The sequence below is a fragment of the Liolophura sinensis genome, chromosome 4 (assembly GCF_032854445.1).
Source record: "Liolophura sinensis isolate JHLJ2023 chromosome 4, CUHK_Ljap_v2, whole genome shotgun sequence".
Classification (NCBI taxonomy): Eukaryota; Metazoa; Mollusca; class Polyplacophora; order Chitonida; family Chitonidae; genus Liolophura; species Liolophura sinensis.
In genome coordinates this window covers 17,687,130-17,759,218 of record NC_088298.1, presented here as the reverse complement: position 1 = coordinate 17,759,218, position 72,089 = coordinate 17,687,130, and the positions used below count along the sequence as shown (strand labels likewise).

At 38.8% G+C, this 72,089-nt stretch overlaps 5 protein-coding genes across 5 annotated transcripts; 4 read left to right on the top strand and 1 right to left on the bottom strand.

Moving 5' to 3' along the window:
• Positions 1-12,093: 12,093 nt before the first annotated feature.
• LOC135464467 (uncharacterized) lies at positions 12,094-21,257 on the bottom strand. The gene is made up of 5 exons (XM_064741892.1): positions 21,050-21,257; positions 20,272-20,350; positions 13,655-14,570; positions 13,507-13,620; positions 12,094-12,111 (listed from the first exon to the last, which is right to left on the bottom strand). Exons 1-5 carry the CDS (start codon positions 21,255-21,257, stop codon positions 12,094-12,096), a joined length of 1,335 nt encoding a protein of 444 aa, XP_064597962.1.
• Positions 21,258-28,319: 7,062 nt separating this feature from the next.
• Positions 28,320-28,895, top strand: LOC135464466 (luciferin-binding protein-like). The gene has a single exon (XM_064741891.1). The coding sequence runs from the start codon at positions 28,320-28,322 to the stop codon at positions 28,893-28,895; it is 576 nt and encodes a 191-aa protein (XP_064597961.1).
• Positions 28,896-35,359: 6,464 nt separating this feature from the next.
• On the top strand, positions 35,360-35,935 carry LOC135464465 (sarcoplasmic calcium-binding protein-like). The gene has a single exon (XM_064741890.1). The coding sequence runs from the start codon at positions 35,360-35,362 to the stop codon at positions 35,933-35,935; it is 576 nt and encodes a 191-aa protein (XP_064597960.1).
• A 9,384-nt stretch (positions 35,936-45,319) lies between these two features.
• Positions 45,320-45,856, top strand: LOC135464464 (luciferin-binding protein-like). The gene has a single exon (XM_064741888.1). It carries the CDS (start codon positions 45,320-45,322, stop codon positions 45,854-45,856), a length of 537 nt encoding a protein of 178 aa, XP_064597958.1.
• Positions 45,857-67,282: 21,426 nt separating this feature from the next.
• LOC135464463 (uncharacterized calcium-binding protein B0563.7-like) lies at positions 67,283-68,396 on the top strand. The gene is made up of 2 exons (XM_064741887.1): positions 67,283-67,309; positions 67,809-68,396. Exons 1-2 carry the CDS (start codon positions 67,283-67,285, stop codon positions 68,394-68,396), a joined length of 615 nt encoding a protein of 204 aa, XP_064597957.1.
• The last annotated feature ends 3,693 nt before the right edge of the window (positions 68,397-72,089 follow it).

Sequence of the window (72,089 nt, the reverse complement as noted above, 5' to 3'; positions counted from 1 at the left end):
GAGGAGGTGGGGTTGGAGAGCTACATTGTAAGCTTGCCACAGCAAGGCTGTTAGCGCCGTCTCAAGCTCTGGGTTTAACGGCTCCGCCTTTTCCACCTTTTCCACCTTTTCACTGGGACGTCACAGCAGCGGTCAAAGCAGCACTCATAGCAGCATTCACCTCTCCAGTCTCTCCATTCTGCCTCTCCTCCTCCTCCGTCTCCATCTCCATCCCCGGCTCTTGGATGTCGTCGTTATCGCCATCGTAGAATCGTTCATCGTCTGCGTAAATCTGATTTGCTCTTGTGGTACACAGCGTAAGTATACTTTGCACTGGTTGCAAGTAGTGTATTATGCACTTTTGTACTTAGAATCACGATGTAATCATACATGGCGACGCTAATATCGTTTTCGTAAATGTAATAAATGAGAACCAATATTCGGCTATCGTACCAGACGGCACGACTAAATTAAATATCAAATATAGGATCTGTAGCAAAAACGAAAATCGGGGACCGCCGTCATTGATGATTGGAACATCAGGGCTTCCGTTTGCACTCGCCATTGTCGCAAATTTAGAACAATTTTTTGAAAAGGCGAAAAAATTTGAAAAAATGCGAATGTTTTTGGCGACTAATTTATTTACTTAAGAAAAAATTCAAACGTTATACAAAATCTACCATGAGAGTTTTCTGGGGTTTTTAGCATATTTTCGAAATGTTTCTAATAAAAATAATCCACTTTCTTTCATTTTAACGGCCCCATCTCGGCGTAAGAACAACAACACAGTTGTATGGTGAATACTTGACAGAAATCTACAAGGGAGGTTCGGCATTGTAGCAAGTTGACTTACATTAAATAACGCTTGAAATCATTTTTGTTAAATAACGAATGAGACTCATGGCATTTTGGGGGATGCCTTTCATCGCCAGTTGTAAAAAAAGGAAGGAAATAAATCAAGGTAGAGTTACACCTGTAAATGAAGTTACCTCCAATGAAAAATTAAAAATTTTCCACCTAATAAACTATTTTTTGGGGATCCGAAGTAAATAAAATGTTTCAGAATATGTGCCGTTACTTAAATGTGTACGACGTCTGTTTTCTCCTGTCAGTCTGTGTTACTTCAAAGTACTGATCATAATGCTGAACTTAAATAAACTGAATTTTAAAATTTATTTCGTAACAAATTTTTCTGATAGAGGAAATTACATTTTACTAGGATCCTTCAGATAGGTTGAAAAAGAATTGATTTTTAAAAAAAACATGTTGCCATCATTGCTCCATTATTTTGAGGGCAATTGTTCTAAACGTAACGTTTGATAAACTCCAGATATAGCTGGAAGAGCCCAAACTGATTCTAGCAGCTACACCAAGGCAGACAAAAACAAAATTGCAGATGGAGACATGGATACTGCTTCCATTCAATCAGATGATGATTACAAGAGATTAAGTCAAGGACGTTAAGAAAGTATGGCTAAAGAAAAATAGCATTTGCTACAAAATCTGATGAGTGGCTAAAGTGACTGGCTAAAAAAGTACTGACCCAGAGGAACCCCTGGAACATAAACTACCGGGCAAAAGAAACGTATAACCTTGTTCAGCACCACAAGAAAGAGAAAGAAAGACAGACAGTATCAACATGATAAGCATTATATTGCAATAAACCATTTTTCAAGTTCTGTTCAAAAATGCAAAGCCATATGGATATTACACTTGCTGTCAGGCCGAGTAAAGAAGTCATGGGGTAAATCTGAAAAATTACACAAATGCAAGTAAAGGGACTCCCTTAAAAAGGTGTACCTAATGTCCTATCATGTCATAAGACAGATCGTTAGTAGCGTGTGTGAGCACCCATTGCATCAATTAAAGCCAAAATACGTCTCCTCATGGAAGTCGTCAACCGCCGGATGACGTCATCAGGAATTCTGTCCCACTCCTCAAATAAAGCCTGTTCGAGCTGTTGCCTGTTTTGTGGGGGAGGGACGCGTTGTCTCAGACGTCGATCAAGATGATCCCACAGATGCTATAAAGGATTCATGTCTGGCGATCGTGCTGGCCAAGGCAGTACGTTGACATCAACGTGTCCAGATAATTTAGTACAACTCTGGCGGTATGAGGTCGTGCATTGTCCTGCTGCAAAAGGATACCCCTTTGCTGTTGATGCACGAATGGCACCACAACAGGTTCCAATATCTCATCTCGGTATCTTTGGCCAGTCAGATTTCCCTGGATGATGACCAATCTCGTTCTCACCTGTCCACAAATTCCGCCCTATACAAGCACCCTAAAGGGTGGACATTCTGAATGCAGTTTTGTGCCAATCGCTCATCCCTGCGTCGATACACACGAATTCGACCATCATTTCTGAAAAGGTTATATCGGCTTTCATCAGTGAACAGCACCCTTTCCCATTCTCGTCGCTGCCATCGACGTACAACTCTTGCCCAACGCAGCCTGTTTTGACGGTGTAGAGGAGTCAATGCCATTCCACGGAAGGGGCTTATTTTACCTGCACCCTGAAGAGTGCTGTGTGTATACTATGAACTCACGTGGTATCGCTTTTCAACTGGGCTAAACATGGTGTGATAAAAGATGCCTTTTGGCAATAGAATTTTAGTCGCACTGAAAGTGCGAGGTTGCATCTCCAACCAAGACCCAGGGCCCGTATTCATAAAGATTCTTAAGCATTTCATAACGCTAAAAAATTCTTAAACCCCCTAAAAAATTCTTAAATAGCTAAAAAATACTTAAGTGCCATTCATAAAAAACTTAACTGTTAAGAAATTCTTAAATTCTAAGTATGCTCATGACCACTTTAATCTTTTTCTTGAATTCTTAAGTATTTCTTAAACAACAACTTGGCGGCCGCTCAACCAAATCGACGCCACTTTAAGGAAAGAAGAGATTGTTTGAACGAATATAATGATAGGGAGCTCTTAGAAAGGTTTTTTCTGGGTGCTGCAGGAATTAGGTATATCGAATCAGTAGTTAGGGATGACGTTGTAAGTGGATCGAATAGAAACTGTGCACTTACTTCAATGCAGAAAGTGTTGATTACTCTTCGTTTGTTTTGGCAACTGGGAAAATGCAGCTATGCAATGGTGATGACATTGGAGTCTCACAGCCGACTGTATCTAGGGCTATCACAGCTACTGTAAGGAGTTTATCTTCAAACCGGCTAATTGCTCAGTTCATTCGTTTTCCACTGACAGCTCGCGAAATCCGTGAAAAACAGGAAGGGTTCTACGCTGCTGCCCAGTTTCCACGAACATTGAGTTGTTTCCCTTGATATTCATTAGCGGTGCATACTTTTCTGTAATTGGTGGGAATTGTTTGTTTTTCTTGTTTTTTTTAAATATATCATCATTTCAAACTCATGTAAGTGCTCTGTCTTTTTTTTCTGCGGATAAATAAACACAATAGTTGATACTTTACTGAAACAAAAAAAAAACTTACGTTTACTAAATATGAGCAATGGAATATGCTTGAGTTTGATTCCACTGTTTGCCTTGCGCACTGCTTCACGATATCCCAGCCACATAATGGCAGCCAGTTTATATCCAGGGCAAGCAACACTGGACCACATCACTTGTTCAGTTAATGTTAATTGCCAGAGCTTGGTCAATACTAGATGGCTATACTGACGGTTCCACAGTCAGTACATCAGTTATCTGAAACTGTATTGCATATCACCATTTCTTCCTTAGTCATTTTAATACCAGGTCTAAATTGTACTGTCCTTATGTTAAGATTGCAAGTGTCAAGATTGCAAGTGTTGTAATCCAAGGACACCAAAGCTAAGTGACAAGTTACAGACTGACTTTTGTCAGACATTATCTGCAAGAAAATGGCAGAATCCAGGCTTACACTCATATCCTCACAGCTGAAGCACTATGATCTTGACAAGAGAGCTTAAGGCTAAGACTCAGCTAATTTTCCCCTGCGGTATTTTAGCTGTACATTTATACTTCAAAAATGCTAATAATATCTGTTGTTACAATTATTCAAATACATATTTGTTTACATATAGACGGCCAATATTTCAGGAGCTGTGTTGCTTCCTATCGGCATTCATTAGTACCTGTCAGGAAAAATAAATTTATTCCATAAGCCCATGGTAAATTAATACATCCTTTATTGCACTTTAAATTAATATAATACAGAAGAGAAAGCCAAACTAAACAAACTTGAAGTGAAAGAGACTCACCAGACATACATGGCGGAATACAAGGACATTTTGATGGGCAAGTTAGAAAAGAAAAATATTACATGGAAGAAGTGACAGACATGCTAAATGCCTTTATCACAAACATCAAAGATCTGTGGAAGAAATACAGTAAAAGTTGCACAATATTTTCATTCAATTTATTCTTCTTGATTTCTTTTTTTGCAATTTCATTTCATAATACTGAATATGAAGATTGAGTTTTTTGATCTTAAGGTCCTGAATAATCTCGGCCTTGCTTGGGTTTGGAAGTGCTTCATGCTGAACCACTGGTGCGACAGGCGAAAGTACCTCCACTAGAGCCTGTAGGTGGGTGACTGGCACTAGGGCGAGCATCCAAATATGTGATGGGCAAAGGTGCTGGTGGAAAGTATGACATGTCAGCTGTGCTGAAATGTAGACATATACATTTATACAACTATACAAAACATACATACTATATCAAGAATACAGTTATACAACTATAACTGACCCTTTAAAGAAACTTAAGTTGGTGGGACTTTTAAACAACAGATACAACTCAAGTTGAATAAAACGTAGTAATTGTTTTGAGAAAACCAAAATTGGATTTAGTAACTTTTTAAACTTGCTTAACACAACATATATCTAAAGCACTGTGATAAATACTAAATTTACTCATTCATTTTAATTTATCATTGCACATTGCATTTTGAGAAAAATTACTTACTGAGATTCATTAAGCTGAATTAAGGTGGAATCTGTGCCATCACCAACTCCACCAAGACAAACATTGTTCTCCCCTAGAATGGACATTACCACCTCAACTATAGCACCTATTGGTTTTATGAGTCTTTGTAGCAGTGCTCAGTACAAAACTGCTACCTGGCTTATTGATAATTTTACATCTAGTCTCCACAGTTTGGAAGTCTACATATATTAGAGAAGTACCTACATTTGCATTTTAAATTAAATAAATCAGTTTCCCTCGTACATAATCATTCTTAAGCTTAATAAATGAACCGCTTTTACTCACCTTACAAAAATCTAGTCAATAAAGGCCAAATTTATCCTAATTTCATGTGTCGTTCACTTTGATCATTTGCAATATTATTTTTTCCAGTGCACTACACTCCATACACCCTTAGCTTCAAGTAAGAACTATGGTTTTAATTATACTCTGCCATTTTTGTTTTAGTACAATGTTTAAATCCTAGTCAATGTTTAGCTGCTTTTATGAGACATAATCGAGCCAACAGCTCTCGAATTCCGGGTACAAACAGTTGAATTGGATTAGTTTTCAAAGGCAGTTTCGACGGTTGATTATTTCCAAAATAACTACGGAAACTAAAGTTTAGCGAGACTTGATTTAATATTATAAATATTAAATACCGTTATGATATTCCAATTAAATATTTTACATAAAATAATTTAAGTTTACATACCCGTCGCACACTGCGCTTTCTTGTAGGCCGAGATTTCAGATTTGGTTTGGGAGAAAATATTGTGCCACTTTTTCTCCACTTCTTCCTTTGACCGCTTGACGGCTGTGAACGAAGCCTTCAACCTGCCCGTCACCTACTTCCATGTATTTTTTTTCTATTCTGAGGTCAATCCTGGACCCAGCTTGCCCTCAGTATGTCCTTGTATTGTGCCATGTAATTGGCGAGGCTCAAACACTGGTCGTTTGACCACTTCGGCTTTCTTTTCCTTTTTTCCTCCATGTCAGATTGTGTTTACATCGAAATGTCGTCTGCTGCTCACGTGACATTATGACGTACCAAAATTATCTTTATTATTAGAGACCTCTCTCGTTGCTACGGGACACGCGTTTGAGAAAAACTTATCTTTTAAGTATTTTCTTCGCTAAGAATCGTGTTAAGAAATTTTATGAATGCATTCTTAAATATTTTCTTAGCTAAGAGTAACTTCCATACTTAAGTATAAATTCTTAGCTGAATCTTAAGAATCTTTATGAATACGGGCCCAGGAGCTTACGGGGTCTGGGCGGCCCCCTGACCCTCACATAGTTTGGCTGTGATAGTCAATCCGCCATTAGCCGCCCCCCCCCCCCCCCCCCCATCCCACCTCCTAAACATGAAAACTTGTCTACGCCCTTGTGATGACATATTCTACAATCATTCACTACTTTCAAAAATTGACCTGTTTTACACCAAACATATCTGTACAGTAAACTCATGACTTTCAATTGAATGGTGTTTATTTGATTGGTGTTACCTGTTACCTGGGTATTGCTGATGTAATGTTTATTTTACCTTCACCTCTAGTCCTACTGACTAGAAAAAATATGTGCAGTTCTAATACATGGCTTACTAATAACTCGCAAAATGTGATGAGAATTAAAAACAACTTTTTGGGTGCATATTTATTTCCTTGTTATGCTATTATATACTTATACACCATGAGATTTATTGATTTTAAAATTGGTGTTCACAATTACAAAATTTACCAGTTTTCAACACACTGCTCTTGTCAGAATCAAGAACAATATTATGCCTGGTTTTACAGGATTATAAAAGAATATTTCACTTAGTAAGGGTACTGGGTCTCAATAGGGCGACAAATAGCAGCAATGCCTGGGAAGAAAAAGGGAAATAAACAACAAAGCAACAGGAAAAGTGGGAAAAAGATATACAAATACATCGTATAGTAGCCATTATGGTTGTACGGTACTTTTTTTTTGCTTTCATACTTGTTTATTGCCCGGTGCAACACAACTGTGTTTTTGTACTTCTGAACACAACAACCACAGAAAGAAAAAACACAGCCATATCCTAGCCCAGCATATTACAGCCACAGACTTATAATCACAAAATTCGTCGCCGAAGAAATTCTGCAAGTCCGCTATATTTTGGTTTTTGGTAGAACATCAGCAACAAGTCTTAACGGAAATATTTCACAAAGAATTCCTCATGGTTACCAACCTAACACTGTGTCTGTGTTCTCATCGGGCTTAAAGTGCACTTTGCACATCACGTCATTCACTCCTGGGATCCAAAGATTTATCGTCTTGGGATTTATCCTCCTCACAGCAACTCTCCATTTCAGACGAAGGTTGTAATCAAGTGGAGTCTTATGTCCACCAGAATTTCTACAACCTTGTGCCGAACAGTATTGAGGCATGCTTAAACAATGTTGGCTGTGGCTTTCACGTCCATTGAATTTCGCGCACATCTGGCAACGCAACCAAGCGCGAACCACTGGAATGACACACACACAGCGAGCAGTTTCCCCAACTTTGCCACAACTCACACACACTGGCAAAGACTCCATAACAAAAGTCCTGGATTGTGGTGTACAAATTGACAACATAGATGGCGCTGTTGTTACCTATTTACATTTTTGGATTCTTGGTAGGGTTCTTTTGCAACTTGGAGGCTTTACATGGCAAACTTCACGTCGGATGAAACTTACACATTAAAGATCACTATTTGTTTGGCGAAACGAAATGGCAATCCTGCTCAAACCACGAAAAGAGCGTTATTTTTTCCATTTTACCTAGGTATTATGCAATGCACGGTTTGTTTGACTAAACACAAAACAAGTTGAAATCAGGTCAGGTTACTATGACGTTTTTAAAATCGACATCATAGATGGCGCTGTTGTTACCTACATACACTTTGGATGCCACAAGTAGGGTATACATATGAAGAAGTGTTCTGCATACGTAAGGTGTTATTTAAGGAGAATTCCAGACACATAGATTGAACAGCAAAATAGACGAATTATCACAGATTCGATCTAAATTACTGAGTGGCCGACAACTCAGTAATATCGTACCCTCACTGCGTCACATAGGCTGTTTGGTCGAACAATATTTACTAAGACAACGGGGATGTGACAAGTTTTACGGGCGCGCAAGATGGCTACCTCTTCGGGAGGTGCTGCCAACATTTCCAACATCTGCCGTTCTTGCTGCGCTAATTTCGGAAAACAGGGCCAGTCGTTCTGGGGACGTCTTTGTTTCAACACAAGTGACACCCTACATGAAGTAATGCGAATAACGGACACAGAATTCTATGACGAAGTACTGACTCTGTCGCATGTTCGAACTTTGTTTGTTTGCACTCCGTGTACAAATAAAGTATCCAACTAATACAACTGGAAATATGAAAAGCCCAGTTAGAGGTGAAAAAGGTAAAGGTACAAGACTCATTGAGCTACTTCGAAAGGAACTATTTATCCGCTAGTCCTCGATCCTGGGTCTCATTCACTGACGCTGGTACAAATAGGCCTAGTTCACACAGCTTGACGGCACCATGTAGGCCCACGTCAACAATCTCCACAACACAACATACCCAGATCCTCCGCACCCCAAGACACTCCTCAAAAATTCCTCGTTCGGTTGGCTTCAGCCCTTTCACTAGGGGCAGCGAGCTATCCCCAATCCATCATGTCCATAGCCGCCATGGTCCAGGGCTGGACGTGTCACTTTCACAGATTCTAGTGAGAAGAAAGATTCCAAAGCGTTCACAAGTTGTCAAGGTAACACCATGTATGAATAATAGATATGCTTTGTTTTCCATTGACCTCAAAAACCCTAGTAACAATAATGGGAGACAAAGTCATCTCCAAAATACATTTACAATCAGACACAATGGGCCACTGGAAACTGCCTTTGGTTTGAAACTAATGAGAATCAGCTCAAATAAGGGGAGTTAAGAAAATTGAAAGTGATTGAAACTTGAACTGAAATACTCTGAAATTTACCATGTTTTATTAATTTATTTATTTGATTGGTGTTTTAGAATATTTAGTCAAGAATATTTCACTTAAACGACGGCGGCCAGCATTATCGTGGGAGGAAACCAGGCAGAGCCCGGGGAAATCTCATGACCATCCGCAGTTTGCTGAGAGATCTTCCCAGTTATTTACCATATTGTAAACCCTGCTTAATCACTTCACATATTTTTCCAGCAGTCCCGAAATGTTGATGAATAGAAATTCTCTGTTGATATCAGTATATGTGTTTTTCTATATATTTTGTTTCTTCACTCCATTACATGTGGATTAAGTGGCTTAATTAAAATCTATGCACTTACCAAACTAAAATCTAATATGATTTATCAATATTGCTATTGCTGTAGTAACTGTCATAACTTGATATGCCAATTTATCAAATGTTTATATCATCTAGCACTTTGCTTGATGTGCTTTTGAAGTAATTGCCCAGTATTCAAACTGATCAGTATAGTGACTATAGCTGTATTATTTCTTTATATGCCAGCCATCGCTTGATAAAGAGAACCTTGCTGTCCATAAACAACCAGCCCATACCTCTGCAAAGCAGTTATTTGAAGAAGTCTTATTGTCAGCTGATGTTGGCTGGAATTGGACCTCTGGTATACCTTTCAATAATTATTAATGTAATCTCGTATTTGATTTGTGTAAAATGTATTGAGCATGATGGTTAAGGTGTCGCCATAATCATTTTAAAGTCCCTTTGAACAGTCTAATAATTACAGTTTTTGCATGTTCTATAATGGATTGTAAGGAGAGACAGTATGTCAAAGTTATTACTGGCATATTTCCTTATTGGTTATAGTTCTAATTTACATAATTTTCCACAGTCGAAATAGTTATGTGTCATTAAAATTTTAAAGTTCATATTTGTTGTAAGGTACATGTATTAACTTAATGCGCATGTTGTTGAGCTGCATGCATATACTAATTTGTGCATGATTTAAGTAATGCTTTATCGTTAAATATTTGTGAAATGGGACTTTCATGTAAAATGTGCTGCATAACATGTCAAGAAATACCGAATAAACAATGAAGCGGCTGTTAATAAAGCACGTCACTTAATTAGAGAGTCTACATTTACATCTCTGAAGTTTTCTAAAGTGAAGGACATGGCATATCTTTCCAGTTTTCGTGATCATTTGAATAGGAAAATCGCCTCTTCCAGTTTCAGTAACATTAGTTCAGGTGTAATATTTAATAAATATTGAACAACTTATATTAAATCTTTACTATCTGTACTTGTAGGGAATTACTAGAAGAGAAGATACTACGGGAACTGGACAGCCAGCGTGCATATCTCTGCTCAGCTCTTAGACATTCTGTTTTAAGAGACACCTCACCCCGCACCTCAACAAATTTGAACTTCTGAAAATTCTGGGGGAATGGCGTCACTGTGGCAGTCTGTTGTACATCTTTCTCATCAGAATTCAGACTAGATAACATATGAAAGGGCTTATTCTGCGCAACTGAATATGGCAAATGGGATCAACTCTTCATCAAGGCTAATGGGAATCTTGCACAGAACTGAAGGGTTACATTTGTGCATGAATCCATGCCTCTACATTCTGGAGACCTTCTACAGTTCCACACGTGTCATAGGAACATTATATCATTTGAAAACACTGGTGGACAGGAGAAATATCACACTGGACATGACAAATGGCTATAATCAGGCCAAGAACCTTATTGATGATGTGTTGGACTCGCATATAGTTGCTTGCTGCTTGGACTAACTCGGAATGAATCATCTTAACGAGAAACCCAGAAAAAAACTTTCTACTGGGAATTGACGAGACAGATAGAGATATAGCATTTTCATCTTTAACGAAGATGGCCACAGACACTGCAGACATGTATGTCCTCCATGGACAACCACTAAAACCCAGCGAAAATCTTCAGAACATAGATTAAGATGGAGAGAAACAGCAGAAAGAAACAGGAAAATGCTACTGTAATGTAACTAACTGTGGGAAAACTTACAGTGCTTCGGGATGGTTGAAGCGCCACATGAAGAAGAAACATGGCGTTGTAGTAGAGGGCGTGACAGTTGCTGTAAGGATGGAGTCAAATGAACACTATGATGGTGTGAACAATTACCCAGTATCTTTCATGAAAGTTGCCCTTTTGCTTCATGACATCAGGGATGCCTATAAGATGGGTGATGGAAACAGGTTGTTCAGAAATTTCAAATTCCTGCTGTTGTACTTCGACCAAAGCGTACTCTTCAAATATCGATTGTGGGTGTGGCGTATGTTGGCGTATGACCTTGATATTCTTTCAGAAGATGAGAGGTATGCCTATCGTTAGAACATGTCTGTGAATGTTGTTGGCGGTATTCGTAGTTGTATTGCGAATGACAATTTGGTGGAGATCCATGTGCATAAAATTAAAGAGATGATGCGAGCCCAAGGCGCCAATGTGTCCTATGAAGCTGTTCGTCGGGCATGCAAGTGTTTGGGCACGGTTCAGTCCCTTCTGGTTGAGATGGGTTCTTTTGTCAGTGGCAGACATGCAGACTACACACGACATAAAATTGAAGACGTGACCGAGATGTCTTCTGCCCTGCTTAACATGGGGAATATTCACCACCAAGCAACACGTGAGCATGCCAACTTCCCAAACTTTCCAAATGACTTAGCTAAGCTCAGTGAACTTGGTGAAATTCAACGATTGGCTGCGTAACCAAAAAAACAAGGGATAAATGCAGTTTTAATGTGATAAGACAGTGGACATCAAGCCAGTGAAATTATGATTAGGTGTCACATGTCCTCTGCACATTGTTGACATGTTGGCCACATATGTTCCAACTTGTCATTAACCTCTCGTGTCAGATTGTCATCTAATGGTGTGTTCAAGTTTCTTATACTTCACCTGGGTTGGCCGTATATCATATGTTTCACATTAGTGAAATGATGTTTAAGTCACTTTATTTTCATGGGGTTTTTTTGGCCAAAGAAAGGAAAAGCACAACATGGAAAGTATAACATGATATTTGTAATACTGTCGAAGGTCCCAATGTGTTTCTTGAAATAGTTTGTGGGTTGCAAGAATTGATTGTTTTCCCACGTTACAAGCTCTTAAGTGTGGCACATATTTTGTGCAGAGGACACAAGGTGTATCTTTATAAATGAAGAATTTTTTAAAATATTTTTATTAAACATATGATCCTATGCTATGTCATCATTCTGCAACATACCACAGATGTTACATTGTGTCTGCTTTGACTTACTATTGCATGTACATTGCTATGAGGAGACAAAGGATTGTATTCACTACTAATGGTATCCTACACGATTGAATTCATACCTGCTTTTTGATCTGTTGATGTCTTTAACTTGTGCAGGGTGTATAACTCATGCAACCTCATAACATCTGGCATTATTGAGATGATAACTTCAGTGATGAATGACTTAAATGTCAGCTTTTTTTCTCCCACATCATAGGAAGTAGAATATCGTTTTTATTATGTTCAATGATAATGTCGGTCTCAATGTGTGACTTCAGTGTGTGTAGGCTAACAATCTTGTTATCCCAAACTGTTAAAGTGTGATATAAGAAGAAATTTGGTCATATTTTTATTAAACATATGATGTTATGCAATGTGCTCATTGTTCTGCATGACGTACTAATTTTTATCTTTTGTGACATACAAATTACATGTACATCGCCATGTGTTGATCGTTTTGAAGTCATACAAGTTGCAATTTGTTGTGTTAATGTTGAACTCTTTCAGTTTGAAGCACATCTTATCACCAATAACTAAAATCATGATACATTTATTTCGAAAGAACATAGCATACAGTTAATAGTTAGTTTTTATTAAAGAAATATTTAAAGGATATGTAACTAGCAGTATGAAGTGAAACAAATATGGTCTAATGAGTGGATACAAATGAAAAAAATAGATTTTTTTTGCTATGATTTTGTTCATCCATAAAGGAATACCCAAGATCATGGGATCACATTTTAGGACTTCCAGTATCCGTTTGCAATAATTCTACACCATAACACATGTGCTTTTGACCCATGCTTCCAGGTATGCTAGTACCATTTCCTTTAGTAGTATATTGAAAAAATAAACAGTTTGTTTGGAACTAAAAACATTGGTTTTAGATTTATTATCTGATATTCACAAACTCACAGTGAGCTAGAGCTTTAACCACCTGTACATATTACACGTAACACGTTAACTGTAACAGCTGTTATATATCACAGGTAGGTAGAATGTACATGAACATATTGGAAACCTGTCCTAGTAAAACAATCAGTGTGGGAGTGGGATGTGAAAAAAGTTCCGCGTTAACATCATGTAACAAGCAAATCAGCAAGACCTTTTATCCGCGCTTAAAAGCTGACAAGTATGAACATCATGGACTGTTCAATGAAATGTAACGAATGAAGAAACAGGACCTATTCCATTGTATTTTTGCATAACTTTACTGTCAGAAGGAAACAGAAATGCTTAGCACACTAATTTTTGAACTCAAAATCAACATCCATATTACTAAATACTGTTGCCAAAGCTTCCACAACGTGGCAAGCTGTACTATATAAAGGAATTGTACAAAATTTATAATTACATCATCATCTACACTGCAAATTTCAGCTGCCTTCTCTAAGAACTCCTCAATGACACTGTTGTCCAGTCCATGCAACAGGGAAGGTGCAGCGTGGAGTGGATGTTCTGAACTGGTCTGCATGTCCAAGTCGGTCTTGTAGAAATTCCACGAGTAGCCGATGTTCCCGGCCCTCTAACAATTGCCTGTACTCCTCCTCCTCGTCACCACTGTCTGCCTCCTCTTGTTCTTCATGCTCCCGTACAAAACATTCATACATGCTCTCGTACACACTGCACTGCGCGCAATTGCACTTTGAGGCACAAATATTGCGGCACAAATGTTTGTCATTTATGGGTTGTGTTTCACCGGGGAAACCTTCCAGTAGAATCTCTCTGATGCAATTGTCCAAATTCCTAACAACACACCTCAGCGCACCATCAAGGTTCCGCAAGTGTTTGCCATGAAACAACAGAACAGCATGAGCCTGTTGCCCATCTCTACCAGCTCGTCCAATCTGCTGCAAATAGTCATCAACGGTTCCTGGAGGACCATCATGCACTACCTGGGAACGTCTAATATCGATTCCCATCCAAAGAATCTTGGTAGCAAAGACAACAACTAGTAGTGCGGTGCTGCGCATAAACCGATCAACAATACTAGTATTGACATCTGGCATTGTTATGGAATGTACCATGTCAAACTGTCGTATGTCCATGTCCACAGGGTTTTTACCAAGATGTTCCTCACAGGGTGCATATAACTCAGAGCATTTTCGAATACTCCTGCAATAAATTATGGTCTTCGGATATGTATTTCCATACCTGCGAATTCCTTCGACAAGCCATTGTACTGCTTCATGACCTGTCTTAATTTTTTTCACACACAGCCTTATGTTTGGGCGTTCTGGGGATTCAAGATATTCAAATGGCTTTATCAGAGCTAAAAGTTGTCTCACAGTTAACAGTGTTGCTTTGCTGGATGTCGCAGTAAGGCACATGACTGGAACCTCAGGAAATTTTGTTCGCAAATACCCAAGTCTTGAGAAGAAGCTTCTGAATGCCTTTTTACCATCTGAAGAAAGTCCCCTTCAAGAAAAGAAGAAAGAAATCATAAGCAATTGCATACATAAATAATTGTCAACATTATTCGTATCACAACATTATGAATAATTCTGATAAATCATTGCTTTCAACAGCTTTACGTCATCAATAATAACCCAGCCTTGCTAGCTGTAAACAAGCTAGTATTTTTCATGCAGGAAGACATACTGGACCAAACTGATACTGGTAAGTTCAGTCTAGGTTATTCTGGAAGTGATCAACCATTTGATGCCAGAAAAAAGTCCTCACCAAGATAACGTAATCATGTGTTTAATCAACTTAGCTGCGATCACACATCATTCCGCTGTGGGTAAACTTTCCTTACAAGACCTTCATAGTAACGCCCAAATAGAGTTTATCTGATTTGGTATTTGTATCACAACCGGACGTTTCCGTAGACATTGCATAATAACAAATATCAACATATTTAAGTTGTCATTTTGGATTAAAACTGTATGTACTAATTTATATTATGTTCCAAAGTAGATTTATACGATTATACATTTGACAAAGTAGGTTACCTATCTACAAAGAACAGGTCACATCTGCACAAAGTATGCAATATCTAGAAGACCATTTCAGTCTGTTCTTCTAAGGAAGATCATGTGAAAATATTTTTTGAAGTCATTGTATGTACATTAAGATGTTTTAAATAATACTGTGATAATTATTTAAATAACAGCCTTAGTCTTCACTGGGCTTGATCATTCATTATGTTAATCAGAGATTAACATAAAATAAAAGCTGATTCTTACCAGGACATAGCCGTATAAACTTCATCAAAAACTAATGCTGCGACACTCTTCTAATAGACACCAGATTTGAAAAGGCTGCTGATGAACTTGGAGTCAAGGTAACTTTCTAGGTTCCCTACCAAATATCTGTAACATAAACACAAACAGTGTATAAGTCTCTCCACCTGCATGTTTATAAGGTTGATAAGTGGGGATATTTTGATAATTACTGATCTCTGATGCGGTGGATGAACAGATTTGCCCGTTGTTGTGGTTGTGTCTTCACGTTCGGCCCATTGCTTATCATATATGATAGGCAGCGTTACAAAACACAATGACTTCCCACTGCCAGTCGGTACACACACCAGACTATCATATTTCAGTACCGCTGCATTTGCGAGAACAGTTTTTTGAAAGGTTTTCAATTCACTAATGTTGAAAAATTGTTCAATCTACTCTACTACTCCTTCCCCCAGCTTGTAACATCCTGAGTCGGCCATGTTGTACTAGTGGTTAGTTCATCACTTGACTAAACCATCCAATAACATTTAGTGTAAGGGTTTTCCTTATCTCCGGGTCATTTCGGTCATTTCAGGCTCAGTAACGAGAAATGCTGCTACCTTTATCAACGGATAAGGTGAAAGCCTGCTGAGGTATACCCACTGATGTTATGAGCGTACCTCACGACTGATAGTCAACATAAACGTAATGTATCAGATTAAATAGAGTTATTACAGAAGTTTCTGAATTTACCAAGAATAGTTAAAATTATACTTTATAGGTGGGTAACGGTCATTCGAACAACGCTTTTACTAAAGTTATGGAGAGAAACACCCACCGTGACAAATGTCACATGCACTGGTGAAAAAGAAAGTCACCGATTATTACATCCTGGGCACTGAGCATTACTAGTAAGAATAAAGGTCACCTAATATTTCATCTTGGGCACTGTGCATCACTGGTAAGAAATAAAGTCAATCAGAATTTCATCTGGGTAATGTGCGTCACTGGCAAGAAATAACGTCACTGAGAATTTCATCTGGGTACTGTGCGTCACTGGCAAGAAATAATGTCCCTGAGGATTTCATCTGGGTACTGTGCGTCACTGGCAAGAAATAATGTCACTGAGGATTTCATCTGGGTACTGTGCGTCACTGGCAAGAAATAATGTCACTGAGAATTTCATCTGGGTACTGTGCGTCACTGGCAAGAAATAATGTCACTGAGAATTTCATCTGGGCACTGTGCGTCACAGGCAAGAAATAACGTCACTGAGAATTTCATCTGGGTAGTGTGCGTCACAGGCAAGAAATAATGTTACTGAGAATTTCATCTGGGTACTGTGCGTCACTGGCAAGAAATAATGTCACTGAGAATTTCAAGCAAGGCACTGTAGATCAGTGGCAGTGCCGGGAAGAATAGTCTCTCGGTGTATCACTCTGAGGGAATGTAAGCCGTGGGCCGTAGGTAAAAAAGTGGCCTAGAAAAACAATTTGCTTCAGCATAAAAGGTGAAGGGGAGAACTATATATCAAATTCTTCCTCATTATATGCTTGCTTTAAATCAGCAATGCTCTACCAAAAATATTTGCTTGCTTTAGAGTTTGATGAGCTTAAAGTACTAATGGTATTTTTTGCGGATTGTCACATTTGTGGATGTGTTAAATGGATCGTGATTATTGATATTTTGCAAAGAGGTTACAAACAACATTGGACTAAACCACACCTAGATGAATCCTGTTTGACAAATGATTGGGTCTATATTTGCCAACAAATAGAAGACAAATTGATAAGGAATAGAATTGAACTTGCAACAAAGTTTTTGTATTGTCAAGAAACTTGCGGGCGAAAAATCTGCCTTGACAAAATTTAACGGATGACCTGAATAGTTTAGTAATACAAGTGCGTCCATGAAATCAGCCAGCATAGTATAGGTGTTTATTTATATATTTGATTTATGTTACATGTGGTACTCCAGAATATTTTACTTGTATGACAGCAGTCAGTAATATTGTATGAGGAATCCTGGTCGAAACCCAAGACCAATCATATTTTCCTGGTAGGCCTTCCCACGTATGACTGGAGAGGAAACCAGCCAGACTTGAACTCAACGCGACAACACTGTCGAGAGACTTCCTAGTCACAGTGTTGTGCTGGCACGATAACCACTTGGCCACTGAGGCTCTCAGTACGAATATGAATAGATAACATTGAATAATAAATGAGATGATAAACACAGGAATGAAATCTTTTTTTATAAATGCATTTTGTTTGTTGACAACAATTTACTTTTACACCGGTAATCTGCATTAGCACAATATATTATATCACTGATTCTCAGCTTATACTGAATAACACTTGACCAAATGATGTCCTCGGAAAGACAATGCATTGTTTTGGTGGGAGTGTCTCCAACCATCAGTCCTCCTTACTCATCCTATGTATACATCTGTAATTAGGCAGTTTCATCATCACTTGTGTTGTCACTATTAACCTGTGGTACTCGATTATGACAGTCATTACACTTGCACAAGTCTGTGCACTCAATACCCCCTCTTTCTTACAAAAGCATTTGTTAGAGTCTTACAGAGTCTTTCTACAAGAACAATTTATACAATTCAGAATAGAGTCAGGTGCAATCGCCAAAGTGTTCAATTTAATACGAAGTCTTGTGTCTGTCATCTCCCAACCATACCCGTCTGGATTTGGGGGACGGGATTGTGCCTGAAGACAAGATCTGCGAAGTTTTGCGTCATAATTGGCCCTCATAATGTGCAATGCCAAGCTGTCGTGGTTTGGTGGCATTGCTGTATCACTCACATGTCCAAGTCGGAACCAGTTATACTTAACAGTGTTAATATCACTACAGTCCTTCTATCCATAAAGATCACAGACAAACTGTTCCAGTTCTTCCTGTAAACCTAGAGGTACGCACCACTCTTTGCCAAGCTCACAAAATGATATTTTGTATGTTGGTGAATTTAACAGAAGCTTAAATGCTTTAACCTTACCTTTAAATCACAGGCACGCAACCAGCGGGCTATGTTAGCTGTCATACCCGGCCAGTATACCCTCTGACGAATTGAACGGAGGCTTCTGTTTCTACCTAAGTGACCAGATGTGCGGTTACAGTGTAATTCATAAAACTCTTCGACATCAGGCGGAGCAACCAGCAGTAAACTACTTTAGGATACATCTTCTGATACCGACGATAATAGAGGACACCTCTCTTTACCTCTAAAGCCTCAGACAATGCCCAAAGGCTTACCACGTCTCGAGGTTCTTTGGTGGCTTGTCTGCATGTTGAATAAACCCTCACAACCTTCACAGTCCTTCCTTTTGCATATCCTGTGCGATTGACGAGAGAGCCCATCCATGTTATCATGCCTGTTACCTTTACGATGTTCTATGACGAAATCACATGTGTCCAGGACATAAATCAACCTCGGCATCATGCCTTCCGGCTCCTTAAAGTTCCTCAGCCACCTCAAGTTGGCATGATCAGTCCTTAGCAAGAAACTCCTACCACACAAATAATGGCGAAAATGTTTGATGAATGTGACCACTGCCAAGAGCGCCTTTTTTGTAGTACAATGACTTCGCTGATGTTTATTTAGTGTTTTACTAGCGTAGGCGATTACATGTTCCTTACCATTCTGAACCTATGATAATACCGCGCTGATTCTTGTCGCACTAGCATTTATCGAGGATAAATTTTGCCTCCGGCATAGGATAAGTCAGAATGGGGGAAGATGTTACTAATTTCTTCAAAGCGTCAAATGTCCCCTGACAGTCCTTGCCCCAACGAAACTTCGCAGACTTCCTTGTCAGACAGATAAGAGGATTGGCAACTGTAGAAAAAGAGGGGATAGAGCGTCTATAATACCCCACAAGATCAAGGAAACTTCTGACTTCAGATACATTTTCTGGGACTGACCCGTTGATCCCTTGATCCACTTTAGCAGGATCGCAACTTATGCCAGACTCAGAAACCACATGACCCAAATATGCCACTTTCTTCCGAAATAGGGAACATTTTGAGGGCTTAAGCTTTATCCCCTCGAATCATGTTAAAGACCATTTTTCAAGTTATCTAAGGCAGAATCAAAAGATTTACCAAACACAGTAATATTATCCAGGTAATACAGGCATCGATCCCAATACAACCCTCTAAGTGCCAAATCCATGAGTGGTTCAAAACTCGCTGGTGCACTGCACACGCCAAATGGCATATCTTTCAACTGAAAAAGCCCTTTATGGTTTGAGAAGGTCGTCTTCTTTCGATCTTTTTACTCACGGCTCGATATCCTGAGACAAGATCTGGAATAGATAACCAGCACGAAGCAGAAAGAGCTTCTAAGGAGTCGTCAACGCGTGAGAGGGGATAAGCATCCTTTATCGTTACGGCATTCAAACGCCTATAATCGACACAAAAAACGGGTAGATCCATCTCGCTTAGCCTCTAGCAAAACCGGGGAAGACCAGGGGCTACTACTAGGCTAAGTTGTGTCGTCCCTTAAGATTTTCTCCAGCTATTCCTCAACGATCTTTCTTTGGGCCATTGGTGGTCGGCCAGAAGGAACTTTGGTGGGCTTGGCATCCTCCGTATTGAGTGCTTGATTAACTGGGTTCTTCCACGCTTCCCATCAGGAGCTACAAAGACATCCTGATACTGACAAATCATTTCCTTCAACTGAAAGGTCTGCTGATTACCCCGAAAAGTAGACCCTCTCTTCAGTAATGACTCGAGGTGGGCGGGAAGGTTGACCTTCTTTCTACCCTCCTTGCCTTCGGCCACGGGAACATCGACTACTGCATGCACTCCAGCTATATGGTCATCTTCCTTAATGTATATAGGTTTATGTGTAACATTAATAACAATCAAGACAAACTTCTTCTGGATTAACAAGGGCTTGTGAGACCAACAAACCTTTTCTGACCATTCCAACTAACCCTTCAGCTATAAAATACTGTACCTCACCTGGTTCAACCTCTCCAACAATATAGCCTATTAATGGCACTTCGGATTGAGCTGGAATAACAAATTTTGAGGCTAACCTGATCCTAACAGAGTGCGAGCTAGCCCTACCTGTTACAGAAATACGTTGACACCCACCCCACCCCCATCCCATGATCAAATCTCTTCTACCGACACTGACATCAAAGTTATTTTGCTGAAGAAAGTCTATCCCCAGCATTCCAGGCATCTCTAAGGCAGCTACGACGAATTTATGTACAAACACTTGACTGTTTGTCCACGTGAGCTTTGTACAAAATCATTAAAGCTCTTCCATTAGCATTGGTTAGCACCACATCTGTTTTTTCTAACAATGGCTTTTTCACCCCCAACTGATCATAGACCGTGGACGACATCAAGCTTGTGGCAGATGCTGTATCTATCCACAGTGATACCAGCGATTTCCACTTTGCCAGAGAGACAAGATTCCATTACTGCGCCAACGCTGCAGCGTGGCCTGTTAGAAGAGGAAGACAGTGTCTATCCTTGGCCACAGACACAGCCCGGTTTAGTTTAAAGGTGCGTTCCTATTGTCGTCCAGTTCATTCACCGGTGCCTGCTTGAGGGGACAGTCGTAGGACAGATGACCCTTTTTGTGACATACATAGCACTCTTTGTCACGGAAATTCAAATTGTTACCCTCTTTAAACCTGATAATTTTCTGAAGTTCTGCCGATCTCCGGAGATGCTGCTCAATGGATAGGGATAACCTACTTATGTGCTCCTGAAGTTGCTCAGCAACACTTCCTACCATTAATGCATCAGCAGTTCTCACAACCCTGACATATCCCACGCCAGTTTGTGTGTAAAACTGTGGTTTGTACACAGGCTTATTCAGCCCTTTCACAGTTTCATACTCAACAGCATGAGCGATAGCAGCTTCAAGGGTCTGTAGATGATTAAACATGGTGTGTTCTTTCATTTCCGTACTTCCAACACGCACAAATTCTAAACAACCTAACCGACGCAAAGCATACCCAAAAGCAGCGGGTCACTCTAAGGCAGACCGCACTCGTGCACAAAATGCACATCGATGGACCATTTCCCCGTCCTTGGAGAAGAGGCTGTATTTCATCTGATACGCAGCTTAATGATCCAGAAGCCTCTCACCAATGCTGTCGTTGAGTTCAAGTCCAGCTCATGCTGGCTTCCTTTTTGGCCGTGCGTGGGAAGGTCATGCAGCAACCTGCCGATGGTTGTGGGTTTCCACCGGGCTTTGTCCGGTTTCTTGCCACCATAATGCTGGTCGCCGCCATATAAGTGGAATACTCTTTAGTACGGTGTAAAACACCAATCAAATAAATAAATAAATCAAATGCTCAGAATAATTAATACAGTTAAACATCCAAAAGAAACGTCAAATGATGTGTTAGCAATAAAATTTAAATACCGGAAACGCGATTTCAGCGCTCTAAATGCTCTTTCTGCAATACATCGTGTTGATTTTAATGGACTTTCATACCATCTATGACCTAGTGTAACAAAATGACGTTTTGGTGTTAGCATCTATGGACAGAGAGCATAACCAGATCACCCCTCTATTTCTCGTCTCTCCATTTGACCTGCCAAGGCACAGTTTACCCAGAAAATGCATCATATACACTTCCGGGCCATTGTCTTAAGGAAGTGCTGATAACTAAACACCTGAATAATCATTAGTGCGCTAGTGCAGCGTAATGACCCAGGAGCCTCTCACCAATGCGGTCGCTGTGAGTTGAAGTCCAGCTCATGCTGGCTTCCTCTCCGGCCGTAAGTGGGAAGGTCTGTCAGCAACCTGCGGATGGCCGTGGGTTTCCACCGGGCTCTGCCCGGTTTCCACCCACCATAGTGCTGGCCGCCGTCGTATAAGTGAAATATTCTTGTGTACGGCGTAAAACACTAATCAAATAAATAAATAAATCTTAGATTGTGTATACATCAAGTTATAGATATCTTCTGTTGAAGTACGCCATTATTCCATAATGGAGACATGGTTAATTAAAATTTATGAATTTGAAAAGTTCATGAAAATTAAAATACCACAGCATAGAAAACAAGAGCAGAGCAGGTGTGATATTTGACTAATCCGGTGAAATTCGGTCTCGTCGGTCAATATCACTTAGTACTTCTCACCGTTCATGTAAATGCTTAAAAGTAGCAACCTCAAAACGATCATTCCTGCAAAATAAAAATAAATTAGAAACAAATATGTCAAATCAATGCGTTTAAACAGACATTAGCATAACATCAAGAATTGCTAGGCTAATTCTCTTATCGACGTTCAACGCAAAGAACTAAGAAAGTCTATAACGTCCGAAATTAGGACGGAATCATGCAAGGAGAAGCTGTCAACAGTTTTTAATGGTGATGGAAAGGGGCAAGAAACGTTCTAGGCAAATGAATGAGATATATGTATGCCAGTTGCGCTTTGGTTGCAACGGTTCATATATCCAACTGTACGATCTAATTCAACACGATGACCATACAATACCTAGCCCAGGATTAAGGCCTACCATATCGTGTCTCTAAATGTGATGACAACACGGTAATTTGAGTAATTCAAGTTATAATAATGTTACAGTGTCATATGTAACGTAGTCATTCTCTTTGAAATGGAAGGTGCAAACAACACTTTGGTTAGTTCCCTCACAATCACGTTTGACGGAGATCAGTTAGTTTTTGGAAATCCCTATATCAAAAGGTCACTGATGTCCACTCCTGTGGAAACACATGGTTACACACCAAAATGGTATCGCAATGCATCCGGATAGTGTAGGTGAGCGGCCTGTTTCACGAAACAGTCGCAAACTGCGTCTAGCAGAATTTCTATCACAACACACTGTGCAGAAACTCGTCACCATGACTAATGCACTTTATATTCTAATAGCTTTGCAAAACGGGCCGAATGTAACAAAACGGGATGAGCCAGTCATTGCTCTACCCAACGGCCGACGATCACCTATGGCCCCTCAATAACCCTAGGCCTCGTGATAGCTCGTGAAAAACAAGGGAGACAATTCCAGTGGGAAACCAAACTGCAAAAAGAGAGGTCATTGTTGTCTGCCAATTGGTTTTAAGCTAGACTTAAACTAGACAAATCAGAGAGATTTCTTTACAAATTTATAGCATAATTAATAAAATTCACCATTTATCTGTTTGTTTTTTTGTTTTTTTTTGTTGTTTTTTTTTCAAAACAAAACTTGATTGATTCATACATTGGTGTTTTACCCAGTACATCGGCCAGCATTATGGTGTGAGGAAAATGAGTCCGGGGACACCCACGACCATCTACAGGTTCCTGGGTCTGCATCTTTTCTAGTCCGACCCTAAAGAAATCCAGAATGAGCTGAACGAAAATTTGACAAGTGTGGTATGTATATGGTATAAATTACTACAGCATAGAAAGTAAAACCAGAGCCGCGAAAACTACATGTAGTAGTTGGCAGAGGGTGAAATCTGGCCTCGTTTTTATTTTACCTCGTGTTCTGTTCTAACAATTCATTTCAAGGCTTAAAAAGAAGCAACTTAGACAACCCCTTAAGGAAATGTTCTTCCTTGCCTGGCGCTCAGCCCTAATGGAATGACCAATTACTCTATAGTCTTTTTCTTTTAACTCGTCGCCCATAGCCAGCTGTCTGTAAAATTACTAAAACTCTATACCAAGATTGCCTTTCGTCAGAGAAGCGTAATACCACAAGCCCTGTGTTTCTAGATGTTGGATGTCCATATTACTGTACATAAAATGCAGTTATGGTAGTATTTTTACTTCATTATGTTAATTTCCACTAACTTTTGTTTTAACACCACGAATTCATTGCCTGGGAGGACGTCGTAATTATTAAAAAAACAATTGTTGTTTTTTTACAATAGCTACACCCACAAAACCTTACAATACTGTCTGCGGCATGACATCACTGTATGCTTAGAACAAGTCACATATATATGCCTTAGGCAGGTCATGATTCAGGTAACAACCTTTTTTGTTACATGTCCTATTGGTTTAGCGGTATGTGAGCTCGAGTCAATTTCAAGACAATTTGTCACAGGCTTGATTATTAGTATTAAAACACACTGGGAGCAGGCAAACCAAAAGCCAGGGAGAGATACAGATATAGCTGGCAGTAGGACCAACATTAGCAAGGTAAGACTTCGCTCACTGACTACCATTAATGTTATTCTGATGTTTCGCAGTTATATATTTGATAACAATGTGAACTTCTGCCACTTCAAGTGGTCGTGCGATTTAGCAAACATATCTAATTCTTGTTGGATCTGTACTTCATGTTGTCTTTATTATCGAAGCATATCAGTTCTCAACACGGAAAGTGAGTTATGAAACGGTAAATAAGATAATTTAACTATTAGTTCCATGTTAAAGTTGCAATCAATCTTACTTTGTTTTTAGCCTTCTTTTTTTAAGTATACGAGCCGGACAGGCTCGTATATCATTGTGCAATGATATTCTGCTTAACACTAGACGAGAGGTAATGAAATGTTTCAGTAGCTTTAGTTCGTTGAATTAATTGGCCGCGTTGGATATATAAACAGTTGCAATCAAAGCGCAACTGACATACATATTTTGTTATATGACAACTGATATTTTACCATGTTGATTTCACTCATAGAACATACCTTGTGTCTTTCCAACCTCATTGAAAACTGTTGACTGCTTCTCTTTGCATGATTCTGTGCTATGTTCGTACTTAATATACTTTCTGAGTTCTTTGTTGGTTTGTGTTACACGATTTTAGGGGAAATTTTTTGGTTGACAGTTGATATACGAAAGTCTGTTTCGACGCATGGATTTAGTACTTTACCTTCTCTTACTTACCGGTCTGGTATATTATGCCAACACAGTCAACACATAATTCATTAACATTTCTATGATCTCTACCTATGGTTGTTTTCATTTTAACCAGATGGCTCAAATATATGTGAAGACGATCTCAGCAATAAGCGACTACCGCATCAAAAAAAAAATCAAATCTTACTTCAAATTCATCCACGCGAACAATGATGGATCTCAGACAGACATTCGTATAAGGACGTTCCAGATCGATAATCGCAAGGCCAGTTAAAAAAAAACAATGTATAGCACAAACCACCAGAGAATGAAAAAAATGTTTTAAGTATGAAAATTTGACGGAATCATGCACAGAGAAGCAATCAACTATTTTTAAAGATGTTACAATGACGTATGGCATGTTCTAGGCGTCAAAGTGAAATCAATATTCAAATCGTGTACCATGCTGAATACATGTTGTCCATAACACAATATGTGTCGCAGTTGCGCTTCGATTGCAACAATTCCTATATCCAAAAATGATTCAACACGATTATTATATCGAGTCAATAGCCCCAATTCATGACAGTATCAAAATTATGTTCCTATTTACTTACAAGAGGATTATACTTATTGCAAAACTTGATGGAATAACCTTGACACACTGGTTTTTGCAGTAATAACTTGTGAAGTCGTCACACAACACGCAGGATCGTACAAATGCTACAAGGCGAGATACGTACACGTCATATACGGAGGAACGTCATATACTTCATAAATCGCAAAGTTTAAATCTCTTACATCTCCACCACTTGATGACGTCTGTTCTGTTACGTTACTCGTTGGAGAGAGTTTTATATTGTATTCCGGCTTAAACCAGGATTCTTACGGTCGACTAAGCATCCCTGAGGTCTGGCCCCTTTGGCTTGTTAATGTGACTGTATGTTGAATGTGATGACAACACAGCATGATGCATAAGTCTTAACCAATTAAATTTACTAAATGAATAAACCTAATTATGGTGCTAGGGAACGTGTAATTTGCTACTATTTAAGCATTTACATGAACAGTTAGAATAAAATCCTGATAGATGTAAACTGCCGAGAGGCCCTATCTTACCGGTTACGTATGACCTTATGACCTTTACATTCTATGCAGTCAGTCTTGGATTATAATATTAAATCAGTTTTTTCTTGAAGAAAGGAGGTCACATCTGTTTAACTAATAGCTCAGGTTGAAAATAGGCAAGAATATTCATGTCTGTGCATCCATCCTTATTACGTCTGATTACCTGAGCTGAGATATATTGCAACTCTTATTCGGATCTGTTCAAATGTGTTAAAGATGTAGTTTCCAATATGACACAGTAGATATAGGCTCTAAACCGTATTAGAAAGCAAGCGTAACAGTGACTAATATTAATTCGTGCAATAAATCCGGAAAATATATGGGGAATTTCTCAACAGACCTACAACAGTAGGTTTGAAAAAAAGTTTATGCTTCAGTTAACATAATTTATGTCTGAGTCATGACATTTTTACCTCAGTGCCCTCCAAGGTAAGGTCTTGCATTTTAAAAATGAAAAGTATAGATTTCACGGTTGAAAGAAACTGAGAATTCGCCCACTCATTATATGCTGATCAACAGAACAATCTACTCTAATAGCATGAGTGAACAGCAAGCCCACTTTGGAGTAAAAAACTCATCAACAAGGTAATACTTCCGGCAATAAATAACATTAATACTCAAATACTTTCTCACACGAATAGTCTGAAATGGCTTAAATAATAATGAGGTCATTTAATGAGGTCATTAGATTGTTCCAAAGGTTATTTTTCACTTAACCCCGGCATTAGGGTAGGTAGTTCGTGTGATATTTGAATTTTGCAAGCAGAGGCCAGTAAAGACTGTGTAAATATCTCCCGTTTTTTGGCTGGAGGAAGCAGGTAGTGTATAGTATAACCAGACAGCCTGAACCCTTCTAATCATATCACCTGTCAGCCTGCTAATACTCTGATGGGAAGTCGCTGCCATTCCAGGGGACCAAACTCTACATGATCTGGACCAGTTAGGAGCTGCCTTGCACGATGAATAGCAGCGACTTTCCCTTCAGAGTATCAGGAGGCTGACAGGCGGAATAAGGAGAAGGGTTCAGGCTGTCATCCAGGTAAACCGCGAATACAGCCGATATTGTTGTAAAACACTTTAAGAGATATCAAATGATGTTTTTATTGAGTAAATTTAATCACTGCCTCAACATTGTTCACCCCACAACCATAGTTGTAAAGCCATTGTTTGACATTAAAACCACTGATGACAGAAGTGAATGTGTGTTATCATTGAAACACACATGGTTTCCAGTCATTTTGTCGTTTTTTGTTAGTCAATAGGTCACACAGTTTACAGCCAGACACATTTTACAGTCTCTTGATACAGAATAACATTAATCGCATGTGTACAAAATTGCCATAGTAAAGCAGAAGTTGGGGGGGGGGGGGAAGCGGCGGCGCGTGGGGGCGTAATTAAGTTCTTCTTAAGTGTTCCGTTCATAAACACAGTGGTGTTACAGTTTTTAAGCTGGCCATGTTGGTTTTCACAAAGATTATGTTTAGCAATTAGAGGGATGTGTTGTAAACATGTGAAATGGTTATGCAATAATGTGCTAGATATATCCAGTAAATAAACATAATGCAGTAAACATGACTTTGTGTTAATAAGTGTAAATTTCCGATAAAATGTGAGTGTTTACTTTATCAGACACCCGTGGATGTTTATTGGATTTTTTACACTTAATAACGAATCCATATTTAATTGGTAAGCGGGACCTAGGACAATCTAACCAATGCGAGTACTCTAAACTCATGATGACTTCTTTTCCTGTCATACATCGGGGGGGGGGGGGGAGTCTGCCAGCAACCCAAGCGATATATTGTCGAGTATGGTGTGAAACATTATGTAAGTAGATAAATAAGCCACTTTTACTGGATTATTTGTTTTTTGCTGAAAATATCCACCATATTACTATAATATAAACATCTTTTGGCTTGCCAGATATATAGCTTTTGAAGAAACACTATGACACGTTTATAAATTGTGAAAGAAATGTGTTTATAAACATGTGTTTTAGTCTGAATGTAAGCGTACTAAGGAATATATTATCGTATATCATATTTCATTTGAGCTTCCCTGCTCTTAACCCATGAATGTATTTCTTTTAACTAGATGGCGCAAATGTCTACGCAAGCGACTACGGGCATCAGCGACTATCGTATCAACAAAATCAGATCTTACTGTAAGTTTCTCAATGCTAATAATGATGGATTCATTACTAAAGAAGATCACGAATTGGCGGTGATGAATATGGCTGAGGTTTGTAACGCCAGTACTAAGGAGGTTGAACACATGGAAAGAACCTTAACACACTGGTGGGAATTTTATCGTGGTGGGAAGGAAAATGTTACTAAAGTTCCTATTCCAGAAGTTGTTCAACGCGCCATAGCCTTCTGCACTACTAAAGACCTCACAGAAGCACAAAACAAAACTCGAGCAGCTCACGGGCAGATGTTTGACCTTGTAGACCGCAACAAAGATGGATCTATCACAGCCGAAGAGCTACGTATTTATTACAAATCCTACAGAGTCCATGACGAAGATTTTATCAACGCTGTTTTCAAAAGAATCGATGAGGACAGAGATGGACTGATTTCACGTGAAGAGTATGTGGAGGCTCATGTTGCCTTCTGGTACAGCGATGATCCTGAGAATGGATGTGAGTACCTGTATGACGTGTCTAAGTGAACCTGTCCTACAAACACACAGGACGTTTCACATAGGCCACAGGCCCTCTATAAAAATACGTGATAGAGTAAGACCTGTAATTAAGGTTTTCTAACAGATTTATAGCATGGTTAACCCAACTCTGATCAAAACTGAATTGTCTCTTTTTTAAAGAAAGGTTTAATTTTATTTGTGTTCTACACTGTACTGCAAACAGACTGTATATTATACACAGGCCACGGACCCTCTATGCAAGGAAGCGATACAGTCTGCCTTGTAATAAAAGTTTTCCAACAGATTTATGGCATGATTAACCAAACTCCTTTTCAAAGAAAGCTTTATTTGATTTATTTCTCTGGTGTTTTATACAGTCCTAGAAACAGACAGTAGGACACAGGTCCCCACTAAAGGAATAGATACAGTCTGCCTTGTAATAAAAGTTTCCCAACAGATTTATGGCATGATTAGCCGAACTCCTTTTCAAAGAAAGCTTTATTTGATTTGTTTCACTGGTGTTTTATACAGTCCTAGAAACAGACAGTAGGACACAGGTCCCCACTAAAGGAATAGATACAGTCTGCCTTGTAATAAAAGTTTTCCAACAGATTTATGGCATGATTAGCCGAACTCCTTTTCAAAGAAAGCTTTATTTGATTTGTTTCACTGGTGTTTTATACAGTCCTAGAAACAGACAGTAGGACACAGGTCCCCAGGAATTGATACAGTAATTGTAATGAAAGTTTTCTAGCAGATTCATAACACGATTAAAATTATGGTGCTTCTTTGTACGCATGTTGTAGAAATTATTATAATTTCGGTGTGGTTTGAACTGCGCATGCGGTATGTGTATACATATAGGTACTAATGTGTGTCAGAGTATGTACGCCCACTTGCAGTAGGTTTCCGTCGTTCAGTTTATCTTTGTTCTGCCAGCACTGAGTGGTTTGACCAGTTCATCATATTTTGTGTATATGTCGTTATGGTATGAACGTTTTAAATGCGGACTGCAGTGTAATTATATATCTAGCGGGCAGATACGCCCCTTGCCTTGACACAGGTCAACATAAGTGCTGACCACTGGTGTGGTCAATGTACAAGTAATCCTAGTGACCTTGGTTCTAATGCGTGATTGGTACATGCACCCATGTCAAGTGTGTACCTCTTAGGAAGAAATGAATAAAAGCAATGGGGAGCGTGTAGTCTGCATACTGAAACACCTCGTCTCCGATTGATCTCGTTGCTGTGTTGTTCTTCTGCCAACTGGTCTTTTACCCAGTCGAATACAGGGGCCATCCTGGAGTTCTGTGGGAATATGCAAAGAACGCCCCCAAACTCCTCAAGTGACAAGCCCTAACGTCGAGCAAGAAAAGGTTGTAAAAGTTTGAAATGTGTACACATCTTTTTCTCACAGTCTCTTTCATTAAGAGTTTAACACCGGCTATTCTGATGTTTCAAAGTAGTATCTTTGATAACAATGCACACTTCTGCCACTTCCAGTGGTCGTGTGTTTTGAGTAAATATATTTAATAGCTGTTAGATCTGTACTTCACGTTTTCTTTATTATCGAAGCATATCAATTCTCAACACGGAAAGTGAGTTATAAAACTGTAAATAAGATAATTTAACTATTAGTTCAATGTTAAGTTGCAATCCATATACTTTCAGTGGCTTTAGTATGTTAAATTCGATAGCCACTTTGGATATATGAACAGTTGCAATCAAAGGGCAACTGAGATACATATATTGTTATCGACAACTGATATTCTCGCATGGTACACGATTTGAATACTGATTTCACTCAGTCGCCAAGAACATACCTTGCGCCTTTCCAACATCATGGAGAACTGCTGACTGCTTGTCTTTGTATGATCCTGTCCTATTTCTGTACTTTATAAACCTTCTTAGTTCTTTGTTGGTTTGTGTTATACGTGGTTTGTGGAATTGGCCTTGTGATTATTGACCTGGAACAGCCTTATTGGTTATGGCTGGTATACGAATGTCTATTTTGACGCATGGATTTAGTACTTTGCCGTCTCTGAAGTACCTCTCTGGTATATTACAGCCATCACAGTCGACATATAATTCATTAACATTTCTATGGTCTCTACCTATGGTAGTTTTTCTTTTAACCAGATGGCTTCAATATATGTGAAGACGACCTCACAATCAGTGATTACCGTAGCAAAAACATCAAATCGTACTTCCTCAAAGCGAACAATAATGGAATTTTTAGTAAGTCAGATCATGAACTGTCGATGAAAAATTTCGCACAGCTGTCCAAGCACAGCTGTAGAGAAGCTGAAAGTTGAAACATTTCTGCTGCATTGGTGGGAAGTGTATTGTGATGGAAAAGAAAATATTACTGTTCCAATTTCAAACGCTACACACTGAGCCATAATCTACTGCACTGGGGGGGACTCCAAAGAACAAAGGAAGAAAACTCGCCTAAACTATGCGAAAATATTTGACCTTATCGACCTGAACAAAGATGGCGTTATTTGTACAGAAGAAAACAGAATTTTTTTAGTACGGAGTGGAAGACGAAGATTTTATGAAAGATGGATTCAAGAGAGTAGATGTGGACGGAAATGGCGTGATATCACGTGAGAAGTTTGTGCAAGCACATCTGACCTTCTGGAACAGCGATGATCCCGGGAATGACTTTTTGTATGACGTGTCCAGGTGAAAAACTATGTCAGTTCCTATCAGATGGTACTTTTATTTTGGGTGGATCATTGAAATCATAACTTTTGATTGACCTGTGATACAGTGAATGCCGCACAGATTTTGACAGTCTGGAATGTGTTACAAACTAGGTTCCCCTCTAAGTTTGCCAGGTCATAACGTTGTATATTTCCCAAGTGAGTACAAGTATTTTGTGGAGGGTTTTTCCTTTTACTCCTATAGGTAGAAAACAGGAACAATCAAATGCTGCTGAAGAGCACCCGTCTCTAAAATAACTTCAATGGGAGACATTTCATTTGTCTAATGGATCTCTGTAGACGAGCAAACTAGAAACCATGTGTCAGAGAAACTGAAATGAATCTTAGAATCCTAACCTTACGATCGTGACGATTTGTTTAATCCGAGGAGTACGATTCAATGCATCGAAACAGACATTTGAATACCAGTCGTCAACAAAGTACAAGGTATATATGTGTAGAGGCCTAGCCTTGGGGTAAAAAACCACCACGAGTACCCAGGCGTGCAAAGGCTATGAATCTATGCGTCTACACTCTTCGATTACTCAAAATCTTCCGGCAGCTTAGCCGGAGACACCGCTACACGTGGATTATATTTCCTGGGTGATCGAAGTAATAACAAATAAGGTCCATATAGAATACTAACTGGGAACTTCAATGATGAATTTATTCTAATATGAAGTAACCCCCACTTTACTATTGATCCTTGGTTTAGATGATAAATTAAAAGGTCTCAACAGTTTTATTTCCACTTATGTCTAGATGTTCAGTTCTGTAAATTCTAATGTGTTTTAGTTTGTAACCTGCCCTGGTAGTCTCAATTTGAGCTCAGTATGCTGAAAATAAAGTCATTTTCAGCTTCAGAAAAATCTGCTTGTATGGTATCCCTGTAAACCTAGATATACGTTCGTACGACTCTTCTCTTCTCAATGTAGTAAAAACGGATGGGTTTTTCATCCATGTAAACACACTGGGGAACTGCTTATATCTATGTCACGCTCTTCATAAATATACATCCCATGGATGTGAAACAAAATCTCAATTTTACAAGTTTGGGAAAGTAAGTTTTGTAACAGTGATTATCTTATTCTGTTGCATTATCTTTGCATGAGATCTTTTCGCGATGTTATTATGGAGTTGGGCTATTTATAGTATCTAACACAAAATGAAATAAATGAATTATGCACTCAAGAAGTTCGACTTTTGATGACGAATTCAAGTGTTCATCTAACCCGATTTAAATGACAAGGCAAATTCCGCAATCTGCTCGTTACCCTTTAACGTACGGTGGGGTCTCCATCTAGAAGTTTATCAGCCGTTATTAGAGCGTATCCAAACGTCTGTCAGCCCACTTTCTGATCAGTACTGTTAAACTGAAACCGGCTTCTATCTCAAGGATTTATTCTAACTGTCCATGTAAGTACTTAAAAAGTTGTGACTTACAAAAAAATAAGTTGAACTCTACCATATGGTGTCGGTTTCCCAACAATCACGTTTGAAAACCCAGCAGGCCACCGACGTCCGCCTCTGTTAAAACGCACGGGTACATAGCAAAACCATATCGCGAGGCATCAGGACTGGTTAATGAAGATGAGGTAACGAAACAGCGTGTCCCAGTATGCAGTGAACACCCTGGTAACCACGGCAAGCAAGAAACCACATCAGTCACTGCTCCAGCTATTGGCCGACGATTACACACGGTCACCCTATTGGCCTCGTTATAGCTCGTGAAAACCAAGGGAGACAGCCCTGGTTAAAAAAACTCAGCTGAAACGTTGAGGTCGTTTTCAGGTCTGAAAATTGTCTTTAGATGAGACATTTCAGTTGTTATTTGGTGGTGTTCAAAATGTACTGTCCAGCAAACAAGACACAGCAGTGTTTGCAAGCATCATATTGTTTGAAGAAGGTTATACTTCAGTTAACCTGATTTAAGTCTGAGTGCACCCAACATTTGCACCTAAATGCACTGTTAAGTAAGGTCTCGCATGAATTAAAAATAAAAAGATTTATATAAGTCTGGATTTCACGGTTAACTGAGAAGTGGCTCGCACAGTATGTGCTGGTCTACAGAAGAGTCCATTCCAGTTGCTTGAATAAGCCGCGAAGTGAAAGTTTGGAGTGAAAGAAAAAGATCAACAAGGTAAGACTTTGTGCAGTAAACAACATTAAGACTTACATACTTATTCACATTCCTAGTCCAATTAGGGTTTAATAATAAAGAGGCCATTTGAAATGTTTTATAGATTAATTTTCACTTGTATTTAAGAATGCGACCGAAGAGGCCAGTGCGGTCAGTGTAACTATCGCTCGCTTAGAGGTTGCACCAAACACATATAATAGAGTATAACCAGAGCAGCAACGACAGTGACACACTTGACAAATGGTCACGCGTGACAGGTGAAATTAGTTTTTCTCATGATTATATTCTAATTTCACATAAATGCTTGAATAGTAAATACTCGAACGATGCTTAACAACACAGCAAGTAAAAAAAAATGCAGTGAATTGCAGTTAATTACAATTGATTAGACTTCACTGAACCAGCCTCCCGAAAAAAGTACATGGTCAAAATCCTATCACATTTTATGTATTGAGTTTTCTTTTTATCACTAGTTGAAGGTGTTTCAATGGCTTGAGTGTAAAATATTCGGTCGTTACTGACTTGGAGCTGTTTTTGACGCTTATATTCTGTTTTATTATAGGCAACAGAGTCAACATGAAATTTGAGGAACACCAGATTCTTTAAATGAACACAGCAAATAAAAGCGTTTCGTTCATAAGCACATTTCTATTACACTTTTTAAGCCCGTCCTGTTGTTTCATACAGATTTTGTTAAAGACATATATTTACTATTATAAACATGTGAAACAGCTACATAGTTATGTGCAAGATGTTTCCAGTAAACACTTGTAGTGCAGTAAATGTGACTTGGTGTTATTCAGTGTAAAACGCCGATATAACCGTTAATCTTTATTATAGTCAGTCATATGTCAGAGGTTACTATAATAAATATGTGGCATATGTCACTATAGTAAACACTTGTATATTAGCTTTTTACACTTAAAAACACAAAACCATATTTTGTGATTAGCGTGACTAATGACCATCTAACCAGTAAACCAGGAAGGTGCTTAATTAAGTTCTTCTGAAGTGTTCCGTTCATAAGCACATTGCTGTTACAGTTTTTAAGCTGGTCCTGTTGTTTTTCATAAAGATGATGTTTAGCAATTAGAAAGATGTATTGTAAGCGTGAAATAGTGATATAGTAATGTGCTAGATATTTTAAATAAACAAACATTATGCGTTAAACATGACTTTTTGTTAACTAGACACTTTTACACTTAATAACAAAGCCATATTTAGTGGTTGGCGGGACTTACGGCCATCTAACCAATGCGATTGCTCTGAGCTCATGTTGACTTTTTTTCTGGTTATATGTGGGAAAATCTGCCAGCAACCCAAGCGCTTCCCAGTTTCCTCCCCCTATAATGTTGGCTGCATCGTGTAAGCGATATATTATCAAGTATGGCGTAAAACATCAAGTAAATAGATCATTAAAGCCATTTTTAGTGGGTTGTTTGTTTTTTGTTAAAAATATCCACCATATTACTACAATAAACACATCTTTTGGACTGCTTATCAAAAAACACCAGGACACGTTTATAAACTGTAGCAGATGTGTAGAAACACGTGTTTTAGTCTGAATGTAATGACACTTTCACTTATCACATTTCATTTGAGCTTCTGTGCTCTTAACCCGTGGGTGTATTTCTTTCAAGCAGATGGCACAAATGTCTACGCAGGCGTCTACTGGCATCAGCGACTATCGTATCAACAAAATCAGATCTTACTACAGGTTTCTCGACGTTAATGATGATGGATTTATTACTAAAGAAGATCACGAATTGGCGTTGAAGAATATGACTGAGCTTTGCAATGCCACTCCTAAGGATGTTGAAGACATGGCAAGAACCTTAACATGCTGGTGGGAATATTATCGTGGTGGGAAGGAAAATGTTACTAAAGTTCCCATTCCAGAAGTTGTTCAGCGCGCCATAGCCTTCTGCACTACTAAAAACCTCACAGAAGCACAAAACAAAACTCGAGCAGATTTTGGACAGATGTTTGACGTTGTAGACCGCAACAAAGACGGATCTATCACAGAAGAAGAGCTACGTATTTATTACAAATCGTACGGAGTCCATGACGAAGATTTTATCAACGCTGTTTTCAAAAGAATGGATGAGGACAGAGATGGACTGATATCACGTGAAGAGTATGTGAAGGCTCATGTTGCCTTCTGGTACAGCGATGATCCTGAGAACGGATGTGAGGCCCTGTATGATGTGCCCAAGTGAAACTGTCCTACAAACAGACAGTACATTAAACATAGGCCACAGGCCATCTATGGAATGACGCGATATAGTATGCGTTGTAATAAAAATTTTCTAACAGATTTAAATCATGATTAACCAAAAGTTGAGGGGGAGGAGAGGGGGGGGAGGGGATTGCACAGCACGTTGATACAGCAGCGACAACAGTGATATACTTGACAAATAGGCACACGTCACCGATGAAATCAGGTTTTCTCAGTTAGGGCTGTATAGCATAAACTTAAACGTAAAACCTTTAACGATATGACTGAAAAATTGTTGAGTACGACGTTAAACCCCAAGCACTCACTTGCACTTTTGCGATGCCAAACAACAGAGCTTCAATCGAATTAAGTAAAAAAAACTGCAGTTAACTGCAGTTAATTACAATTGATTAGACGTCACTGAACCAGAATGAAGTAATTTTCTTATTTAAAAGACACCAACATGTGGCAATTCGTACAGTTTATTGAAATTCAAAAGTGGTCAATATGGTCAAAAGTCTATGACAATCTATGTTCAGAGTGTTTCAACAGTTTGGGTCTAAAGTATTGGGTCGTTGCAGCATGGGGCTGTTTTTGACGCCTAGATTCAGTTTTATTATAGCCAACAGAGTCAACACCAAATTCGAATGAACACACTAAAAAAAGTGTTTCGTCCATAAACATATTGCTGTTACAATTTTTAACCTTGGCCTGTTTTTTCATAAAGATTATGTAAGACATATATTTACTATTATAAACATGTGAAACAGGCTATGTGCAAGATCTTTCCAGTAAACACTTGTGGTGCAGCAAATATGACTTGGTGTTATTAAGTGTAAAACGCCGATAAGACTGTTAGTCTTTATTATAGTGACATATGTCAGTGGTTACTATAGCAAATACGTGATATATGTCACTACAGTAAACACTTGCAAACATATTGCAGTAAACATGATTTTTGTTAATTAGACACTTTATCAGACACCTGCACATGTTTATTGGCCTTTTACACTTAATAATAAAGCCACATTTGTACTTAGCGGGACCTAAGGCCATCTAACAGTGCGACCATGCTGGCTTCTTCTCCAGTGGTAGGTGGCCAACAACGCAAGCGCTGTCCGCTTTCCTCCCTCCGAAATGCTTTATTCTTAGGTGTGGTGTAGAACAAATAAGCGGTTATTCCATCAAACCCCTTTCTCCGTTTCGTATGTTTTACAATGAGTACAAAGCAACCGTCACTTCGACTAATATCAGTCCGTGAAAGTAATTCAGAAATTTTGGGGGGAATTTCTCAGCAGATTTACAAAATGACTGAGTTAAAATTCATGTGATAGGTATATATTTTCGAAAAGGTTATGCTTCACTTAACACCATTTATATCTGAGTCATTACATTTTCACTTCAGTGCCTTCCAAAATAAGGTCCCCCTTGAATTAAAATTTGAAGGCATAGATTTCACGGTTGAAAGAAACTGAGAATTCGCTCTCTCAGTTGGCGTTGGTCTACAGAACAGTCTATTCCAGTAATCTGAGTCAGCAGTCAGTTTGGAGTGAAAAAATCATCAACAAGGGTAGACTTTGGGCAAAAAACAACATTATGATTTAAATACTTATTCACACCCCTACTTCAAAATGGTTTAAACAATAACGAGGTCATTTGAAATGTTGCAAAGGTTATTTTTCACTTTATCCCGGCATGAGGATAGATAGATTGTGTGATATTTAAAATTTTGCACGAGAAGGCCAGTAAAAGAGGTGTAAATATTTTCTGCTTGGTGGTTGCTGGAAACAGGCATCGAAGAGTATAACCAGAGCAGCGACGACAGTGACAACCCTTCTAATCATACCACGTATTGCTGCTATTCCTCGTGTTAGGCAGCTTTCATTTGGGTCAGACGGCTGTTGTGTGCAGGCAAGGGATCCAGCTGCAAATTTGATCTGGCTCAGTTGGGAGCTGCCCTGCACGAGGAATAGCAATGACTTCTCCTTCAGAGTATCAGGTGGCTGACAGGTGGTATGAAGAGGAGGGTTCAAGCTGTCATCCAGACACACGGCGGATACAGCAGATATTGAAGTTAAACGCTTTAAGAGAAACCAAATGACGTTTTTATTCAGTAATTTTAAGTTTTTCTTTACTATTGACGCATATCAACCTTCTCAACACGGAAAGTGTGTTATGAACCTGTAAATAAGATAATTTAACTATTAGGTCCGTATCAATTTGCAATCCGTATACTTTGCTTATGGCTTTCTTTTTTGAAGTGTACGAGTCAAGATTTTCACATGCTGGCTTTTTCTCCTGCCGTACATGGGAAGGTCTGGCACCAACTTGCGGTTGGTCGTGGATTTTCTTCGGGCTCTGCCCGCTTTCCTTTCACCATAATGCTGGCCGCCGTCGTATAAGTGAAATATTCTTGGGTACGGCGTAAATCACCAATCAAATAAATAAATAAATAAATCAAGATTTTCAGGATTCATTTTGTGCAATGATTTTTATGCTTAACACTAGACGAAATGTAATACAATGTTTCAGTGGCTTAAGTGTGTTGATTTAGATCGCCACTTTGGATATATGAACAGTTGCAATCAAAGGGCAACTGAGATACATATATTGTTATCGACAACTGATATTCTCCCATGGTACATGATTTGAATACCGATTTCACTCAGTCGCCCCGCGTCTTTCAAACGTCATTGAAAACTGTTGGCTTCTTCTCTTTGCATTATTCTGTCCAATTTTCGTACTTTATATACCTTCTTAGTTCTTTGTGTTATGCGCGGTTTGTGGGAATTGGCCTTGTGATTATTGACCCAAAACGTCCTTATTGGTTGATGGCTGATATACGAAAGTCTGTTTCGACGCATGGATTTAGTACTTTGCCGTGTCTGATTTACCGCTCTGATTTATTATAGTCAACACAGTCAACATTTAATTACCATTTCTATGATCTCTACCTACTGTTGTTTTTCTTTTAACAAGATGCCTTAAACGTATGTGAAGACAACCTCAGCAATCAGTAATTATCAAAAAATCAAATCGCATTTTATGTTCCTCAACGCGTACAATGATGGATTTATTACTAAGCAAGATCATGAACTGGCGGTGAAGAATATGGCATGGCAGCCCAAGGCGAGTGGTAGAGAAGCTGAAAGTTTGCGAACATTTCTGCTGCATTTGTGGGAAGTGTATTGTGATGGAAAATTTATTTATTGATTTGATTAGTGTTTTACGCCGTACTCAAGAATATTTCATTTATACGACGGCGGCCAGCATAATGGTGTGAGGAAAGCGGGCAGACCCCGAGGGAAATCCACGACCATCCGCAAGTTGCGCAAGACCTTCCTACTTACTGCCGGAGAGGAAGCCATCATGAGCTGGACTTGAACTCACAGCGACCGCAGTGGTGAGAGGCTCCGGGATTTTTACGCTGAGTTGGCGCGCTAACCAGCTTCCCGGTGATGGAAAAGAAAATATTACTAAAGTTCCAATTTCATTTGCCATTACTTGAGCCATAACTTACTGCACAGGGAAAATGCGAGAATGTTTGACCTTATCGACCTGAACAAAGATGGCGTCATTTCTACAGAAGAAAACAGAATTTATTACAATTCGTACCGAGTAGTAGATGAAGATTTTGTGAAAGACCCATTCAAGAGAATAGCTGTGGATGGAAATGGCGTGCTTTCACGCGAGGAGTTTGTGAAGGCACATCTGACCTTCTGGAACAGCGCTGATTCTGGGAATGACTGTCGCTCTCTGTATGACGTGTCCAGGTGAAAAACTATGTGAGTTACTATCAAGTACAACCACGTATCTCTTTCCCTCAGATATGTAGTGACAGATGGTACTTTTATTTTGGGTGGATCATTGAAATCATAATCTTCTCATTGACCTGTGATACAGTGAATGACGCTCAGATTCTGACAGTCTGGAATGTGTTACAAACTAGGTTCCCCTCTAATTTTGGGATGTCTTAACGTTGTATATTTCCCAAGTGAGTACAAGTATTTTGTGACAGATTTTTCCTTTTACTCCTACATGTGGGAAACAGGAACAATTAAATGCTACGATAGAGCACCCGTCTCTAAAGAAAGTTTAATGGGACTCTTTGTCTAATGGATCTCTGTAGACGAGCAAACCATGTGTCAGAGAAACTAAAATGAATCTTTGAATCCTAACCTTACGATCGTGACGATTTGTTTAATCCGAGGGGTACGATTCAGTGCGTCGAAACAAACATTCGAATACCAGTTGTCAACAAAGTACAAGGTATATACATGTATGTGTAGAGGCCTAGCCTTGGGGTAAAAAACCACCACGAGTACCCTGGCGTGTAAAGGTTATGAATCTATGCGTCTACACTCTTCGATTACTCAAAATCGTCCGGTAACTTAACTGGAGACACCGCTACAGGTGGGTTATATCCCCTGGGTGATCGAAGTAATAACAAATAAGGTCCATGCAGAAAATCACCAGGAAACTTCAATGATGAATTAATTCGAATATGAAATAACCCCCACTTTACTATTGATCCTTGGTTTAGATGATAAATTAAAAGGTCTCAACAGTTTTAGTTTCAGTTATGTGTAGATGTTCAGTTCTGTAAATTCTGTTGTGTTTTAGTTTGTAACCTGAAGTCCCCTCCAATAATCTAGCGATCAGTCATTAGTCCAGAATCATAGCCTCAGTTCAGTTGTGCAAAAATCATTTTCCAAAAGTCGAATGGTCTCAAAAACTGCAGGATTCCCAAAACTAATTTGCGAAACTCAACAAAAACAATGATTATTGGAAGCCTCTTTTGGATTTTCCAACTGAAGGTCTTCAAAATTTAACTGATTGGAGAATCTTTGATTGAAAGTGTTTATATATACCGGTTCAATACAATGACTATAATGCTCGGAGTTAAGGGAAATGAGACACATTTATGAGGTAGATTTTCAGGTTGCTTCGTCCATATTTACATACAGCATACATACAAAACAGCTATACTAATTATAAAATTTAAGTGAAAACATTTTACAGAATATCTTTGACACACAAATCTCCCAAGTCCAGTTAAGCAAATAAATGTACACCTCAAATCGTAGGCATAATGTGGACAAAAGATACACTTTGGATAGGTTTTCGGCCCTTTTTGAACTGCCCAATTGCTGTGTCCTCATACATAAAGCGGTAAATGGACATGGGCAGGGGACTGCCCTGGTCGTCTTAATTTGAGCTCAATAAACTGAAAGTGAATTCATTTTCAGCTTCAGAAAAGATATGCGTGTATGACATCCCTGTAAACCTAGATATACCTTCGTCCGACTCTTCTCTTCTCAATGTAGTGGAGACTGATGGGTTTATCATCCATGTAAACACACTGGGAAACTGCTTATATCTATGTCACGCTCTTCATAAGTATACAGCCCATTGATGTGAAACAAAATCTCACTTTTTGGTGTTTTAATACAACAAATTAAAATAAGGACTGTCAATTTGGTTTTATAACATTTATGTTGACAAAAAGAATAGATATTTATTGCAAGTTACAGGTATACTATCCGAAGTATGGCGTTTTACAACTATCACATACAAAATAAATACAAACATGCAAGAGTATTCGTTTATACTTTAACAACATATTATTTTATTACAGATGTAAAGACTTCCCATGAGAACATCTTCCCCAACTCTTCGCTAAACACATCTGAGTAGCATTTCTAAGGATAAAGCATCCAAGCTATTTGGTACCGCCGTATTTTCAAGATAGCCGCTATGTAATTGAACGGATGAGTACAAGTTTGGGAACGCCCCCCCCCCCTCCCCCTTAGGCGGAGTTTTTTAACATTGATATTCTCTTATTTTTGCATGAGATCTATTCGCAATATTATTTTGGAATTGGGTCGTTTATAGTATCTAACACAATCTGAAATAAATGAATTATGCACTCAAGAAGTTCGACTTTCATTGACGAATTCAAGTGTTCCTGTAACCCGTTGTAAAGGACGAGCCAAATGGCAACTGCCTTAAAGGATACGGAGTGTCCTTAGCTGTTCACCGCAATCTGCTCATTGCCCATTAACGTACGGCGGGGTCTCCATCTAGAAGTTAAACAGCCGTTATTAGAGCGTATCCAAACATCTGTCATCCTAATTTCTGATCAGTATTGTTAAACTGAAATCGGCTTCTATCTGAAGGATTTATTCTAACTGTTCATGTAAGTACTTAAAAAGTTGTGACTTACAAAAAATAAGTTGAACTCTACCATATGGTGTCGGTTTCCCAACAATCACGTTTGAAAACTCAGAAGGCCAGCGATGTCCGCCCCTGTTAAAAAATACGGGTACATTGCAAAACCGTATCGCGAGGCATCCGGACTGGTTAATGAAGATGAGGTAACGAAACAGCCAGTCCTAGTATGCAGTGAACACCCTGGTAACCACGGCAGGCAAGAAACCACATCAGTCACTGCTCCAGCTATTGGCCGACGATTACACATCTTCACCCTATTGGCCTCGTTATAGCTGGTGAAAAACAAGCGAGACAGTCCTGGCAGGGAAACTCATCTGAAAGGTTGAGATGGTTTTTTATGTCTCAAAATTGGCTTTAGATGAGACATTTCAGTTGTTATTTGGAGGTGTTCAAAATGTACTATCCAACAAACAAGACACAGCAGTGTTTGCAAACATCACAACGACTACTATTTATCCGTGTAATTAATCCAGAAAATATGTGAGGAATTTCTCAACAGGCTTACATTATGATTGAACAAAAATTGACATGATAGGTATGTTTGAAGCAGGTTATGCTTCAGTTAACATGATTTAGGTCTGAGTCATAACACTTGCATCTAAATGTTAAGTAAGATCCTGCATGAATTAAAAATAAAAAGATTTATCAGCCTGAATTTCACGGTTAACTGTGAAGTCGCTCAGACAGTATGTGCCAGTCTGCAGAAGAGTCTATTCCAGTTGCTTGAGTAAGCCGGGAATCCAGTTTGGAGTGAAAGGAAAACATCAGCAAGGTAAGACTTTGTGCAGTAAACAACATTAAGACTTACATACTTATTCACATTCCTAGCCCAATTTGGGTTTAATATTAATGAGGTCATTCGAAATGTTTTATAGATTAATTTTCACTTGATGTCGATGTGAGGATAGATAGTTCTTGTGGTATTTAAGAATGCGCCAGTACAGGCGGCGTAACTATCGCTCCCTTAGAGGTTACAGCAAACACATATAATAGAGTATAACCAGAGCAGCAACGACAGTGACACACTTGACAAATGGTCACGCGTGACAGGTGAAATTAGTTTTTCTCATGATTATATTCTAATTTTACATAAAGCCTTAAATAGTAAATACTTTAACAATGGCTAACAACACAGCTTCAATTGAATTAAGCAAAAATGCAGTGAATTGCAGTTAATTACAATTGATTGGACTTCACTGATCCAGCATTTAAACAGCACCAACATGTGGGAATTCATACAGTTTATTCAAAATTTCCCCCTCCCGAAAAAAGTATATGGTCAAAATTCTATCACATTTTATGTATTGAGTTTTCTTTTTTAACACTAGTTGAGAGTGTTTCAGTAGCTTGAGTGTAAAGTACTGGGTCGTTACTGACTTGGGGCTGTTCTTGACGCCTAGATTCTGTTATATTATAGGCAACAGAGCCAACATGAAATCTGAGGAACACCAAATTCTTTAAATGAACACACTGAATAAAAGTGTTTCGTTCATTAACACATTCTGTTACAGATTATAACCTAGTCCTGTTTTTATCATAAGGATTATGCTTAGCGATTAAAGGCATATATTTACTATTATAAACATGTGAAACAGCTACATAGCTATGTGCAAGATGTTTTCAGTAAACACTTGTAGTGCAGTAAATATGACTAAGTGTTATTTTGTGTGAAACGCCGATAAAACCTTTAGTCTTTATTATAGTGACATATGTCAGCGGTTACTATAGTAAATATGTGACATATGTCAGCGGTTACTGTAGTAAATATGTGACATATGTCAGCGGTTACTATAGTAAATATGTGACATATGTCAGCGGTTACTATAGTAAATATGTGATATATGTCAGCGGTTACTATAGTAAATATGTGACATATGTCAGTGGTTACTATAGTAAATATGTGACATATGTCCCTATAGTAAACACTTGTACATGTTTATTGGTCGTTTACAATTAATGACACAAAAACATATTTAGTGGTTAGCGTGACCTAGGGCAATCTTACCAGTGCGACCGGTGTGAGATTACGCTGCCTTTTTCTCCAGTCGTACGTAGGAAGATTTGCTAACAACCCAAGCCTTGACCGGTTCGGTCCCCCCCCCCTCCCCCCCCACAATGTTGGTCGCATTGCACAAATGGTGTATTCTCGAGTATGGCGTAAATCAATAAATCAATAAATAAAGCCATTTTTACTGGATTATTTGGTTTTACTGAAAATATCCACCAAATTACTAAAATAAACACATCATTTTGATTGCTAAATATAAACCTTAAGAAACAGCGTGACGCGTTCATAAACTATAACAGAAATGTGTTTATAAACGGAACACTAATTTTTAGTGTAAATGTGAGCGTATTGCGGAATAAATTAACGTTGGCAGGTCTGGCACCAAACTACAGATGGTCGTCGGCTTAATTCCTCCAGGCTCCGCCCGCTGACATATATCATGCTGGCCTCGAGAAGAGGGACAGTTTCGATTTTACCACAAGCGGTATAGCTGCAACGTTAACATTGTAAATTATACCGAAGCGTCCTGCATTTGGCGTGCACATATCTGTTGTTTTTCATAAAAAGGATGTTTAGCAATTAGAAAGATGTATTGTTAACGTGAAGTAGTGATATAGTGATGTGCTAGATATTTTAAATAAACAAACATAATGCAGTGAACATGACTTTTTGTTAATCAGACACTTGTACATGTTTATTTACCTTTCACACTTAATAACAAAGCCATATTTAGTGGTTAGCGGGACTTACGGCCATCTAACCAATGCGATCGCTCTGAGCTCATGCTGAATTTTTTTTCTGGTCATACGCGGGAACGCCTGCCAGCATCCCGGTTTCCTCCCCCTATAATGCTGGCTGCATCGTGTAAGCGATATATTATCGAGTATGGCGTAAAACATCAAGTAAATAGACCATTAAAGCCATTTTTAGTGGGTTGTTTGTTTTTTGTTAAAAATATCCACCATATTACTACAATAAACACATCTTTTGGATTGCTTATCAAAAAACACCATGACACGTTTATAAACTGTAGCAGATGTGTAGAATCACGTGTTTCAAACTGAATGTCATGACACTTTCACCTATCACACTTTCATTTGAGCTTCTGTGCTCTTAACCCGTGGGTGTATTTCTTTCAAGTAGATGGCACAAATGTCTACGCAGGCGTCTACTGGCATGAGCGACTATCGTATCAACAAAATCAGATCTTACTCCAGGTTTCTCGACGTTAATGATGATGGATTTATTACTAAAGAAGATCACGAATTGGCGTTGAAGAACATGACTGAGCTTTGCAATGCCACTCCTAAGGATGTTGAGGACATGGAAAGAATCGCAACATTCTGGTGGGAATTTTATCGTGGTGGGAAGAAAAGTGTTACCAAAGTTCCCATTCCAGAGGTTGTTCAACGCGCCATAGCCTTCTGCACTACTAAAGACCTCACAGAAGCACAAAACAAAACTCGAGCAGATTTTGGACCGATCTTTGACCTTGTAGACCGGAACAAAGATGGATCTATCACAGCAGAAGAGCTACGTATTTATTACAAATCGTACGGAGTCCATGACGAAGATTTTATCAACGCTGTTTTCAAAAGAATGGATGAGGACAGAGATGGGTTGATATCACGTGAAGAGTATGTGAAGGCTCATGTGGTCCTTTATGATGTGCCCAAGTGAAACTAACCTACAAACAGACAGTACTTTAAACATAAGCCACAGGCCATCTATGGAATGACGCGATACAGTATGCGTTGTAATAAAATTTTTCTAACAGATTTATAACATGATTAACCAAACTCTGCTCAAAATTTATCTCTTTTTTTTTGGGGGGGGGGGGGTGTTTTACCAGTTGTTACCCAGTGCATTATGATCTCTAATTACTGCAGAGAATTCAGAAAAAAAAACGGGCATGGAGAACAGACAAATCCATTCGGGATAGCTTTTTTCTTCCTGTACATAAGAAGCCATTCAAGGACTTTGTCAAGTTAAATGGAAAGAATATTGTGAAAGAAAAATTCTCAAGTTTGACAAAATTACAATGGTGATAAGCTGGCTCAGGTTTGGCTATATTGCCGAAGCAGAAAATGAGCAAATCTACTTCGAGCTCATAGGTGTAGTACTCGATGGTGCCATACATTCAGCCAATCAGGAGAAAGAATCCTTTTTTTGTCTCCTATGCGGATGAGAAGTTTATGCCATGGGTACATTTAATCAAAATACACAGTATGGCTGGTCGTGTCACATCAGGACCTAAATATGCCTTCTTCCAGGTTTTCGACAACCTTCAGATTAATGTGAAAAACAACTGTGTTGAACTGGCTACAGATGGGCCTGCAGCAAAGAAGAAATATCTGTTATTTTACCCTTCCATTGTGTAAATCAGCGTTTGGAATTTGGTTTCAAAAATACTGTGAAATGTAGTAGACTGAGAACCGAGGTACATGTATTGTTAGATGGTTTGAATTCATTTTATCACAATTAAAAGAGACAGGTTGTTAGGAAAAGACATGTTCGTACATCCCAGCGCAAAGGGCACAAGGTGGTTAGCCCAAAGCGAACGAGCCATAAAGACATTTGATAAAACTACATACCTACATACATTGGCGCAACCCAGAAGACTGACACCCATTTCCAAGCCATTGGTGACAATATCTGCTTGTTTAAGCTGTGTTCTACAGAGTAACGAACCACTTTTAAATATAGTAAACAGAAGTTAAGTCAGTTTAACCTAGTAAGAGATATGAAAAACTTCACAGATGACCAACCCAGTACTGGCAGAGAGCATGCCACTTGGTAAAAATTTAAAGAAATCTCTTGTAGACAGGCTTGGTGCGTCTTCTCCATGTGTGACCATGCTGGGCCAGCTGAGTCCTGATGATGATCTTCCCATGTATGGGAAGGCAAGAAATTCAACCCATTTCCAAACTTTACTCGAAAGAAAAGTGTATGACGTAGGCAAAAACTGAAGTCGACAGATTCCTTTGAAATTAAATCAAAAAAGTTCTCAGCATCACAAAAGCAGACGACAGTACCGAAGTGATTCCCCAGAATGAGGAAATGCCCGTGTAAAAATACTACGGCATATTAGCTCTGTTTGAAAGCTTTGTGAATATGAAAATACATCCCATTACCATTACTAAATAGTAAATTACATATCTACTTGTCAAACTCTGTACCTATATCTGTACTAGTGGGAAGGTCTGTCAGCAACCTGCAGATGGTCCTGGGTTTCCCCTGGGCTCTGTCCGGTTTTCACCCACCATAATGCTGGCCGCCGTCGTAGAAGTGAAATATTTTTGAGTACGGCGTAAAACACCAATCAAATAAATAAATAAATAAATATATCTGTATTAGGTGTACTAAATCTATGTTAAAGCTTTTATAAGCCATATTAAAAAATGTCCACATAAGATACGATATTTGCTTTATTTTCATTAAAGATTCATTTTTATTCATTCGGAAAGCAGTTGGCCAAAACATGTGCAGGTAGGCCTACAGTATACGTTCTTGTTGTTCTTTGATCGATCAGTGCCATCAAGAAACGTTATATACAGATTGTACGCCTGTAAATTGGCAAACTAAAACGTTGTCCTTAGGTTATATATAATTTATACAACAGCTGTACAAAGCGGTAGTGTCGCAGATCAAACTCTTCTGGAATACTCAACTTCATGTTGATTTTATGTGGTGACTCGTTTTCCCACATAGAGCGATAGCATTTTACGCTTATTTCCATCAAATTTATATTTATTTCCATTTTTTTTGCAAAACGAAAAGCTGAATGGCGTGAACATAGCCATTTATGCAGAAGTTATATCCCCTTTCCCTGGAGCGCTTGGTTATTTTTTGCTGTTATGAAAAAAATTCTGGTATGTGTTCAAAATTTGATTATTCCGCCATGTTTACTTCATTTGTCCTACCTGCTGTGTTGCTAGCGAGTCATTATGGGTGTGTGGCTAATGTCGCGAGAATACATCGGTGTATTAGAACTGTTCATATATCCAACGTAGTGATCAAGCTCAACATGATGAATATACAGCCCCCCAGTCCCGAGTAAAGCTGAATTAGATAGCTATTAAGCAGAGTGCCAGAAATTGTGGACACTTTGCCCACATCTACTTAAAAGAAAACTGTAATTGGAAAATTTGAGTCTGGAAATATATGGAAGATTATTTCGCCATATTACACCCTGATAGATCGGTACATGTTACTCTTTGACAAACTGGCACATTTTACACCCCGATAGACCGTTATATGTTACAATATGACAGACCAGTGCATCTTACATTTGACAGGGTTTAACATGTAACCCACCTTTCCCTATACGCTTCTGTCTGGGACTGGTGCTTCTGAGGACGTACTATGTACGCACTCACTTCTCATATTTTTTGATTTATTTTGAAATTCTTACTTGTATGTACTGGACTATGTTACACGTGATCTTACCGAAAACGACATGCGTAATAAACAAAAATTCGAGCTGTTATAAAGTGAGTACGATGGTAACCAGGCTAGAACATGTGCTTCTTTCGTTCTTAAATGTTGTTACGTCATGGATTACCTGAGTCAATATCGTGTGGCAATCGGGACTTGGTATAACTTTGTGTGCTGTAAAAGTAGGGTACACCTAATCAAACTTATAAACCTGCTGAATGAATTAACAGTGATTTGTAATGCTACTGACTCTTTACTATTTTGTGTTATTATAGGTATTCTTTGTATGTTAAACAATTTGAATTACGTTTTAATTGTCAATATCGCATTACTGCTGCGATGCGGAGATATACATAAAAATCCGGGACCACCAAGCTCGCATAACTTAAGATGTTGTCATTTTAATGCTAGGAGCCTTCTGGCTCAGTCTGATGATCAAATGTCATCATATTCTAAGTTAGACGAAGTCTCGACCGTACTTGTAATAGAACATGATTACGATATTATTTGTGTAACAGAAACTTGGCTTAGTTCTGCCATACCAGATGAAAGAGTTAATATAGAAGGGTACTACATTATAAGGAAAGACAGAGATAGGCATGGTGGGGTGTTGCCATTTATTGTAAGTCATCATTGAATATCACACGCAGATTAGATCTTGAAAATGAAAATGAAATGCTATGGATTACAATTGAATTGTTCAATAGAAGTGTATTAGTTGCTGTATGTTACCGCCCTCCTAACCAATCAACGGAATCACGGGATCTTTTTATTGATAACTTTGATTCTACTCTCACTTCTGTTATATCAGAAAACCCACATGCTTTACTAATATTTGGTGATTTTAACGATCGCTGCACTGACTGGAATAAATACCATGAAAAGAGTGAATTAAAAATGAAACTTTCCGACCTTTTGGCTGGGAAAAATTTATTTCAAATACTGAATGAGCCGACAAGATATACGGAAGACAGTGCTTATTTATTAGATCTAATAATCACTGACAATATGAGATATGTAATAGATTACGGAGTGGCTTGTCCCATGGCTAATCTTGACCACTGCACGATCTATTGTAAACTGGATGTTCTGTGCAATGATAAACCTAAATCTTTTAAAAGACATGTACGGGACCTTAAATGTGCTGATATAGACCGTCTACGTAACTTACTGTCTGTCTCACCCTGGGATATATGTGACGTTTTCACTGATATAAATGACAAAGTGTATGCATGGTCAAATCTTTTTCTATCATGCTGTAAGGAAGCTATCCCAAATAAAGAAATTACCGTGAGACCTCGCGACAAGCCCTGGGTGACCAATGATGTGCGATATGAGTTACGAATTCGAAATAGATGCTTTAAAAAGTATAAAAGATCTAAAAACGAAAAAGATAAATTTCGCTTCTATATAGCCAGAAGGGAGGCCAACACAGCCAAAAGAGAGGCAATTCGTCGCTACGCTACACGTCTAAAGACCAAACTATCTGACCCAAATCTAGATACCAAGACTTACTGGTCTTCAATGAAATCACTGTTGGGTTCTAAAGCAAAACCTCCAATACCACCACTACTCGTAAATGGAATAAATGTGTCCAGGGATATTGATAAGGCCAATGCTTTCTGTGCATTCTTTGCATCACATTCTGACCTTCCATCTCCTGTCCCCGACTTGCTGGACTTCTCCTTCTCGTTACTACAACTCGTTTAAACAGTATACAAATAACTGAAAAGGAAGTTGGTCAGTGTCTCAGTTCGTTAAATACAAGGAAGGCATCAGGTCCGGATGGGATCAGTAATTTTATGTTGCAGATTGCAGCAGGAAGTATAGTACCCTCGCTTACAAAACTATTTAACTCTTCATTACAAAATGGCGTCTTTCCGTCCGCGTGGAAAAGGTGCCGTGTTTGCCCAGTATTTAAAAAAGGTGATCGACATTGTATTTCTAACTACAGACCAGTATGTCTTCAACCATCGATATCCAAAGTATTTGAAAAAGTCGTCTATAAACATTTATATCAATATCTTACGATAAACAATATTCTTATTCCTCACAATGCAGGATTCAAAAGTGGTGATTCAACTATCTGTCAACTAACTAAAATCGTCCATAATATTTATAAAGGTTTAGACAACGGTAATGATATGTGTTTGGTATTCTTGGATGTGAGCAAAGCCTTTGACAAGGTTTGGCACACAGGTTTACTATTTAAGTTGAGGCAGATGGGTATTGGAGGAATGTTACTGGCGTGGATAAATGATTACTTATCTGATCGATCAATCTCTGTTTGCCTCAACGGTAAAGAATCTAGCTCGAATCCTACGTACTCAGGAGTTCCCCAGGGCTCTGTACTTGGTCCTTTGTTGTTTCTTATCTTCATAAATGATACAAATACTAATATTGAATGTGACATAAATATATTTGCTGACGACACATCCTTGTTAGAAGAAATTAAAGAACTACCAGTCTCAGAAACTAGACTGAACCGTGACCTTAACAAGTTAGCATCGTGGGCAAATCAATGGTGTGTCACATTCAATGCTCTTAAGACAGTTTATTTACTTGTATCATTAAAGGGAAATCCTTCCTATCCCAAACTGTATCTTAATGGCACGGCGGTGAAGATCCTTCAGTCCCACAAACACCTTGGGATCTTTTTACAACACAATGGGAAATGGGACGAACACATTAGAAACTTAGTTAATAAATGTAACAAAAACTGAGTATTCTCAACCCACGTAAGAAATGCCTTACCCGAAAATGTTTGAAAACTCTATACTTCAGTCAAATAAGATCTACCATCGAATACGGTGACATCCTGTTTGACAATTGCGGTATAGTGTTGTCTCAAAAACTTGAAACAATTCAGCGAAGAGCTGCTCTTCTCTGTTCTGGGGGCCTAGGTCGGACATCGTATAGTAAATTATTAAACGAACTAAGATGGGAACCGCTTTATGTGAGACGTAGATCCCACAGAATTCTTCTCTTCCATAAAATTATAAATGGGCTATCGCCTCCTTATTTGAAAAATTACTACCATGCGGAAATGAAGCTGTCGCCAGTACATACAATCTACGAAATAAGCACAACATCCGTCTTCCCAAAGGTCGTATCCAGTTGTACATGTCGTCATTTATTCCCCAAACAATTAAAGATTGGGATTCAATACTTCTCCACTTTCGTCACGACTCTCTAGAAAAGCTTAAATCCTATCTCAAACCTAGTTTTGTTGACAGCATTACTATTTCCGTACTGTACGATTCTTTTGTAACATTTTCCTCGATACTGCATTGTAGGATGGGACTGAGCGTTCTTCACGCAGACTTATTTACAAATGGCCTTTCAGATGACCAGTCTTGTCATAAATGTAATTACAGATGTGAAAATTCTCATCATTTTCTTATTGAATGTCCCGCATATGCCGCTCAAAGGAAGCACATGTTCCACAGGTTTACTAAAACGATTTCTCCAAATGCTCACTTATCTATTTTCCTTCCGCATTGCTCAAAACATATCTCAAATATTTTACTTTTTACTTTTTACTTTACGTTCTGTGCACAAATTCATTCAAGATACTCGAAGATTTATCCATCGTACTCACCAAGTAGTTCAAACAAGCTCCTTTTAAGGTACAAAGTGCTAAGACTGAAACCCATTCTTAAACCTGTTATATAATTGGTACCTAATGAAGTATATGAGTGTGTGCAATATTGGACGCCTATGTGTATTGTAAATATGTTATGTGTATTGTAAATATGTTATTCTTCACTATCAAGTTTTTGATTATATAAATATATGATGTATATAAGTTTGAGGAGACCCCCTAGTGACCCATGGGTTGTGGGATATCCTCAGTAAACAAATAAAGAATTAAATTAAATTAAAAAAAAAATGTACCGATCTATCAGGGTGTATGATGCACCTGTCTGTCAGGGTGTGTACGATTATCCGGTCTGTCATGATGTTACATACACAGCCTTTCGTGGCGTATGATGATGCGGTCTGTCAAGATGTTACATGCACCGGCCTTTCGTGATGTACGATGAACAGGCCTGTCAAGATGTTACATGCACCGGCCTTTCGTGGTGTGCCATCTGTATGTAACAGCTTACCGCCAATCGTTGTTCCCAGAATATCACCGATGTTAATGAACAAGCTTGAACCGTGGTACAGCAGTTGAACAAGACCTGAACCCGCATATAATTGTGATCACATATATTCGATTGACTGCAAAGAAAACAAACATAAACCTGCATAAGATGCCTTCACTTAGTACGCGCTTTTGATATATGCCATAGAATGTAGGCGCCAGGCGGCCGTTAATGTTAACTGTACTTACTGTATAAAACTGATTACATTTACGATATGTTGTAGTTGCAGTGCGATTTTTGGCGGAAAAGAACAGAGTTAATGAAACAATTATTTTCAATGAACATAGCTGTCTGTCGCGTGCAAATATCAGAGGCGAGGAGAGAACATATCTTTACGAAACACATGGGATGTCAGTGCATTTGAAATACCGTTTTGTAGACCATTACACCGCTTTCATAATGTCAACAAGTCGACCACATGTTGTCTGTCAATGTCAAAGTTCACATCGCGCCGCAACACTTTCCCGGGTGATGTAAAACCATAAAAGCGAAACAACGGACTTTCATTGCACGCTATCAAGATGTTACATGCACCCGCCATTCGTGGTGTACGATGATCCGGTCTGTCAAGATGTTATATGCACCAGCCTTTCGTGGTGCACGATAATCCAATCTGTCAAGATGTTATATGCACCAGCCTTTCGTGGTGCACGATAATCCAATCTGTCAAGATGTTATATGCACCGGCCTTTCTTGGTGTACGATTAACAGCTCTGTCAGGATGTAAGATGTACTGATCGGTTAGACTGTAATAAGTACCGGTCTGTAAAGGTGCCATGTAGAAGTCCCACACATGTACTAGTTAGTCCTCCTATAGGAGTGCTGCATGAAATACAACATAACTAAATAAAAGGTGTAAACAAGAACGTCGCAATTATTCTCACATCCATGAAACAAGCTTATAATGGTTTTTCTTGCTCGTCCACATCAAATTGGTAAGTAGTCAAGATTTCACTGTCCCGACATGTAACTGACAAATCTCCTCATTCCAAACCGCAGCCTAAGCAGCGACAGCTGGATTGGACAGAGCCAAACAAGGACAAAGTCATCTAACAAACCAACGGTATGGTGGTATGTCACAATGGTCTGATTTATCATTACTAATGCAGTCGCCTTGAGTAAACATTTGTGTAAGAAATGTTTCTTGTAAGTCCGTTACTGTGTTTTTGCCGTCATCAGAAAGTTTGTTTGACATAGACCTCGTTACACCACTACATCAGACTTTTTAGCGGTAACACACAAACCAGTAGGCTTGGAGCCACCCTCCTGTTCTTGCCTTCTCTTTAAAGCATAACAATTTGAAACAACATGGCCTGGCTTCCTACAATAATTACATGTAACCCTGCTAAACTGTCTATCAGTAAATGTATGACCAGACCTTCGTTGAGTAGTGTTCGAATTAACAGGCCTTCTTTGCTCACCTGATTTGTCAAAATTTTGAGTCTGTTTCGGTGGGCCTGAATTTGAGTTAAATGAACTGCTGGAAAATGGTTGAGGCTTTCTAAATGTAGACGGCTTTTTCTGAAAAAAGACCTTATGTGTAACGGTGTAAGTATCAGCCATAGTGGCTGCTACTTCTAATGTATCAGCCTCTTTGTCCTCAATGAAAGTTCTGACATCATCATTAATACACCTTTTAAAGTCTTCAATCAAAATGATCTCTTTTAACTTTTCATGATCTTTATCTACACTTTTAACAGAACACCACTGCTCAAACAACTGTTCCTTCTGCCTAGCAAATTCAATGTAAGTCTGATCTCTTTTCTCAAAATTTCTAAATTTCTGGCACAAGCTCATATCTTTTTAAGATAACATCTTTCACAAAATCATAATCTGCAGCCTGTTCTGTTGATAACTGTGTATATATCCATAACTTTGCCGGTTAACACACGCTGTAAAAGGGTAGTCCCAAACTTTTTAGGCCACTCTAAATTTTGAGCAATCTCCTCAAACTGTAGAAAATATTATCTACATTAGTCTCACGAAATTGTGGCACCAATCTTATGTTTCCAGCGACGTCAAATTTTAGAGGCATATCAGAAAAACTTAAGCCAGACCTATCTCCTTCTAGTTTCCTCGCTTTAATTTCGCTCTGAAGTCTCAATTTCTCCAAATCGAACACTCTTTTATTCTCCCGTTCTTTAAACAACCTTTTTTTTCATTTTCCTTTTCTTTAAACAATCTTTCATCTTCCTTTTCTTTAAACAATCTTTCATTTTCCTTTTCCTTCAGTTCTAACTCTTTCAGTCTTATTACAGTGGAATCATCGCCCTCAGGCCTGTACGCATCTAATGCACTTTCATCAAACTCCTGTAATTCTACCAAACATTTAGCAATACTAAACTGCATATCTTTCTTGCGTAAGGATCTTTTGATATTAAGATTCAGGTACTTGCTTAAAGCATACAAATCATGCTTATTTAACACGTCAAAAATATCCTGATCTGGCGCTTCCATAAACTCGTCGGGCTTAAAATCCGACATGATGAATAAAATCTGCTGGCAAAATTTACTACAAAGTCAAAGACTAGAAAAATGACACAACTTACTCAAAATCCTTTCAATTCCAATTCAAATGCACTTCCCGGACAAGCCCCCAATTTGTTACGACCCAAACTGTCTGTATTATAAAGAGATGGCTTGTTCGAAATACACGACAGTTTAGCCGCATAAAACCAAAACCAGCAGATTTTTATTCTACAACAATTTATTGGGTTTAACAAGAACAGATAACAAAACTTTTACAAATACTAAAGTACTTAAGTTTAACAAGAAAGGATAACAGTATCTATACAAATACTAAAGTACTTACATGTACAAGGGTGTCAAGTCCAAACGAACGTATATACTCCACAGTGCTTAAAAATTGCACAGAGGCAATATTCATAAGAGGGAAAATCCACAGTATAACCGAGTGTATGACGAAATATACACAAAATTCCACAGACAGGGTCCGTGTACTAATAAGCAGTGTGTACACAAGAGCACAAATTAAATATACAAGTTCAGACTGAATAAGTGCTCGGTGGAGATAGGATATAACAAAGCCAGAGGCTATAAAGACACCAAAATTCGGCACAAAAGGCCTACTAAAGTAACACACAGCGAAAGCATCCAAAACTCTCAATAATTCTCCTTTCTCCTCCTTTGAGCTGCTTTCTTAGGTCTTATATAGACTGGTGGAATTTTCTAGAATAAGAAAATTCCTGAACACTTGTTGTAAACAAAAAGGCCCCGAACTGAGCGTATTCTGGAACATTCTAAGGCAGAGGCAGACAACAGGCCCTGAACTCAGCATATGTAAACAGTGGCAAGCTAAATTTAGAAGCTGACGGCAGTTGTGCACATACCATATGGTTTATTAGTGAACTTCACTTTCACAAGGAAATACAACTGACACGGCCTGTTTCATAGTTTGACTGATGACAAACATAAGTATATTTCAAACAAAGGACTAACTTTGTAACCTAAGAATACATTTACCTCGCCATATCCAAAGAACATGAACGTGTAAAAGCCTAGGGTCATGGAGGTGTCAGGCCCCCGGATCATGAAGCTGCAAGATGGTACACTAATTGTTGGACAAATTTCAGTCTTGTACCTTTCAAAACGTCCACATAACATCCAAAATACAAAACAAAACAATCTAAGGCAATTAACTATGGTCTAATATGCTTAATGCTGCGAAATACTCTGAAAACCTTCGCCTTTTAATGTTACCAGTAATGTGAATGAGTGAGTGCTTGGGGATTAACGTCCCACGTAACATTTTTTAGCCATATGACGACGAAGGAATCCTTAGAGTGCATGTAATGTGCCTCCTTGTTGCAGGACGGATCTCCACCGTTTTTTTATCTAGTGCTGCTTCACTGATACGACTTGCCGAAGCCAAGTAAGCCACCCCGCCCGAGCCATTATACTCATACGGTTCAACCAGTCGTTGCACTCTCGTTGCATGCTGAACACCCAGCAAAGAAGTTACAACGTCCTCTTTTAAGGTCTTAGGTGTGACTCGACCCAGGATTGACTGTGGATCTACCTCTCCCGAACCGTACTCTCTACTGAGCTATCAGGGTCGGTTTTATCGGTAATGTATTCTGTGTTACATTATAATTTCAGATATACAGATATAAACGATAAACAGATATAAACGATAAACAGATATAGACGTATTTCAAGTTATCCAGGATCATCGCTGTACCTGAAGGCGACATGAGCCCCCGCAAACTCCTCACGTGATACTACACTATTTTCTTTCACATCAAGTCTTTTCAAAGCATTCTTGAGAAAGTCTTCATTATGCATTCCGTATGACTTAAATAATAAATTGCTAGCTCCTCTGAGGAAATAACGCCATTTTTGTTTTGGTCGATGAAATCAAACGTTCTCCCATATCCTATACAAATTTTCTCCTGTGCATCTGTGGGATGTTTAACGGTGCAGAATGTCATGGCGCGCTGTGCAACCTTCGGAATTGCAACTTCACAAACATTGTCGTTCCCATCACAAAAAAATTCCCATCATGATATCATGTACCTTTGCATATCTTCAATGTCCCAAGCATTGGCATTGGATAGCCGTGCCATATTCGTTATCGCCGAAGCGTGGTTTTCGTCAGTAATAACTCCATCATAGTCAGGATCGACGAATTCATGGTAGGATTTGAATTTATTGGCACGTATTAAGAATAAAACTAAACAAAGTACTTTCAAAAAGCGAAAGATATGGAAAGGCACGAAATATATCAAATGAAAAAAGTGTGAACTGCGTTAGTATACATTTATTCCTCAATTTTTGGGCATTACAGTGCAATGGATATTTCTCTGTACGTCATTTTCATATGGCATGTACCACATGACCAGGTAGCCTGCCGAGCAATATACGTTACATTCATTCACTTTATTCAAGACCACGTGCATTGAAAACTTAAGGCAATCGGATTCCAAGGCGAGGACGAGAAATCCAGAGAACTTTTGTTCCGACGCATGTGATTGCTCAAACGTTGGCAATCTTCGTAAACGCCGCCACCATTGGACAAATTCGTCAGTTGGTCTTCAAGTGGGTGGGCATTTCGAACGAGGTAGGTTGTCTCCTTTCACTCAGGTTGTCACTGATCAGGACGGCATCGCTATTGAGGACACCAAATGGTAGAAGGAAGGAAGGTAGCCTATGTATTAGCTGCACACTTGGGCCCAAATGATCGAAAGTGTATTAGCTAATACTGGTATTAAGTCATATTAAATTAAAAATCAGTTTTGAACAAACGGGCCCAAGGATAGTTAATTTTCTCCACAATGACGATAAATCTAGTTGTATTCACCGAGGCCTTGATTACATATAAGGAAGTACTTCAGGACAAAGATCATTGCTCCTCTGGCCTTGAGATAACATTTGTGCAGTAAATTGTATATAGCCAAACTTGTGCGCGTGCAAGGCAATTCCACCACAGACAACACATAATTTTTCTACAACATTAAAAAAAAAAGAAGAGCACAAATGACCACCATTTTTGATCTGTTGGTGCTGGAAGTGAATATAAAAGGTAATAGCATAGCGAGTGAAATCCAAAGTAGTGACGAAAATGTGATGGATGTTAAAACCACATGTATTACCGGTGAAATCCGGCCTCCTGTCGGGATATTATTCAAACTGTTCGTGTAAATGCTTAAATAGTGGCAAATTTCACGTCCCTAGCCCTGTTGCTTACACAGAATTAGGTTTAAAAATGCGGTAATGTTATTTGGTCACTGGTCAAGAATTACTCAAAAGCCTTTGATGCCATCACATTTAATACACAAAAATGTAAAACAATGCAAAGAGTGCCATTTCTTAGCACTAGGAAACTGCATATGTTGAGTTAAAATCTCGAAATAAATTTATTGATTCTCCAGGCGTATTACCTTATTATTGCTGTGTCCCGGTTAGGTATCCTTTCCATACGCAAATTCCAGTATTCGACTGTTTAAGCACCTCCCGCGAAAAAGACCAGATATCGTCTGGTGGCTGACTAATCAGGTTACTTCATGCTTGAAGTCCACTGTTCAAGGCGGCACTGTCAAGACAGTTTGACACATAAACAGTGGTAAGTGAAGCATAACCTGTCTGAAGACGTTGAAACTTTTCAAAATACCAGCAGGTTACCATCTTGTTAAGCCCCCAAGCCTTAGGTCCAGACCTTCTAACTAGAACTAGTAAATATCATTGAATTGACGAAAATGATTCTTAAAGTAAGTCTCGTTCCCACAGTTCCCCCTCCCCCAATTATGCTGGCCGCCGTCGTATAAGTGAAGTTTTCGTGAGTGCGGCGTAAAATATCAACCAAAAAAATAAACAAATCAAATAAAGTGAGTCCCGAATTCGGCGACGTATAGTGAATAGAAGCGTAAATGGTAGACGACAGAATCTCGAATCGAATCATCCCTAAGATTGTACAGCATACAAGAAACGCTTGGTTTTTATTTCTTAATATGAAATTTAGGATGTGGTCTATTATGTGATAGTACAAAAAAAGCCTCTCAACTTTCTTCTTGGAACGTGAAAATGGCTTTAAACGTCAACGTTGATCGAAAAAACAATTTTGTTGGAGCAAAGTTAGGGGCGGTAGGTTGGTCTCGTCATTTTGGAATATAGCCAACCATTAACGGAGAATATGCATAAAATAGAGGAGCAATTAATACACATAAAATATGCTTGAAAATATATTTTTCATTGTTTTTGATAATCTTTTTTCCTTTTATGATATCTTTTCATGTAGCACCTGTAGTCTTGGCATTTCGAAGCTTAGCTTTCAGCTCAGGCCCAGTGCCAGTATATGTGACTGGGTCGGGTGTGGTGCCTGCTGTCTTTGGCATGGCGATCAGTGAGAAGTATCGTAATTTTGCCGGCATACAGTGCGGCCTGCTATAATGTTAGCCTCCATGACCTGGTGGTGACAGGCAGCGAGTGCAGTAAAATGACCCAAATGCGGTGGCTCTGAGTTCAGGTCGAGCTCTGCTAGCAATTTGCGGATGGTCGTACTTTTTTCTGCGGGCACTAGCCGGTGTCCTCCCACGATAATGCTGGCCGCCGTCATACGAGTGAAATATTCTTGCTTAAACAGCAATAAAATGAAATAAATAAACAAATGATTAAGAATCACCCTTGTGATATGACCCAAATAAAAAACAAAGTCGCTAATTTACAAAACTTATTTTCCCTTAATTTGCTGCTTTTTGTCGTTTTGAAAATTTAACCTATCACCTCCTTACGTTCGGAAAACTCGTTGCCGCTTCGTCGATGCTGTACACGTAGGCCTTTAGATGTGTTTAGGCTATACTTTAAATAGCTAAGGCAAGCCAAAAATCTGTTGAATAAACAAGGGATAAAAACTAATCTTAAAAGTTAAGCTCAAATTTTCCAAAATATTTGTGCACACTTCTTTGTCATTGCCTTTCAAGTTTTCATGAAGGTAATTCAACTCTGCGTCTTGTCATTTTACCTCAGTCAGGGTTTTATACTAACTGTTCATGTAAATGTATAAACAATGGAAAATGGCACGCCCTTAACACTATGGCTTAAGCAAATGAGATAAAAAAATGCACTCCTGTTAACTGCAATTGATTAGACATGATGTGTCTAGAAATATGAACAAATGTTGTAATGTCATCACATTTAACATACAATAACTATGTATGTTAAGAGCTGAAGTTGTTGTCATGTCGCAATGCTCAAGGAAAGATAGATGTAGGGTTTCAAACTGAATATGTTAATATGTAATACAGCTGGATTAAAATCCTTCTGTCATTTGATTTAACACCGAGGAAAATAGTTTATGATGTTAAACAAGTTGTCATGGGAGGACGTATTTCTATGTATCCATTTTTAAGAAAGGAAGGTAAATCGATGAGCTTCAAATATACATGAACCAGCCCGGATAGCACAGTTGGTAGAGCGCCCTCATCGGGGGCGGTAGATCAAGAATCATTCCTGGTTCAAGTCACCCCTATGACCTTAAGAGAGGAAGTTGTAACTTCCTTGCTTGGCGTTCAGCATGAAGGGGAAAGTGCAACGACTGGTTGACCCGCATCAGTATAATGGCTCGGGCGGTGTGGCTTACTTGCATTCGGTAAGTTCTCAGTCTCAGTGAAATATGTTGTGTTCTTACAATAGAAAAAAAGTCTTACATAAGCTACAAACTGATTTTCTATCCCGGAAATATAATAGGCCTTTTGTCATGAATGCGATCTTAGAATAGGTCAAAAAAAGGTCTTACACAAGCTGCAAAAGAGTAATTGTATACCATAATGGTAGACTTCTTTACTGTGTGGATAAGCGATGAATAGAGGTCAGACATTTTGTATACCTATGGCAGATATATAGCTCTTTCCCATCTCGTCACTAAACGGTTAGAGACTACATGGAGTTTGAACAAGTTAGAAGGACTTCTACTGACTGCAATAAAATGTGTATTAAAATCCGAAACGTTACTTCAGGGAGAACATTCTAGGTTTTCTAAAACAAGCAAACAACGTATGTCAATTAATATATACCCTTAATACTGATCGAGGGTGCTTATTTCTGCCAACGTTTTTGTCCACGGAGATTTTGTCCGCCAGAGCTTTTGTCCACCCCAGATGACCCGCTAGCCACTTGGCTACAGACCCTTTTCGCCTGAAGCTTGGAGGAAGTCAACCATTACATATTCGTTTCATAAGTTTTATATAATATCTTACTCCTGTATTACTTCTATAAATATATTTTATATTTGTTGTATATTTCTATCGTTTTTAACACCATAAATATGAATTTTTACTTCAATACACAAGATATTGATCACTATTGTAGGTGGAGGAACCCGGGATAATTCACCTTCCCTTTGTAAAATATTTATATACCAATTAGTAAAAGCTTTGTCTTGTTGCGGACGTATAAGTGGCGCCCTATTTAAGTATTTACATAAACAATTAGATTAAAAGCCTAACTGAGGTAAACTGACAGGTTGCCGTATTTCACCGATGATGTGTAACGGGTTGCCAACTATCACACTGTCGTCGCTTCTCTGGCTTTACTTTCCATACTATAGTCATTTATATTTATGGACAAACTTATTTTGACACCCAGAATATTTATTCCCAGGGGTTCTCACTGAGCAGAAACATTATTTTCCTTCTTTGCGATTTTTGCTCACAACAGACCAAAAATAGATGAACTTTCTGTGCATCTATGTTCTTATTGTAGTGCAGACTAGCATGTTACTATTCTTGTTTGAGTCACACTACACAGCGATGAGCATATTATGTATCGGTGACTATACAGTGCGATAGTTAAATGTGTCCTGAACTACACCTTATGTACTCAAACAGGCGTAGGACAAGTGCTAGTCGGGATCGACAGTTGAGCACAAACTGAGTCACATAAGCTGAAGAGATTTGAACAGAGAGATTATCAACAAAGCGGTTGATGAGATCGGGACAGACGTTGTCGATTTAAGGTAAGATTCCATGCTGCTTAGCTGGGGCTGTATTATGTTATTGGGTTACTTAGACATCAATGTTCTAGTGGCTTAAATCTGTAGAAAGCCGTCAACGAGGCTCTATGTAAAAAAATAACTGAGTATTTCTGTTTCCTTGTTATTTTTACGTTTGTAGTACGTTTGGAACGCATCTCTTTTGTCATACATTTGACGCGAGTTAAAGCCCTGGCTGTTTTCATACAAGCCGTGGTCATCTTTCAGATTTCCAGATTTCACCCGTTAAGTGTTACCGTTTGCCAACTACCACAATGTCGTCTAAGCTCTATTTTTACTCCTCATGCTGTAATCTTTGACAACCTGGAGTTAACATACTGTTGTTAACATTGCTACATTCTTTTTCACCTAACTGCCTTCAAGACAAGGTACCATGAAAAGTAAGAAAAAAATGGACAAGAGAGGGGATCATCATTTGAAAAGTATGACATTATCGTTGCTGGCCTGGCTTTGTCTTGTCTACTGCGCCGTAGGAAACGTCATTTACGAGATATTTAAAAAAAAATTAGTTTCATGAAAGCGGACATAGAATCTTTCGTGATTTTTTTTCCAGTCATGATGAAAACGACGTTTTTCTTGTGCGTAAAATTGTACCAACATTCTATCCACACCATAGTTTAATTTTGTTCTTTTCTTATAACCTACATTTTCCCCTTTAATTCAGATGCCACAAAAAACACATCAAGTTCCCCAGGCTGTCAGCCATTATCGACGAGAGAAATTCAACTCTTACTTTAAGTTTCTCGACTCTAACAATGATGGATTTATTCGTAAAGAAAATTACGATGCGGCGGTTAAGAATATGGCACGACTATCCAACGCAAGTGTTGAGGAGGCTGACGGGTTGGCAGAGGTGCTGACGGGGTGGTGGGAAATGTATCGTGACGGGAAAAAGATGTAGATGAAGTTCCTATAACGGATGTCGTACAGCGTAGTGTTGTGTATGTCAGTACTACTGATCCAGCAATAGCCAAAAGATATACTCGATCAACTCACGAGAAGACATTCGACCTTATCAATCGGAGCAAAGATGGCGTCATTTCCCCAAAAGGACTGCAGATTTATTACAATTCGTACGGAGTACATGACGAAGATTTCATCAACGGCGTTTTCAATAGAATCGACACCAGAGAAAACGGCGTTATATCACGCGAGGAGTTTGTGGAGGCACATCTCGCCTTCTGGTACAGCGATGACCCTGAGAATGGATGTCACTTCCTGTTTGAAGTGCCCAAATAAAATACTACATCAGATACGATCAAATACAGTTATAATGCTGACCCCAAAAAGGATTCTTTCGCAGTTGTGTAGAATTTGTGAATAACCTAAAGGAAAAAGATAATATATAGAGAAACCAAGGTTGTCTGGAATACTCATTACAACTGTTAACTAAAATATCTTCATTGCTTTACAAAAGCTTTTTGTCAGCAAAAATAAATGCATTAAAGTATTTAACATTTAAGGTGGTTTGGGGCCATATTACAAGTCTTGAACACTGACGATAAATGTTTGCTATTAGCCATGTATTTAAGGTCAGGTATACGCCCAACATTGTAAAGGTTGTCCATAAAGCCTTAGAATTAACATATTAAGTTTTTGAAAAGGGTTATTTAGGGTACAGATACAGTGTATGACGACTTCATATTTGAAGTCTGCCAGCGCCCTGTGGAAGGGCGTGGGCTTTTGCAGGGCTCTGCCCGGTTTCTTTCCACCAAATACGCTATTCCTTGAGTACGGCGTAAAACACTAATCAAATAAATAACGATGTACAGCATGGGAAATTTATCCACATGGCTTTACTCGTGTTCTCCTGTATTATAGCATTGTATTGGTTAAATGTGGAAGCACGTTGGTCTAATTGCTGGTCCGTGTAGCTGACAGAGCACGGCATACATTCACTGTGTGTGCTGTTCTATCTGGGCAATGTGCATCTGTAGGACTGAAGCACAATTTTATTTTATTCGTTTGATTGGTGTTATACGCCTAACTCAAGAATATTTCGCTTATACGACAGCGGCCAGCATTATTGTGAGAGGAAACACGACCATTCGCAGGCGAAACGTGTTGCTTGGACCTACAATATGGAGAACGTGATGCCGTAATCCTAGCCAAGGGCAGTTTTAGGCTCACTTGACCAAAATCAGACTCGTTCTTTGGGAGAGCATTGTGTTGATCTTTTCCCTCAACGCTATACCTTATTTACACTTTGATTTACATTGTAAATCCTATCTATGAAATCCACATGCCAAGTAAATTCATAACATAGATTGGCTACTAAACATGAACTTGTTTAGGCGATGGATTGATTGGTGCTTTAAGGCGTACTCAGACATCTTTAACGAATTATACATGTATTTTATTTATTTTCTTATTAATTGATTATTAGTTTACGTTGCATTCAAGAACATTTCACATATACAACGGCAGCCAGCATTATGGTGGCAGGAAACCAGGTAGAGTCCTGGGGAAAACTAAGACCATCCGCAACTTTGCTCGCAGACCTTCCCAAGTACGTATATGAGATAAGAGCTAATCAGAAATTGTCCCTGCGGCGCTTGAAAAATTGCCAAAACCTGATCTAAACGAAGGGTAGAACCTTAAATACTTGAGACTTGGCTTCAGTTAGTAAAGACAAAATTGTGTATGCAGTCCACCATATCTAAACCAATATGATTAAAGACGTACAGCATAAACAGTGTACATAGCATCGACGACGATGGGATAACTGGCAAATTGTCACACGTAACCGGTGAAATACGGCCTCTTGCGAACTTACCTCAGCTAGGGTTTTGTTTTAACTGTTCATGTAAACGCACAAGCAGTAACAATTTACACGCCCTCTAGCACAATGGCTTAAGCAGAATTTGGTAAAAAAAAGCAGTAATAATATGTATGTGAAAACAGTTATTAGTGGATTTTAATAACGCATAAATCCCCATACAAAACTCGCTTTATGGCGTGGTCAAGAAGCTACACCGCCAAACTTGCAGCTACTCTCCTAATGAAATTACTATAAGAAGCACAGTCATTCTGAAGAAAAGTACTGCTGTGGATTGTAAAAAGTTTAGCCATCTACTGGATGTGGATGCGTAAAAAATACTAGACAAGTTACTACAGAACGAAGAGTTTGGTTTTAGGAAAAATGCAGAAAAACTTGCCCAAAACAATACATATGTGTTTCATTTTTAAGGCTATTTTACCTTTTTTTAAAAAACAATCTATTTTATGTTTATTGGTATGACGTCACCGATGAACATATTGGTAACGCGGGACCAGCTTTACCGCTCGTCAGTTCGGGCAATCCCCCAAACAAAGTTGTTTTGACAGTTATCACCTTGACCTCACCACGACCGGAATGAGTACTGGGGTATTAGAAAAACTATAGTTTGAAGCCATATTTTCGCCCCAAGAAGAAAGTGTTTTTATACTTTTATGTGAGGTCACATGGCAAACTCTGAATTAAGAAATCAAAATTAAGCGTTTCATACATTTATGTCCTTGAAATGTTTCGTTGAAGAACTAAACGCTCAAATACAAGTACAGTTTAAAGACGAGCGATCTTGAGATCTCTACTCTCTGTAGTACCATTCCTCACGAAGGCCTACTATATATAATTACATCACTAACTGTTTCGGTGTTTAATAAAACTGGTCACCGTTACATTAACGTCAAAGGTAACAAAGCATTCTTCAGTGCCACAGAATGCATTGGATAGAATTAAAGACGTACAACATAGAAAGTAAAACCAGAGCTGAAATACAGCCTCTTATTATAACTGTTCATGTAAATGTTTAAAGAGTAGCAAATTACACGCCCCCGGTTGTACCATGGCATAAATAGAAATAGGTAAAAAAAACGCACATTTATTGATTTATTTCTAGACTTCACCGGTCTAGAATTACTCAAAGTGTTTAACATTTAACATAAACCAACATTAACACAATGCTAAGGGAATGCTTAGTCCACCAGCAGAATCGTGGTTATAATACAATACAATTGTCTCTTGTTAATTTACTTCAGATAAGGTTTTCACGCTAACTGTTCATGTATGCTTTAAGAATAGCAAATTGCACTACTCCCTGGCACCATGGCTTAACCAAATTGTTAAATGCAATTTTATAGACGTCACTGGTCTAGAAATACTCAAAATGGTGTATTTAATAAACAAGCACACGAAAACAACGCAGAAGTGTGACGTATCGCGGTCTAATAATCCTAAGTTATGCAAGAATGCAATAATAAAGACATACAGCATAGAGAGCAAAACCAGAGGATCGACGACAGGGTGATAGGAGGCAAATGGTCACACGTAATCGGTGAAATACGGTCTCTTTACTATGCTTACAAAATAGCACATTACACAATACCTAGCACCATGGCTTGAGCAGATATTAGGTAAAGAAGTGTAGTGATGAACACATTCTGCTCCCATTGGAGTTAAAAATTTGTTACAGCGAAGATGACCTATTCTGCTCTCAGGGCACAAACAAGAGAGTCTTCTTCTACGTCAATCTTGCCTAGAGGGCTGGGGTAGCCTGCTGTTCCTTTCACCCCGGAGACCACACGTATAGGGGCAATCGACCATGCATGAAGATGAGCCAAAATAGTCACCCGTTGCAATGGTTAAGGCCAAAGTAATAGAAAAAAAAATAAAACGCTACTGGTGGTTGGATCGTTGGCGGATTTATACAAAAAATCATTTATTTTTTCGCTCTTGCTACAGTCCCCAACACAAAATGTTGCCGCACCCTCATGTAGTACAGTAAGAGTGGTACCCTTATTTATAAGGCCTATATATCAACATTGCCTGGAGTAAGGTTTACGTTGGTGAATCCGATGTACAGTACTGTTTATACTGGGATTATCACACTCTGCAATCATCGGGTCATTTTTTACCGTGACAAATTTTGTGGTTGACTGACCTGGTAGTCGCTTCTGGAAGAAGAGAAATATATATGTGTGCAGTGTATAAAGTATTAAGGCATGTAGAGACTGAAGAGAGAGTCACACAGAATGGGGAACAGACAGAGCAGCTATAAGGTAGGAAGGCAGATTTTACTGCCAGAATAACATTGCGTGAACTAAATTAACTGTAAAATATACGTATATGCGTTATTCGCTGGATTGATGTTGAACACACTACGGAATTTTTGCACATTGTTTACGGTGCTCGGAGTTAGGGCTTACAAATATAGTAAACTTATAGCAAAGAGAGCAGAGTAGTGACGACAGCTTGATTGTTGACAAATGGCCATTTCTAACCGGGGAAATCGGGCCTCACTCATAACATCATGGATTAAGCAAAATTAGGCAAAAAAAAAAAACATCGATGTTAGTTGCTATGTATTAGACGTCACAGTTACAGAATTACTTAAAATAGTGTTTTACTATCATATTTAATATATAATCACATTAAAACAATAAAAACCCCGGCAAGAATAGCCATCTGCCTCACAAAACTCCCGATTCAAAGGTGAAATTCGTGTTGCGCTTATTTTTTTTATTTTAAAGCGTATGATTTATATTTTTTTTATTCCAGGTCACAAAATTTGCACGAAAGACGCCGCTGGTTGTCAGTGACTATCGAATTAAGAAATTTGAATCTTATTTCAACTTCCTCGACACTAACAATGATGGGGTCATAGGTAAGGAAGATCACGAATTGGCGGCTAAGAATATGACAGCGCTCTCTAGTGGCAATGTTGCTGATGCTGAGAGTTTGATAGCAACTTTGATGACTTGGTGGGGAGTGCAAGGCACTGAAGATGAAGAGGATGCCGAGATTACGGTAGCAGAGGCTGGTCAGCGCATTGCGACCTACTGTAGGAGGACAGATCCTGAAATAGCCGAAAAGCAGACTCGTTCAACGTATGATAGAACATTTGACTTCATCGACTGGAACAAAGATGGCGTTATTTCTCAGGAGGAGCTGATGAACTATTACAAGTCGTACGGAGTATTCGACGAAGATTTCATCACGGAGGTTTTCGAAATGATCGACGTCAGCGGTAATGGCGTCATTTCACGTGAAGATTTTGTCGACGCGCATGTTGCTTTCTGGTACAACGATGATCCTAAGAATGGATTTCACGTCCTGTATGATGTGCCCAAAGGGCTCCTGCTGTGATAAATCTATCTTTTCCAGAATGTGTTTGCAAAAGATGATATGCATTATTTGATGAAAGCATTAGCAAGGGATATTCGACTTCCACGAACATCTTGCGAGGGTCTTCCCAACATTTTGGGGAGGGAGCGTTTGATTATTGCATATTTTTGCTATATATATATTTTTTGATTATTTATCTATCAGAAAATTCAAAACTACCTACTGCCGTACTCTGGAATATTTCACTTTCACTGAAACTTTGTCTTCGTCCCCTTGTCATTGCATATAAATGTGTACATTGCTTAACTACGACCTTCAGCTCTGTGGGATAATGGCGTTGTTGTTGTTTGCTTTTGTTGTTGCGATATTCTTCATGTAGGAGGTCGTGAAGTGTAATTTTCAAATGCGTATGTGTCACAGCTTGTGCCTGAACCTCAATTATTTCTTCTTGTTAACATATAAGCTTAGCAATTCGAATAAAATGATGAGTAAAAGATCAGCTTGTTCAGTAATCATACACGATAATAGAGAACCACTGAAACGTATTCGGAGAGTTAGACCAATACACAATCACAAATTTCTTCCTGCTTCGTTACATCACCAGGTACGTCCTTGGTTTTCACGGGATAAAAATTATGACCGCAGCCCTTGGGTAAACTTGTAAAAGAGCAAATATAATAAGGCTTCCTCTTTCCCTCTCGTATGTGCTTTTTGAACAGAATAGATCCTCCTTGTTTGATGCATGGTGGCATAGACCCCAGCCTGATGACTAATATACCTTTATAATATACCTACACATTTGGCTTATTTCAATCATTTGACAGCGTTGATAGCGATGCTTCCGTTAAACATATAAGCGACATTTTAAACATACTACATGTATACGATATTATATTGCATGCGAACTGATTTTGGGGTTTGTCGTTTAAAGCTGGATATCAAAAGCATCTGTTTCCCATTCGTTTTGATTTTTGATGATATTGTTTTCATACTGAAAGATACAATCTGTCTGACATACTGCCAGTGTGGCGTTAGGTTATAATTATTTGTCTATTCATTCTCCCTTAGGGGTCTTCGTCGGATCATTTGCAAAAAAAAGCTTCCACGCCCTACAGCTTATTCGCCAATGGTCAGTGATTGATCAGTTGATTTTTTTTAACGTTGTGCTGAAGAATTTTTGTTAATGGGAAGTTTATGGTTGGAGGTAATGTACCTGGAGTATACCACCGACTTTTGCCAGGAAAATAATAATTCTGTTCACATCAAGTTGCATTTGAAACAGCAAGAGCGGGATTCGAACTCAGCGCCTCCTGATTAAAGCGGTAACCCACTCAAATCACACTATAGCTAATAGCGCGGTTCATCAAGTAGCTCTTGAACGGTTAATTTTATCATATTTAAGAAATGGCCAAGTTGTTGTGCTTACATTTTATCTGTGTCACGCTTTGCACGCATGTCACTCAGTGGACACAGTCCATTGGCCTTTGCAGACATAAACAGTTTTGCCCCTTCATTTCTCCTATCGCTCATAGCCTGACAACGTTCAGCTCCATGAATATCGTCGGTTAAAATGATTATAAATCATATCTAGGGAAGTTAGAGGTAGACTGTGTTCAGGATGTTATTGGTGATACACCACTTTCCACTCTATTTATCAGCCAAAGCATGAAGTTAAACAGAGAAAAATTAATTACCGGCAGATGTGAATAATAATAATAATTAAAAACAACAAAAAAAATTTAAATACTTGACAGTCAACTTGAAGAGGTTATCTTAAAAAACTGGCGTTCTTGAGCATGACGTTCTGCCGGCAAAAACTTCCAAGCTGCCCTACTCCTTATTTACAACCCGCTAATTACCCTTCGTTCGAATAGCTGTGCGACGTAAAATAGGGTCCCTCAGCTTGCCTTTGTGGTATTGTAAGGTCATCTTGCTATCCCGTAAGTAGACCCCGTGGTGAATCCTGTCATGACAATCATTTCAAATTTGAATCGTACAATCCCTCATCTGACTGACCAGTCAGATCCGGGCGCGAACACACCTTATTCAATGAAATGGATAGACGCTCTATTTTTCCAGTTGTTCTTTTTCAAAGTCATGTCATATTTACAGCTAGAGATCATTTGAATGACATGCTTTCGGGTGCAGAAGTAAAGATAAATTTTCATGAACGAAAATAAGAATCTATTTCTCAAACAAGAGAAATCAGCAAGTCGTGGACAGCTCTTGTTCTACAGTATGATAAACAAGTGTTATTATGAATTTGTGGAGAACAAATTAAAAGAAGTCTGTATCCAGACAGTGTGTTTAAAGATTTAAACTTGCCGTTTACTAAAGAAATAACATATGGTTGCTATGACATTATTAATGAGCGTAATGGCCAAGAGTGTTTCACTTATACGATGGGGAGGGGCCTCCGTGGCCGAGTGGTTAGCGTGTCAGCGCACCACAATACATGGAGAGTCTCGGGTATTTTTGAAATCAACCTACAGATAGTCGTGGGTTTTTTTCGGACTCTGAACGGTTTCCTCTTACCATAATGCTGGTCGCCGTCCTACAAGTGAAATATTTTTCAGTAGGGCGTGGCACTAATGACGCAATGTACTCAGTTGAATTTAAAATATGTCGTTGCATGCAAACCTAATTAATTATTAAGTTTGACGCCCTGTATTACGGAGAAAAAAAAACATGGTGTTTTTTTTATAATGTTTGAGCCCGTGCATATCTGTGAAAATACTGCTGGCTGATAGAGGTATACTTGCTGTTGATTCTATGTTTGTCGTTCTGCATTTCGATAACATGCTGGTGGTTTCTCTGTTTGTCATTCTGCATTTCGATAAACATGCTGGTGGTTTCTCTGTTTGTCATTCTGCATTTCGGTGAACATGCTGGTGGTTTCTCTGTTTGTCATTCTGCATTTCGGTGAACATGTTGGTGGTTTCTCTGTTTGTCATTCTGCATTTCGGTGAACATGTTGGTGGTTTCTCTGTTTGTCATTCTGCATTTCGGTGAACATGCTGGTGGTTTCTCTGTTTGTCATTCTGCATTTCGGTGAACATGCTGGTGGTTTCTCTGTTGTCATTCTGCATTTCGGTGAACATGCTGGTGGTTTCTCTGTTTGTAATTCTGCATTTCGGTGAACATGCTGGTGGTTTCTCTGTTTGTCATTCTGCATTTCGGTGAACATGCTGATGGTTTCTCTGTTTGTCATTCTGGATTTTGATGAACATGCTGGTGGTTTCTCTGTTTGTCATTCTGCATTTCGGTGAACATGCTGGTGGTTTCTATGTTTGTGATTTTACGTTTCGGTGAAAATAATGCTGACTTATATGCTAAAGACCGTACATTTCTGTGAAAACAACAGTTCGTATGCTTGACGCCGTGCATTTCTATGACAATAGGCCGAGCGATGGCTTCCCCGTCTATATCGGTGGGTTCTATTCTTCGCGTCGTGCATTTCATTGGAAATAGTGGTAATTTCTATGCTTGAAACCCTTCATATCGATGAGAATACCGTTGGCGTCTTTTTTCTTTTTTTAATTTGTGCATTTAGGCACAAATACTGCTGAATTCGTGTCTTATGGCGTAAATACAGGTGGTTCCTGGGCCTGTGTTTGACGCTCTGTATTTTTGTGAGCATATTATTGCCTTGTATATGCTTGATGCCCTCTAATTCGGTGAAAATACCGCGGTCCTGCTTGCTCGACGCCAAGT

Coding starts and splice junctions, on each gene's coding strand:
- LOC135464465 (XM_064741890.1), top strand. CDS start 35,360: ATGGCACAAATGTCTACGCAGGCGTCTACTGGCATCAGCGACTATCGT.
- LOC135464467 (XM_064741892.1), bottom strand. CDS start 21,257: ATGAAAGAACACACCATGTTTAATCATCTACAGACCCTTGAAGCTGCT. Junction 20,351..21,049: donor GCAACTTCAGGAGCACATAA/GTAGGTTATCCC, acceptor TTGTTATTCCAG/CTCAATCCGAAGTGCCATTA. Junction 14,571..20,271: donor CAGTATTTTATAGCTGAAGG/GTTAGTTGGAAT, acceptor CTTTTCTTGAAG/GGGACTTTCTTCAGATGGTA.
- LOC135464463 (XM_064741887.1), top strand. CDS start 67,283: ATGGGGAACAGACAGAGCAGCTATAAG. Junction 67,310..67,808: donor ACAGACAGAGCAGCTATAAG/GTAGGAAGGCAG, acceptor TTTTTATTCCAG/GTCACAAAATTTGCACGAAA.
- LOC135464466 (XM_064741891.1), top strand. CDS start 28,320: ATGGCGCAAATGTCTACGCAAGCGACTACGGGCATCAGCGACTATCGT.
- LOC135464464 (XM_064741888.1), top strand. CDS start 45,320: ATGGCACAAATGTCTACGCAGGCGTCTACTGGCATGAGCGACTATCGT.